Source organism: Neomonachus schauinslandi, chromosome 2 (assembly GCF_002201575.2).
Source record: "Neomonachus schauinslandi chromosome 2, ASM220157v2, whole genome shotgun sequence".
Lineage (NCBI taxonomy): Eukaryota > Metazoa > Chordata > Mammalia > Carnivora > Phocidae > Neomonachus > Neomonachus schauinslandi.
In genome coordinates, this window is record NC_058404.1 from 132,800,989 (window position 1) to 132,861,936 (window position 60,948).

Below are 60,948 nucleotides of genomic sequence, written 5' to 3' on the forward strand. Positions count from 1 at the left end.
AGATGGAATATGTTCCTGGTGAAGATACTGTGAAGATTATCGAAATGACAACAAAGGATTTAGATTATTACATAAACCTAGTTGATAAATCAGTGTTGGGGTTTAGAGGATTGATTCCAATTTTGAAAGAAGCTCTACTGTGGGTAAAATGTTATCGAACAGCATCACATGCTACAGAGAAATCATTCATCAAAGGAGGAGTTAATCACAGCAAACTTTACTGTCACCTTATTTTAAGAAATTGCCACAGCCATCCCAACTCTCGGCAACCACCACCCTAATCAGTCAGCAGCCATCAAGAGGGAGGCAGACCCTCCACCAGCAAAAAGATTACAACCCACCGAAAGCTCAGACGGTGGTTAACATTTTTTAGCCACAAAGTATTTGTTAATTAAGGTTTATACATTGTTTTTAAAGACATATGCTATTGCACACTTAATATAACTTTTATATGCACTGGGAAACCAAAAAAATTGACTTGCTTTAGTGTGCAATATTTGCTTTATTACAGTGGTCTGGAACCAAACCCCCAATATCTCCACCCCCAATGTCTGTGTCCCACTGCTCCACTGGCTACATAATTGAGCTAATCATGTCTGCCTAGCTTCCTGTTCCCTTGGAATGAGTCCTTCCCAAAAGTCCTTGGCTCCTCCTAAAGGGCCCACCCCTCTCATCCCTCAGTGCATGTCCAGATTTTTTCAGTGGTGCAAGAAACTAAGTTTAAACCGAACCCACAGAACGGAGATTAGAATTTAATCACAAATAGCAGTTACATTTGTTTCTGTAGGTTTGTTAATGTCAGCATTGAAGAATAAAAACCAAACTATCACAGATCATTTGTTACTGCCTCATAGAATTTATTTTACTTTTTTTTTTTAAGATTTTATTTTTTTATCTGACAGAGAGACACAGAGAGAGAGGGAACGCAAGCAGGGGGAGTGGGAGAGGGAGAAGCAGGCTTCCCGCCGAGCAGGGAGCCCGATGCGGGGCTCGATCCCAGGACCCCGGGATCATGACCTGAGCTGAAGGTAGACGCTTAACGACTGAGCCACCCAGGTGCCCCGAATTTATTTTACTTCATTGGACTTTAGCCTTTTCCCATTACCTATCCAACCAGAGGTATTGTAGGAACCAGCAAAAAGAAATGTGATATTGCAAGGATGCTATAAGGGTTCCATTTGCTGCTTCACATAGTGTCTCCTATGTTTTTTCTGAAATTATTTTACATTATGAATTTTACCACTAATCAAATTTCCCTCCTGCCTTTGGTTGCCCAGTTTAGAGTCAAATCTGCAACCTACCTGGTAGTGGCTTGAATTGTGTCCCTCAAAAAAATTGGTTCCGGTCTCAACATCTGGTGCCTGTGAGCAGGGCCTTATTTGGAAATAGGGTCTTTGCAGATGTAATTAAGTTAAGATTAATTAAGTCATACTGGATTTGGGTGAGCCTTAGAGCCAATGACTGCTATCCTTATAAGAAAATGGGACACACAGAGATTCAGAGGAGACACACAGGGAAGAAGGTCATGTGAAGATGGATACACGGATTGATACAATGGCGCTCCAAGCCAAGGAATGCCGAGGATTTCTGAGAGCCATTAGAAGCTAGGAAGAGGCAAGGCAGGATTCTTCCCTGAAGGCTTCTTAAGGAGTATGTGCCTGCTGACTCCTTGATTTCAGACTTTAGCCTCCAGAACTTTGAGAAAAGAAAATTCTGTTGTTCAAAGCCACCCAGTTTGTGGTAATTTGTTATGACAGTCCTAGGAAACTACTACATAACTCTTACGACTGCATAGAACCATCTGGTCGGTATTGCTCTAACCTAATCTAGCCCCTTATATTTCTGTTGTCCCAGTTTTCTCAACTATTTATTTGTATCTTCTATAGAGCTGCCTCTTGTTTTTCCATCTCTCTTCTACCCCCTCCCCCTTTTTATCCTACCCCTTTTTCTCTAACTTTGCTTCTGCCCTTCTTATTTTCTTCTCTTCCTTTTTCCTAATACTTTTTTCAATGGTCTGTCCTATTTTTCCATTCTGATTAAAATCGATTTTCTGGTTTTCTTGCCTATGGTTCCTCTTCTCTGGAGAAGGAATATACCTGCCCGCACTATTGAAGTTAGGTGTGGCCACATGACCTGCTTTGGTCAATGAAATGTGGTCAGAAGTGATGTGTATCACACTCAGGCAAAAGTTTTAAAACCAAGCATATTTCTTTTCCTTCAGCCAAGGGTACTGGTTGGCCAGCCTGGATCCCAGAGTGAAGACAATGTATAGCACAATTACAGTAGACCTACAGTAAACATGTAGCATGAATGAAAAATAAACCTTTGTTGTAAGTCCCTAATGTTTGGGGGATATTTTTTATTACAGCTTTACCTGTCCTGATAATACAGTTTTTCTTAAAGATTTTATTTTTAAGTAATCTCTCCATGCTACATAGAGCTCGAACTCACAGCCCAAAAGGCAAGAGTCGCTTGCTCCACCAATTGAGCCAGCCAGGCACCCCCTAGATACAGTATTTTATGTTCATTTCTTCCGCTTCTTCCTAATCTTCAATGGGAAGACCTTCCAGAGCTCCCTTTTACCTAACGAATAAAAGCCAAACTACTTAGACTGACATGTAAAATTCACCTCACCCTAACTGGTTTTTCTCCTTTTATTTATTTATTTTTTTTTGCTTTAAAGTTATTACTAGAAAAATAGCAGTTAATCACATTAGCCACATTATATTTAACAAAATATTATGCATATTTTGCTACTCTCTTACTTACTGTTTCTGTAAGTCAAGCCTCTGCTTAAGACCAACTAGAGAGTATGACTAAGCCACAGAAGAGCCAGGCTAGGAGAGGATGGGTAGAGTAAAGTTCTGCAAGAACCCATGATCAGAAATTGACCCAGTGGGTTGGTGACCAAAACAGAGCTGAGAGATCTGAAATGGCTCAGGGCCAGAATATGATGGTGGTGCTGGCACGTGAGAGAGATTGCACAAGTAGAAGTCAGTAGCTAAGCCAGAACTGATAAATGAGTGTGGGTCCCAGGAGTAAGACCCACAGGGAATTAAATATCAAGGTATGAAAGATAATGGGGTGTTATAGACTGAATGGTGTCCTCACCAAAAATTCACATGTTGAGCCCTAACACCTAATGTGACTGAATTTGGAGATAGAGCCTTTAAAGAGGTAATTTGAGGGTGCCTGGGTGGCTCAGTTGGTTAAGCAACTGCCTTCGGCTCAGGTCATGATCCTGGAGTCCCAGGATCAAGTCCCACATCAGGCTCCCTGCTCAGCGGGGAGTCTGCTTCTCCCTCTGACCCTCCCCCACCTCATGCTCTCTCTCTCTCTCTTGCATTCTCTCTCTCTCTCAAATAAATAAATAAAATCTTTAAAAAAAAAAAAGAGGTAATTTGAGTTAAATGAGGTCATACGTTTGGGGCTCTCATCTAATATGACTAGTGTTCTTTTAAGAAAAGAGACACCAGGAATGTGTGAGCATAGAGAAAATCCATGTGAGGACACAGCAAGAAGATAGCCATCTACAAGCCAAAGAGAGAAGCCTCAGAAGAAACCAACCCAGCCAGCACCTTGATCTTGGACTTTCAGCCTCCACAACTGTGAGAAAATAAATTTCTATTAGGTAAGTAAGCCACCCATTCCGTGGCAGTTTGTTATGATAGCCCTAGCAAACTAATACATGGCATAGCAAGGAGGAAGGTCCTACAGGCCAAGTCCTGGACAAGATAATTATTGGAACTCTGCTTTCACTGCAACTTCCCTTCATCCACACCCACTTCCTACCTGGAGCTCTCCACTACTCCAAGGGAATCATGCCCCTCCTGAAAACGAGTGTATGTCTTATGTCTTAGACTCCTACCAGGCAGGAACTATGATATTTCTCTCGTATCACCCAGAGATCTGTGCTGTATATAACAAAAAGGTGTATTCAATGCCTGAGGATTGATTACTGTGTTCTCTGTGTTTACCTAAATCAGAGGTTCTTAACTTCATGGAACCCCTGAGTGAGGGGGTAATTCATAGGTGGACTTTAGGAGCTTGCCTACCTCTTTTTGTCAGATTCTTAAAAGGAATCCTAGCCCTCATGGGTTAAAAAAAATACTTCAACTTTGATACTGGCTTTTGTTAGACCCTTTTGACCAATGCTGATGTTATGTGGGTCAGGTCATATGCAGTAATGTAATAAGCACTTCATTTGTCAGAGTTCTCCAATCACATTTAAACACTGGGTAAATTTCTAAATCTGATCTCCAGCTCCATCTGTTAGGTGGGTATTACAGGTTTATTGTTCTCAGCTTCATAAGCTGTAAACTATTTTAGAAATGACAGCCTTAGAAACAATAAGAGTTTGGATAGCTGCCCATGAACATTCCCAAAATAAAGCCATACTTAAAAGACATTGTAGATTCAGGGGTTTTTTATTTTAAAAAAGTAATAATCAGTTATCTAGTTATAAGAAATACAGTGGATCTTTTGAATCATGTTATAGATTAATAAGATCTAGAGAAAACACCTAATGTAACAGAGTCAAAATTCTCAAGCTTTGCCACCTATAAATGAACTCTGTAGCTACATAATTACATTTAAGAGATAAATCACGTATCTTCACTTAAGATATAAATCCAGGGGCACCTGGGTGGCTCAGTCATTGAGCGTCTGCCTTTGGCTCAGGTCATGATCCCGGGGTTCTGGGATCGAGCCCCGCGTCGGGCTCCCTGTTCCGCGGGAGGCCTGCTTCTCCCTCTCCCACTCCCCCTGCTTGTGTTCCCTCTCTCACTGTGTCTCTCTCTTTCAAATAAATAAAATCTTTAAAAAAAAAAAAAAGATATAAATCCAGTTTGCTTTAACCAAATTATTTCTATGTTAATGTAGATTTCTCTAAGAAATTTCACTTTGATCATTTCATAGAAACATAAAATATCAATTTTAGTATTAGAAAGAATATTTTTGTTGGTCGAGCCTTTTTTCCATAGTCCTCCAGCTACAACTTTCTCTACATTCTCATTGGGTTAATATAATACCTGAAATCAATCTCATCAAGCTATCTCAAATAAATGGGGAATGTGGTTAGAATATGAAGTCAATATTTCGGGTCCCAGAGAAAATTTCCGTAGCCAAATCAGGCAAAATCTTCAGAAATGCTTGTCCTACGTACCCCTCAATAGTACCACCATAGCCGTGGCCCTCAGGAGCTGTCAGAAAAATGGTGACTGTGTCTCCTATACTTCTCAGACTGGATGTGCACAGAGGCAGAGGAGAAGCAAAGTCAAACACAGCCCACTCCTTTGATCCTGCCTCTGAGGAGACGGCTCACACCCTAGACCTTGGCTAAGGAAAAACATCCTATTGTCTGAGGCAAAAGGACATCACGTCATTTCATCCTGTGCCTGGAAAGGCCGTTCAGAACAAGTAATCCTGATTGTAGAGACATGAGACAGTTCCCAGCTGCACCGTGACTTGTTTCGGTTCCTAGGCAAATTGCCCAGTTTCCTCTGCTCCCAAATTTCCCCAACTGCAAAACAGAGATAATTATTGTTACCTTTCCCTTGCGGTGTTCTGACAAATAAATAGGGCAAGTGTTTCTAAAGTGGTTGGACACAATTGTCTAAGGACATACTTGCCTAGAACTATAGGTGGGGTTTTTGTTTATTTTTGGCGTTGTTATTTTGCTTTTGGCCTGACTTTGGCGTAAGTGTAGAAAATCTGAATTAGGGGCGCCTGGGTGGCTCAGTCGTTAAGCATCTGCCTTCGGCTCAGGTCATGATCCCAGGGTCCTGGGATCGAGCCCCACATCGGGCTCCCTGCTCGGCGGGAAGCCTGCTTCTCCCTCTCCCACTCTCCCTGCTTGTGTTCCCTCTCGCTGTGTCTCTCTCTGTCAAATAAATAAAATCTTTAAAAAAAAGAAAATCTGAATTAAATTATAACCATTCGTCTGCTGTTAGTGGAGCATTTATAGTGAACAAAGCGCTGTGCCAGGCAGAAGGAGCATATCCCTACCCTCAGCTCACTCAGAAGGAGGTATTTCATATAGCCTAGAGGTTGAGTGACACAGCATAGCAGCTGGCCAAGGGAGCTGGGTTGGAATCCTCCTCTCTAGCTCACGAGCTGGAGACCCTGGAAAAATCACCCAGCTTTATTGAATCTTGGTTTCCTCATGCAAACCACAGTGGCTACTGGGTGGCGGGAGGTCTTCTATGCACTTGCATTTACCCGAAACTCAGAACAACTGCCTGAGATAGAGATGATTATCATCCCCAGATTTGTATCCCCATCTTATAGATAAGGATACTGAAGCTTAGAGAGGTTACATAATTTGTGCCAGGTCATACAGTTAGGAAATGAAGCCAGGACACAAACCCAAGCTGTGTGGCCTCAGAGCATGCAGATCTTACTGTTTATACGGCACTACCCCCAAATGGGAGCACAGTTTTGACTCGCCTCATATAGACTTGTGAGGATCAACTGAAAGCATGCATAAAAAACTGTTAACACAGTGTCTGACACATAATAAATGTACAATAAAGGTAGAAGTAGCAGTAGAACAGATTCAACACATGTATAAATAACCCGAATGCCAAGTCAAAAACAAATGCATAGCACCAGGGCGCCTGGGTGGCTCAGTCGTTAGGCGTCTGCCTTCCGCTCGGGTCCTGATCCCAGGGTCCTGGGATCGAGCCCCGCATTGGGTTCTCTGCTCGGCGGGAAGCCTGCTTCTCCCTCTCCCACTCCCCCTGCTTGTGTTTCCCTCTCTCGCTGTCTCTCTCTCTCTGTCAAAAAAATAAATAAAATCTTAAAAAAAAAAATGCGTAGCACCAGTCTATTTCATGAGAAAACTTCTTCTCATAGACCAGTCATTATACAGGGGGTTTTAGTAAGGAGTGGTGATGGAGAAATAATAGTCCATGAACTGCAACATCTCTTTTTTTTTTTTTTAGGATTTTATTTATTATTTATTTAACAGAGAGAGACACAGCGAGAGAGGGAACACAAGCCGGGGGAGTGGGAGAGGGAGAAACAGGCTTCCCGCCCAGCAGGGAGCCCGACGCAGGGAGCCCCACGCAGGGCTCGATCCCAGGACCCTGGATCATGACCTGAGCCGGAGGTAGACGCTTAATGACAGCCACCCAGGCGCCCCAACTGCAACATTTCTGAATCGGCATCCAAATGATCTATAATATGAATGAGTGATGCTTCATAGATACAGACGTTTCTGAAGGTCATTTAAAGAAAGTTGAAAGTATCTGAGTTACCCCGCTTCTATTAAAATTGAGACTGTATTCGTGAAAACGATTTCCAATTAAGCAATGTAAAAATGCGTCTGCTGCAATTATTCTCCCCTTCCTTTAACCCCCACCCCCCAATTTCCTTTAAGAAGAAACAACAGCGGAGTTTCTTTTCAAAGTCTTAAAATAAAAATCCCCAAAAAAGGGATCCTGCCTGCTTTTAGAGTTGTTTGAAAAAGGAAAAAAAAATGCCTAAAGAGCCACGTGCTTCTGTTCTGGCCAAGTTATTAGCCTCTGAGAACAAGAGCTAGAGGAGAGGACTGTTAACCCCCTCATCTCGGGCAGAATGAGCTCGTTCCCTGTTGGCTTGCACTGCCTGGAAAGCTTGCACCCTCAGAGAGGCCAGCCTGCCAGAGAACTGCAGGAATCTGCAACAAAAACGATGACAGCCTGAAATACACCCCGGTGCCAACCTCCACATTTGTCTGTCACCTCAGACCCTGACTAGTTGACAGAGCAGCAGAATTTCAACTCCAACAGACTCGAATGTGTTTCTGGGCAGAGAAGCAGAGCTAACGGGGGAAGAGATTTTTTAAAGAGTATTGCATATTTATCAAACTTTTATTTCCTGGCTGTGTGCAAAGAGGGGATTCAACTCCAATTTTGTATCAAGGCTCTGGGTCCAGTCACATCCCTGAAGGTAAATTTTAATAAGTTTACTGTATCATCAAATTGCATTTGTTATACTAATTTGCATGATCTGATGAAGATGTCTAATATTTTTTTCCTAGTACAAAGCCATTTATTTACCAAAAAAAAACAAAAACCCACAAACCTTTTGTGTGACTTAGAGAAAAGCTACTTAATAGGAAAGTTTAACTCTCATATTCATGTTTCCTTTTCTTCTCCAAGATTAAACAGTAAGTAGTAATAAATGATGGTTTTTAATGTAGACCAAGAACATAAATGTAGAACTGTTGTTGGCCAGATTAACATTCAGATCTTGGTGAAGTCTGAATCCGGAAATGGGTTTTTTAGAAATATTTTATTAAATATATTAAAGAAATCATAAGGGATGTAATTTTTCTTTTAACTTTCAAATCAAAGCATTTTCCATGTTTAAATTACCTGAAATTATTTCATCACCACCATTGTCCCAGTCTGTACTACCTAACATCAATGTAGAAATGGAACATTTTGCTTTTCCAAAAGGTAGGAAAATGCCTATACTACTATTATCTTTGATTATTTTTTAGTCATTATGACTATTAATCCTTTCCTAACTCTGTTTTATACTTTCATGACTAATTGTCTCTTGTCTCCTTCTACCATTTTTTAAGATGCACCCACATAAAATTTCTCTAATTTCTAATGATGTCTTATTTGGGGAGGGAAAGGGGTGGGAGGGGAACCAAAGAGCTAAAGAGATTATGGTAACTCCTCTAGTGTAAGGTACCATCATTTCTGGCTCTACTAAAATAAAAAACAGTAATGCAAGTCATGCTCACTCATTCCTCCTAGGTATTAGAGGTCCCCCTGCAGGAGAATACCATGCTTTCAACTGCAGATTGATGCTGTTGATACTCTAACCAAGGGGTACTGCGGAAAGAGTATCTCTTTTGCACTGCCTTTAATCTGCAAAGAGGTTAAGTATGTCACCTTGGCATTGTATCTGAGCTTTCCTCTGGCCCACGGCCTAAGTACACTGACTAGAAATGTTCACTCAATCCTACTCAGCAGAAACCTTTTTTCTTTTTTTTTTAATTCTCCCCTTTCTGTTGGATACCAACTTTTTTTCAGTTCAGAGCTTATTCACCTAAACTTTGATGGTAATGGCTATTGCTAACTATGACTATTTTTAAAAAAAGATACCCCTCTTAGGAAAGATTAAGTTTATATTTCTGTTCATTCAACAAGATCTAGCAAAGCAAAGCAATCTATTTCATCCACTTATCGTCCAGTCAACTAATGCTACTTCCCACATTTTTGAAAACAATATGTACACGTTATTAATGACTCTTGTCCTTTTTTTCTTTTACGGGATATCTGTACAGCCATTCAGCAATTACTAAGGCTTCCTTTCCAGGTCTTTTGGGATTCAATCCCCAATCTTTCTCATGTGCAGCTCCACTTATCAACTACGTAAAAAGACAGTGATGATAGAAAGGAAATGAATGGCGATGTTTCTAGACAAGGCCCGAACATTATTCATTTCATTTCCTCTTGACAGCTTGTCATTTTTATTCCATTAATTTGTAACAGTATACAAGCATTGCTATTTAAGTTTAGCACAATGTCCAGAACATGTTAGGGATCTTTTTCCACGAAGAAGAACAAAAACAACTGCTGTTGAAAGACTTCAGGTGCCCTTTTCCTTCACATATCCTTCTGGAACAACCTTCAGTGAAGGAGAAAGGAGCCCCATAAATCCAGAAGAACTTTCCCAATAGGACTGGCAGTCCAAGAAATGCCCAGCTAAGCTGGGGTCTGGTTCATACAGGCCCGCAGGGCATCTTCCACCAAAGGCTCAGCTTGCAATAGTAGTACCAGCTGGGGCTAGCCTGGCTTTTGTCTTGGGCATCAAAAGATGGACAGAACTCTGGGGAACAGAATGTGTGGTCTTGACTGATTGTAGGGAGATGGTGGAATAAAGTGGGTAAGATCAGGGGCTCTGGAAACATACAGACCTGGTTTATATCTGGGCTTTACTAGGCTCTGTGACTTGGGGCAAATGACTCTTTGAACCTCAGTCCCCTCATTTGTGGAAGTGAGGATCATAAAATTAGTTGCCACCGCAGAGATCTGTGGTGATATTAAGTCAAGAAAACAGCTAGGCCTGGTGCATATGAAGTAATCAATCAATCATAGTTAATATGAAAACACTACCCTACCTATAAGTCCCAACTAGAACTCTGTAAGAAGGGAATTTCCTATAGGTTTTCCCTCAAGGTCTCTTAGTTTACCCATCTATTAAGCAAGTAGTGGTAATAATACCCACAAATGCAGTTGTTGTAGGAATTAAATGAGATTTTTTAAAATACCAAGTATAACACCTGGCAGAGGGGCATGCCATGAGAAAGTATTCGGTTATGCACTTGAAATTATTTTTCTGCTAACAAAATTGGGGATCAAGAAGGAAATATTCTTTGAATTGTCTTCTTTTACCCAAAGAAATGGAAAAATAAATCTGATTTTACTGTATTCCCCGGGGCGGGGAGGGGGGGGAGAGGGCGGGGGCTCAACATGACGTATTTATTACCGTGAGTCTTTTACTCCTTTATCAATTAGTTGCTTCTTAATGGCCAAGTCAAGTGAAACCAAAGGAAGTTTTCTGTTTCAGATTGCCATTAAGAGAGAGAGACGAAATGCTGCTTTGCAGCCAGTTCTGTTTTATTGGCCTAGTTGGACAGGGGAGAAGGCCCCCAACATTTCTCCTTTCTTATCTTTTCTAAAGGAAAGAATAGGGGTTTTGACTTGCTCTGGGGGTATTTTTTTTCCTTTCTAACTGAAATTCAAATGAAAGGGTTTGGGTTTTGTTTCTTGTTTTTGTAAACCTCTCCCCTACGCTCCTCGCATTGAAATGTCAGCTGCTTTTTCTGGCTACATGTAGCAGGAGCAGCCTGTCGTCATAGCAATGAAAGGGTATAGAGAGACTGGAGTTTCATGACCCACTCTGTGAAATCACTCTTAGTCGGCTCTAGAATCCTTCTTTAGAAATGAAGTCTCCAGCCCTGGCTTGTTTCCTTCCTATTATGCAACCAACTTGTGTACACCAATTGCAGTAGCAAAATGTTTCCTTTAGAGATTCAATGAATAGGTGCTAAGAAAATGAACAAGAAAGCTACTAAAACAGTGACCAGTTTCCTCTGGAGTGCAGGGGAAAAACAACTGGGAAGGCAAAAGAAGAAAGATAGAAATAACCTCCCTTCATAGCACATACTGCACAGCCTGGAATAAATCCATTTTCCAAGTTCCCACTGGCTGCTCCCATCTTCCCGATGCACCACAGTAGAGTGGTTATCCAGGGGGATCCTGGGGCAGGCTGCCTGGGCTCACATCTTGGCACTCTCTAGTCTTACCTTATCCCACTTCTTGCCTCTGTCTTCTCATCTGTAAAACAGAGATGATAATAGTCATAAAACTGTTGTGGGAATTTAATGAGATAGTGTCTGTAAGGCTCTTATTCCAATGTCTGACCAGTGGTCAAGGTTGACTATTAGGCTTGCAAGGCCTCAGTTTCCCCTACTTGTTAAATGAGGATAACAGCTAATTCATAAGATTGTTGTAGGGTTAACTGAAATAATGGGTGTACGTGCTCAGTAAGTAGTAGTTCTTTTAATACTTTTCATCGTTTATGTCTAACTCTGATGGGAATAGCTTTTTTTAAACTTGGAATTTCCCAATGAGTAAACTGTAATGAATACAGCCCTCAGAATTATCATCGTATAAATGTGAACCATTGAATTGCTGAAGAGGAAAAAAAAAAGAAAGAAGGGTTTTTTTACATTTATAAAGAATAAAGAAAATTCTCATCTTGATTAACAATAGAGTAAAAGGTTATTAAAACATCTTATCTTTCATTAAGATGCTTTATATTAAATTTTCTGTTTTAGTTTCTCCAGTGTTGTTCATGTCATGCAATTATGAAAATAAGTAATCTTATGTCTCAGACAACTCAAGTATTCAATGTTCTGTACCATGAGAAATGCCAGAGGTGCTGCAGGACTGAGGATGGAGAGGGGCTGTGCTCTGGTGGCTCTTACTGTGTAGTTAGGGAGACTGTCCTTCAACAAATCATCACATTAATAAAAAGTGCTTATGCCCAAACACAAGGTGACCTCAAATACAAAGCCATCTTTATTTTTCTAATGAAAAGATCCTCAGCCAAAGTCTTTGGCCAACCTAAATGCACAAATGGATAGTATATTGTAATGTATACTTAGGATGCCTAAGATCTACTCACTGAATCCACTCTAATTTTCTAATACAGACTAGTGCATCATCAGTCCTCTGCAGGTTGTTTATAACACACTTCTGAAAAATCTGTCAATGCTGCAAATTGGATCCCCAAGCATAAATTCTCTTTCTATGGTAATGATCTCTATGTATTAATTACTTTATTGCTTTTCCCAGCCCTCTTTCAAGTGATGTAGGAAAGATGTTAGGGTTCGAAGCCGACGGCCAAGAAAGAATTCTTGAGACGTCTTTGGTACAAAGAGGCGATTTTATGAAAGCACGGGGACAGGACCTTTGGCAGAAAGAGCTGCAGTGGGCTCATGAGGAGTGACTGATTATGTGCTTTCAGGTTGGGAGGGGGTTAGGGATAGCACAAGCCTCCAAGGTATTTTGAAAACAAGGTTTCCAGGACCTTGAGGGGGCCAGCTATTGTTAGGAAGAGGTCATTTATTACTGTTTAGTAAAAACAAAATCTCAGTCATGAGTCCCTTCAGATGTGTATCGGTGGGTCATATATGCTTGGGGGATGATTGCCAACAGATATCTTGGGGGGTAGAGATAAAGGAAGTTTACAAAGGAATTTTTTTAAGTTAAAGTAGACTTATAGGATCCTGGGGGGTCGGACTAAGATTGCCTTTTGCTCTTAGCAAAGTATTAACCTCAAGGCAGCTGAGTCCCTAGAGGAATGTCACTCTGCCTGTTTCAAGGACTTGTCAATGGGCTGTAGGTAGTAAGGAAATTTAATTTCTCTTTTGCCTTTGTTTCCCACATCAGAAGGACTTATTTGAAACCACTTGAGTCTATAAAGTGTGGTTCTCTAAAACTGCAGTTCCAACACTTGCAATAATGAAATCATACCTCAAGAATAATTACCACATCTGCTTGAAATATCTTTATCTCCTTTTTTATTGTCAAGATGACCGCCTTAAGCATGACAAAAATAAGCATTGCTTGAGATCCTTTCAGGCTGTTTTCCTGAAATGGTACTTTGTTGTTCAAAATGAAAGTCATTGAGACAGTGGTCTTTAATGTGAGAGATCTCGGAAGCGCTAAAATATAAGGCAAGTCTCTCCTTTTCATAGCATAATTCTGGGGGTGAAAAATTCACGGTGTATTTGAATATGTAGTATGTATAATTATATGCTGAAATAAGCATTAAGAGGGCGCCTGGGTGGCTCAGTTGGTTAAGCGACTGCCTTCGGCTCAGGTCATGATCCTGGAGTCCCAGGATCGAGTCCCGCATCGGGCTCCCTGCTCGGCGGGGAGTCTGCTTCTCCCTCTGACCCTCCTCCCTCTCATGCTCTCTGTCTCTCATTCTCTCTCTCTCAAATAAATAAAAAAAATAATAAAATCTTTAAAAAAAAATTCTGAAATAAGCATTAAGAGGACAAAATACCTTTGTTCTAAGAAAGTATGTAAGGAGCCTGACCCCTGCCGAATGTCAGTGACCACTTTCCCTGATCTGAAGCTAAATCGATATTACTCTCTGGTGTCTCTGTGTGTGCTTATGTGCATGTGTGTGTGTGTGTTGGGTGGTGGTGGTTGGGGTGAATGGGAGCTGGCGAGAGAATTCTGAATGTGACACCTTGTGCAAAGACCCTGTAGCAAGTGGGATCATGGGCTATTTGAGGAACAGAGAGAAGGCCAGCTCCTGGGAGAGCAAAGAGCAGGGCAACAGGAGATGGAAATCCTAAGCAACTCTCCCCATGATGCCCTTTTGCCTGAGCACTAAGTGTTTTTATCCTCTGCTTGATTCATATTTAATGTGTATCTTTACCGTCTCTGTCAAATTCTGGTTAGACTCAATGCCCCAACTGGCATTAACCATGTTTATCCGTCACTCGGCCCCACGTGGTAGTAGGTTGGATTGGGAAGAATGACAGCCAGTTGAAGGTCAGAGTCCAGAAAATCTGTATCATTCACAGGGCTAGGACACCTTGATGTAGATGGTGACTCAGCAGAGAACTCAAAATAGAAGGGCATCTTTTTTGTAATCCTTCAGATAACTGTAATGTCAAGCTACAGAGCTCTCCCAAGAGACTCATTAATACCTTAAAAGCCCTGAAGCATCAGTGTTAACTCTGGATCAGGTGACCATATGCGTATGTCAGCTGAAATGACTGAAGGGTGACTGAAGGTTTCCTCTCTAATAACAAAGCCTTTGGCTATCTTGTAAAGACAGGGTGAAGGAAAATGGTCTGTTTGAGTTTGATTATGAAAATCCTAGGATAATCATTTTGTTTACTACATTTCCCTGAAAGGAAAATTTTCCATAGTTATAATAATTACTAAAAATAGCAGCCTACAGGGCGCCTGGGTGGCTCAGTTGGCTAAGCGACTGCCTTCGGCTCAGGTCATGATCCTGGAGTCCCTGGATCGAGTCCCGCATCGGGCTCCCTGCTCGGCAGGGAGTCTGCTTCTCCCTCTGACCCTCCCCGCTCTCATGTGCTTGCTCTCTCTCTCAAATAAATAAATAAAATCTTTAAAAAAAAAAAATAGCCTACAGTCTTCCTCTGACATAAATGAGTTTAGAAGCATGGATGTACATGGTCTAAGAAACAATATGCCAATAGTAAGAAGAAAAGTGAAATAAGGAAAGGTCAAAGCAAACCTCTCTTTTTTCTAGGATATATGGGGTGTCTTTCTCAGTTTGTTGGACTTTAGACGAGGTAAGATGAACAGATCAATAGTCATAATCTGCCCTGAAAACCAAAAATGTTAAAGGAAGGTTTGTTTCGTTTCCTTGGCCTAGAAGGGAGGGGGAAGGACTTGTAAGTTTGGCTGAAGCTGCCTGCGAAGGAAGGAGCCTCTAGGGGGAGGCTCCAGGCAACATGAGGGAAATTCACTTCAAATGATAACTGCCAGCACGAAAGTTTCCAAGGAGTTATTTACGTGGCCAACAGAAGAGACAGAAAAGAATGGACTCCAAGCCTGTTCCTTCCTTTGAGGAATGGATAGCTATGTTTACGCTAGTTCAGTGGTCAGCCCGCTTGTTAATGCTTAAGAGAAAAGAAAAGGGAGATAAAAAGAGAGAAGAGGTGTATGGTGACACCAGGAGTGCCCAGTGGGGAGAGATGGTTAGAACAGCTCGATTTAAGCCGCAAGAGAACATGCAGAACTTCAAGAATACAATTTAGCTTTTTAAGTTTAAATTTAAATTAGTGTTTCAAATGAAACAATTGAACGAATGTCCTACGAAACTGAAAAGAAATCAAGTACAAAAGTCTACTGTGACCCCATCTTACTCTAATTTGAACTTCCTAGAAAATATCCTAGAAACTGAAATGCAACCAATCACAAATAAACTCAAAATGAATCAAGAGTACCCAAAATATATTCTGGTAGTTTGTGGAAGCTCACTCCTAAATCTAGATGGAGAATGACATTCTAGGGATTGCCAAACTTTAGGCTCCCTTCCCTTCTCTAAGAGATAGAAATTTCTGGACATCAGGGGATAGACCAAGAGTCAGAGGGTTCCATTCAGAAATATTGCCTACCAAAGCAGCATCCAAGCCATATTTAGGTATCACACGCACTGCTTTTCCACCCTCCATCTAAAGGACAAGACACTGGTCGTAGAGGCCAGAGCTCACATAGCTCCATCAATCAGGGGCGGCTGACACACGCATCGCCTATTTTTCCTGTGCCTTTGGTCCAATCCCTTTGGGCTCAGCTGGGCTACTTTCCCAGCTAGAGGAAAGGATATCCAGGTCCTTTTCCTTGTTTTTCCAGAGACAGAGCTTGTAGACCTGCTGAGAAATCTAATTACAACCTCCTTTCATGCTAAAATCCAATTACAACCTCTCCTAGGGTGAAAGCCAATCTTTTTGATACAAAAGGAAGCCAAACAAAGAGGCTTCAAGCAGGGGGTGTGCCTGTGTTCTGCCTTCTCTTAGGCAACTATTCAGAAAGGTTGCAGTGACCTTCTCTTGCCTTGAGTAGGAATGGCGGTCATAATCTGTTATGACTCCCGTCCTCATAAGAAGGAAAAAAAAATTTTTTTTTTAAAGATTTTATTTATTTATTTGACAGAGAGAGACATAGTGAGAGAGGGAACACAAGCAGGGGGAGTGGGAGAGGGAGAAGCAGGCCTCCCGCGGGGCAGGGAGCCTGATGTGGGGCTCGATCCCAGCACCCTGGGATCATGACCTGAGCCGAAGGCAGACGCTTAACAACTGAGCCACCCAGGTGCCCCCGGAAAAATATTTTTATATCGATGCCGGAGTTCCTGGGGATTTTCTCAAGCATCCATTAGTTGGGTAAAGCAAATTTTAAGGCCCTCTCCACACACACATTTTTGATTCAGCAAGATGACTTTTTTTTATTGAATTTGGAATATTTTAAACAAGAAAAAAGTGAGTTATTAAATCCAGTATCCTCCTATAATCTGTTCCTGCCATCTTCAGTGTCCTATCCCACCCTTTCAGCTACCTGTTCACTTGAGGATAATGAGAAGAAACTGCAGTGCTGCTGGAAGAAGGGTCACCCCAAATTCCTGAAACCTAAATAAGATTAACAGAGACAGTTCTCAAAATAGTCATTTATGGAAATACATATTTTCCAAGTACCTGGCATAAGTCTGTAATTGCTGAAACAATAAAATCCTAACCACGTTCTAATCAAATATCTATCACTACTACATAATTACTAGTCACAGACTATGTATAAAATCCAGATTTGCAGCTTCTCCCCCCCCAAAAATGGGCAAAATGTTTAGAAGGAGAATCCCGTTATCTATCAGGTTTTTAATTAGATATGAGTGGAGCAATGGTTTTTTTATAGGATAAAAATTACCCTAGGCTCAAATCAAAGTGCTACAGCCATAAAGTTAATATAAATATATGAACAAGGATAAGATCCACCATTTAATGACTCTCAAATACCTCCAAAAGCAAAACATTTTTACTACGCTTGACTCAACTTCAGAACCTAATCATCTATATAATATGATAGGGAGCCAGTAGCAAGGATGACTGAGATTTACACAAGTCAGAAGAATTGACCTTGACTGTAAGTCAATGAAAACCTGTAACTAGTTTTAAGACACCGTGTTTGCTCAGATCTTCATGTTCTCTTAGCCCTCTGGAATCATTTTTTAGCTCTCAAGCCATTAGTTCAGAGGGTTCCCTCAACCTTTTATTGGGAACCAAAAAACTTTGAGCTAACTCTAAATCCATGTAGCATTCTGTTGGAATTCAGGAGAATTAAAACACAAATGCTGAACCCCAAATGTCCTCTTTCCCTCTCTTTTTCTTCCCAGATCCCAATGTCAGTACATAACAGTAGCCTTTGAGGACCTCATAGTAGAGTGCAGGTTAAGCTCTTTCCGGGAAACTTTTCAGTAATTTCCTAAAATACAGGTAGAGGAAGATACTAGAAGTTTTTGTTTTAAACTGGGAAAACTTTTGGTTTCAACCTTGGTACTCCCAATGATCTTGCATTTAAGAGCTTCTTAGATAGGTATGGGGGCTTTAGCCACTAATAAAAACAGCTGATTGATGTCTCCTTGTAATCTGAAAACAATTGAAAGTGATTGATTTCAAAAGCAAATATTTTCTTATAATTTGAAAAATACTCTGGGTAGGAAAGTAGAAGGTTACTATAGTCTGAGCTCTGGATATGATTAACTTCTTTTCTTTTCCCAAAAGGTGACAGACAAAAATTAGCCCATGCTTATTCTATGTTTGGTTTTTTTGTTGTTTTATTTTTCCCAAATCCTCTGTATTTGGATGGTGGCCATAATAAGGTCTGAGGTTGTAATCATGGCTGGAAGTAGCTGACTCACCTCACATTCCCAGCACCTTGATAACAGGGCTAATATCTCTAGAGATCCATAGCATAGTTATTGAGTGTAGTATGTACATTTTAGTGCCATGAAACTATCAAAAATAGTCATTGTCCAAAAAGAATTAACAGCAGATTCCCTTATACACCATTATTCATCCAAAAGACAATTTTGTTTCAATGTGGCTAATTAGACTACTCTTTTTTAAATCTTTTTTTTTTTTAAAGATTTTATTTATTTGAGAGAGAGAATGAGATAGAGAGAGAGCATGAGAGGGGGAGGGTCAGAGGGAGAAGCAGACTCCCTGCTGAGCAGGGAGCCCGATGCGGGACTCGATCCCGGGACTCCAGGATCATGACCCGAGCTGAAGGCAGTCGCTTAACCAACTGAGCCACCCAGGCGCCCTAGACTACTCTTTTTTTTAAAAAAAAGATTTTATTTATTTATTTGGCAGAGAGAGAGCAGGAGAGCACAAGCAGTGGGAGGGGCAGAGGGAGAGGGAGAAGCAGGCCCCCTGTTGAGCAGGGAGCCCAATGCCGGGCTCAATCCCAGGACCCTGGGATCATGACCCGAGCAGAAGGCAGTCGCCCAACCAACTGAGCCACCCAGGCGCCCCTAGACTACTCTTGATGAGGCAAATTTCTGCATGTTTTGGGACTAACTACCCAAAAACAGTGATTTTAGAACAGAGGTTTACAGTCTGTAGTCAGACTGAGCTAATGAGTTGGATTTCCTCTGGCATAGAAAAAGACTGCAAAATGGAGGAAAAAAGAACAGAGAGACTAATTTACTTCCTAAGGTTCCAGATTAATCCTGGTGTCATAACATTCTAGAGATTGTATGAAAAGCAAAATGGGAGAGTACTTTAAAGTGAAAAAAAAGCCGGTTCTAACACAAAATACTCCCAGAGCTACTTGCCCATATTTCTTTCTAAAACTCTTCAGTTCACTCTTCAAATCTTATGATTATAGCAGCAAAATCATCTTTATTGAGTGCTAATCACATTTGAATACCTTGTAGCTTTGGATTCTCTCCAAAGATGAGGACTGCTATGTTCCATTTAAAAAGAAAAATGTGCCTCAGCTAAGGCACTGCAGAGGAGGAAAAACTTTTTCCTCTACCCACTCATGTTCAGTGTTTGGGGCCTGCAAATTAAACTCACAAAAGACAGGTTAACAGGAGAAAAAGGTTTATCTGTATGCACCCAGGAGCTGGCTCCTTAAAGAGTTAAAGTTTAAGGCTTATACACCTAACTTAGTAAGGAAAAGGAATGAGTGGGGGAAGAAACAGCTTCTATGAAAGGACAAAAGTTTTCTTTAGGAAAGACAAATGGGTTTTTAGAACAAACTGGAGATAAGAGAGTTTGTGAAAATGTGTGATTATACAAGTATAAGTGGTCTTTCTTCTTTGGAGCCATAAAACTCTCCTGGAGAGGAATTTATGGTAGGTTTACTGTTGGCTCTCTCCCGGGAGTAGAAGCCACCCTGAGGAGGGAATTTATGGCATTTTTCATTTCTCAAAAGGTCCTGCTTTTAGTCAGATAAGGGAAGCTCCAAGAAGGCTTCTTTCTGCATCTGTTGAATCTCAGATGCCCTCAGCTTTCAATAATCTTCATACCAACTGAAGGGTTCCAAGTGGGTCCCCACAGCAACTATTAGACAGACTTGAAACAGGCAGCACCGGGGAGCAGGAGACAGCTTCATTGGCAGAGGATCTGAAAATATTCAAACCCATGAATCCTAACTTTTGAATCAAGTGGTTTTTGGTCAAGGTTCCAGACATGATAGATCCCAGGCGGAAAAATTGAATTTGGGGATTTGAGAGAATGTCTTAAGGGATTCTTTGTCAAGGTGTGGGCAGGGTATAGAGAAGCACAAGGGGTTCTGAGAACAGGCTGGTAAGAACTAAGTTTGTACATGCCAGGGAAGGGAGCATTTTCTAAACTCAGCCAGAAAATGCTGCATAGAGAGGGTCACTGAAGGGAGCTATGACCTTCACGAGAGGGGCATAGTCACAGAGAGGGAGCTGAGAAAATGTATTCCCTGATTTTGCACTCCTCCTTCCCTCACATTTCTCCTGCAGTGCACCCCACCAGCTGAACCCAACAGAAAGCATCAGGCAAGAGAACTGGAAGATGTAATTCACACAGGTTCTGGGAAAGCTCAGGTTGGAGAAGGCTTGGAGAGTGGATATGGTGTGGATCTGGAAGAGCAGATGGAAGGTTTCTAGATATTTAGTTGGAGGGGAATCTTTTCCCAGTGTGGGAGAGATAGAATTAACAGCTGTAGACCAGCTGTGTCCTCTTCTTGCTTGAATGAATCTTCTGGAGCTTCCCCTTGGAAGGCATAAATATGCCCAGGTTTTTCACCCTATTTTCAAAGAACTTCTCAAACCTCAGCCATAAAATTCATTAGGGTTATTGTATCTGCTGCTTTCAGAGAAGGCAGGTAATGTGTAACATTGCACCATTGGGAAAAGCCATTGTTCTCCCTGCTTAATGTGTTGGCTCTCACCAAGGCATATGAGAGGCTTCAACCATGTGCTGAATCCTGGAGGGACTTATGCCTGGAGTGAGTCCTTTCATTAGTGGTTCTCACAAGAACTACTCATCAAAGCCCACCATTGTTCCTCAGCAGATCCCAACACCATGAGAATGAGGCTACTTGGAACTGTTCTTAGGTATGATTTGCTGTTTTCTTAATCCTGGAAGAGAACTACCCCCAATGAATAGTTCTTGGTACATTCACAGAGCTGAAAGCACTTGAAATTCCTCTCCCAACTAGCAGCGCTTAACAACCGACTTTGTTAACAAAAGAGAGACAATTTCCATTGAATCCAAAGAGGCTTTCTATTGTGCTGGTTGAGTTTAACTAATAAGGGAAATTCAAATAAGAATAGTCAGAGCAGAAAGCCAAGAATCTGACATTCAGGGGAAAGAAATTTCAGGGAAGTAGGGAATGAAATAAATTGGGGGAGTGGGGCGTAGAGAAAAGAGCTAAAGGCAGAGAGAGAATAGGAGTAATAGATCTGATCTTATCGTGGGCTAGGCTACAAAAGGTGAATTGTCATGCCATTAACAACATGAAGCAAATCAGTCAGGTTGTTTGTTTTTTTAAAAATTTATTTGACAGAGAGAGACACAGCGAGAGAGGGAACACAAGCAGGGGGAGTGGGAGAGGGAGAAGCAGTCTTCCCGCCGAGCAGGGAGCTCGACTCGGGGCTCGATCCCAGGACCCTGGGACCATGACCTGAGCCGAAGGCAGACGCTTAACGACTGAGCCACCCAGGCGCCCCTCATTCAGGTATTATTAAGTCCTGCAACATGACAAATGCCACAGGCCTTCAAGGGAGCCGTACTCAGGAGTAGATTCAGAATTTGTGAACCAAAAGTTTACTGTATGTATGGGGCCTTCTTTTTTTATATAAAAAATAAAAATTAGGTACAGGGCTTTGTAAGGATCCCGTTCAAGTGAAGAGCTCTAAAGCTTAAGCTTCTTAGCTTTGTAGTACATCCACCTCTGGCTATATTCACGTGTCTGTTACCCCAAAGAATATGCAAAAAGAATCAATGTAAATACAAGAAAACTCTGCATGCACAGAGAAAGAGGAAATAAAAGGACAGATATCATAATGATGGGGTTTTGGAATATAGGTGAGGTTCAGTAGGGTGAGGTCCGGAGCCAACAAACAAGAAGGAATTCTTGGGTGCAAAATGGTGGTTTATTAAAGCACTGGGACAGGACCTGTGGGCAGAAAGAGCTGCTGTACCACGGTTGTGAAGGGTGGCTAATTATATACTATGGGGTTGGGGGAGGTAAGGCAAAGGGAGGTTTTCAAAAGAACTTTGATATGCTAAAGAGGACCTACAAGATACTAGAGGCCTTGCCATTGTCAAATTAAGGTTTTTTTCCTTCTAGCAAGGCATTAACATGAATATAGTTAGGAGCTTCCTGGAGGAACTTTACACTCTGCCCGCTTCAAATATCTGTTAATGAGCTGCAAGTTATAAGGACATTTAATTGTATCTACGTTTCCTTCTGGAAGCTAGGCCTTTGATAGAAATGCTTTGTTCTTGGAGATTGCTAAAACATTTGTAAACTGAGGGAGACTTTAGTCTTGCAGGATTGTAATCTCTATAAGTTAACTATTTGTTTTTTCTTTCCTTAGCTTTAGGGCCGCCAGGAGTGCATGAGGAATGTCACAGATATGGGGCAGGGGTTGGGGGGTGTCAGCTTCTGCTTTGTCCTCACCTTGCCTTCTGTTCCCTCATCAATAATATGATTGAGCAAAGAAAAATAAATATAGCCAAAATAATTTTTCACACTGCACCACTCTCCAATAGCTCCAAAAGCAAAGCGTTTTTCCTATGCTTGATTCAATATGATAGGAACCGGTGGGATCATAGTCAGAGATTTACAAGTCAGAAGAATTGACCTTGTCTATAGGTCAGTGAAAACCTGTAACTGGTTTTAAAACACTATGTTTGCAGGGTGCCTGGTTGGCTCACTCGGTGGAGCATATGACTCTTGATCTCGGTGTTGTGAGTTAGAGCCCCATGTTGGGTGTAGAGATTACCTAAAAATGAAATCTTAAAAAAACAAAAAAGACACCATGTTTGCTCAGGTATTCATGCTCCCTTAGCCTGTTAGAGCCATTTTTAACACAGGCAGTGTGGAAACTTTCAGAAGGGCTGGCAAACGCCTGAGGGAAAGAACAGAGCACTGCCTTCATGGGTCCCTCTTGTATAGAGTTGTGAAATGAGACCCAATGAGATTAGTGAGTGGTGAGTGGTACAATCAGATGAGGAGCTCCAGGAGGAATGATGAAGAGGTGTGGAAACATGGCTATCGTACAGTCTTGCCTAAGATAAGCCTGTGGGATCCTCTAAATATAAAGTAATCCTTCAATTACACGTTATAGAAGAGGGAGAATGTACTAATTTCTCCCAAGCTGGAGAGAGAGAGAAATCTATGAGAATGTCCCTGAAAAACAATTCCTTTTGAAATCGTGCATGTTCCTCATTCATGACGGGGCACAGTGGCACAGAACTCTGGAGGCTCACTGGATGGATACTCTATGAAGTGGAGGTGAGGCGACAGGTAGGAATACACGGATGGTTCATAGGTGAAGTGCTTAGCATAGGACTTGGCATATAGTAAAATCTCAAAAAATATAAGCCATTATATTACCTATTATATATAACAGTTAATGATAAAAACCTACTTTTTCAATAAAACTATAATTGGGTGAACATAAGTCAAAATTCCAAAGCTTCTTATGAGCTAAACTCTAGAGTCCTAGAATATCACTTCTACCTCAATCATTTGGTCAAGTAACTAAAGCCAGTCCAGATTTGAGTGGCAGAGAATTAGACCTCTCAATAGGAGGAGCAACAAAGAATTTACAGTTATCTTTACTGTCCTGTAATGTTTATGTGTGTTAAATAAGAAATGTTAGAAATTGTCTCAAGACAGCTACTCGTGCAAGTTAGAATAGAGTTGACATTCGTAGATGTTTGTTTCTTAAAGGGGAGACCTATTTCTGTCATGCCAAATGTTTCATCTGGATGTTTGTTTTGATGCAACATGGGCTGGCCAGTAGAAGAACTTCAGGCATTTAAAATTTCAAATCTTAGGTTTCCCCCAAAAGGCCATTCCTATAAAATGCAGTCTAGTTGTCATCTTTTAACATTCCAGATGAGGTTCTCCTGAAAGTTTGGTAACGAGACACTCTGTTTCTAACAGAAGGAAAAGGCTCTCCTCAAAGTTCCTTGCCATCTCTCACCTCTAACCTCTCTAGACCCATGAAAAGAAAGAGTGGTACAAAGGAAAGAAAGAACTTAAGAACGCAAAAGGGATGAATTAAAGTCTCTGTGAGGTATTAATTATTGGACTTATTAAGCCATTTTTGCTTTATGAATGTTTCAAGGAAATGATATCTTTCATTTCATTTTTACAGGTGCAATCACCAAATGACTATATGATCACATTTGAGTCTCAGAACAACCCTAGAAGATAAATAGGAGAGGTACTATAGTTTTTTCTGTTTTGTAGATGAAGAAACCAGTGACTTGACAAAAAGTCTCTTGGCTGGCAAAGGCAGCTCAGTTCTGGAACTCAGATCTTTCAACTCGGTACCAAGTGTTCTTTCAGCCATGCCAATGCCTCTGAATAGATTCATACATTTGGGCGAAAAAACATGATCTAATTTCACATCAACTCTCCATATTTAAGTCCTCAAGACTAATAACTTTGTATTCAAAAATTTGTCTCATTTCTGGATTTTTCACAAGAGTTTTATTTGTTCTTTTTACAAAAAGAACAATCTGCATTTTGTAGAAGACACACACCAAATTTAAATGTCTCAAAATATATGACTTTTTACTTATCCAAGATTAAATGGTATTCATCATGCTAATAAGGACATCATGGGTTTCATTTTCAAAGTACTTTGCAAGCATCAGCTAATTAAGCCTCCCTGTCATCTTCAGTATGACAGTTGTTTTCAAAATATCTCTCATTTCCCAGGAAAGTTCTCCACTCTGTCTTATTTATACAAATCAGCACATTTGTTCAGTTCTTAAAATAAGCTAAAGGCTGTGAAATTATTTTGATCAGTGTATGGCAAATACGATTAGCTCAGTGAGGCAAAAATGCCCAGTGACTGGTCTAAAGGACAAAGTGGAACACAGCACGAGAACTCAAGGCCTTCTACATTCTGAATACTAGATTGTTCCACAAGGTCTAGTCTTTAAAAGTATAATACAGTCATCTGCTTTATAAGTGAAAATTCAAGGTGTTTTCCCACTTGGGTGATTCTAAATGACACAGTCATATTCTGTCTTTAAATTTTGTCTTTTATTTCAGGATGAAAATAAACATGAGACCCATAAAAAATAGTTCCATTCTGGACACAGTAAATAATCAGGGACCATACAGGAAATATTGGGTTGACTCTCAAAAAGCCTGCACGACAGGTCACCAGAGGTCATGTGACAAACCCTATACTTATTTCATGTCTTAGTATGTCTTCCCACGGGGCTATGCCAAGATTCTCAGCATTGTATTAGTTCCTTTGGGCTAAGGCCAATGTGAAAATACATCTTACCTGAGACTAGAAAGACAGTTATTCAGGAATATCCTTATCTCCTAAGTATGGATTAGATGCATGTAGAAAACTAGAATTTAAATGTGGGGAATAGAGGACAAGTCTGTTTGAGTTTGTTTGTTTGTTTGTTTTTTCAAAGATTTTATTTATTTATTCATGAGAGACAGAGAGAAAGAGAGAGGCAGAGGGAGAAGCAGGCTCCCAAGGAGCAGGGAGCCTGATATGGGACTCGATCCCAGGACCCTGGGATCATGACCTGAGCCGAAGGCAGACGCTGAACCATCTGAGCCACCCAGGCGCCCTGTTTGAGTTTGTTTTTAATGAGTGAACTAAATGTAAAAATGTTCCAGAACTAGGACTCCTGGGCAGCTTAAGATCATCAAGGAGAGGAAGACATGGAAGGATGGAGGGAAAAAAGTAAAGGAACACTAAAGATTCATTTTCTTTCTTTCTTTTTTTTTTAAGATTTTATTTTATTTATTTGAGAGAGAGAGAGAGCACAAGAGGGGGTAGGGTCAGAGGGAAAAGCACACTCCCCACTGAGCAGGGAGCGCGATGCGGGACTCGATCCCGGGACTCCAGGATCACGACCCGAGCCCAAGGCAGTCGCCCAACCAACTGAGCCACCCAGGTGCCCAAGATTTGTTTTCTTTATAACACACCTAATACAAGACATAAGACCGCAGTGATAATGTTGATGGGATGCACCAGGCCGAGTGATGGAAACAATAATCAATTACATGTGTGTGTTATTTCAGAGTTTGCAAAGAGCTTCTCCACCTCACTGGCTCCCTTTGACATTGCAAGGAATTGTTATTTGCATTCTATACATGAAGTTTGGAGAGATAAAGTAATTTGCTCAAAGTAATATTTAGTACTTGGCAGAGCCAGGGCCCGAAGCCAGAATCTCTCATTTTTAGTCTGTAGCCTGTTCTGAAGCCATGAGAGAATTTTGGATTCTGAGTCCAAAGCACTGCATTCTAATCCTTGCTCACCTCTTAAGCCTGCACATTTAGCCAAGTAATTTAGATTCTTCAGGCTTCCATTTCTTTACAGTCAAATGTTGTCTACCTGTTTTCCTTATTGGATCAAATGAGACCGTATACAAGAGAGTATTTTATAACTGTGAAATGTTATATAAATGTAAAAAGGGGAATAGCTAAGTGCAACTTAATGAATTCCTGGGGTCTTGCCTCAACATATCCTTATTATTAAGCTTTCCTCCCTTCTGTCTAAAAGAACAAAGAATTCTCTTCTCTTCAAAGTTAAACCTTCCACCTGTGCTTTAATATTAGACCAGCAAATGTTTATCAAGATTCTATCACCTTACTTCAATTTCATCATCATTGTACAGATAAACAACTGAGAGTCAAAAAAGCTAAATAATTTATCCAATATTATGCAAATTAAGTAGTAGAGCCCAGAAGTCCTGAATCAGAGCTTTTGCAATATTGCCTTCACAGTGACTCAGGCAACTTCTCTGTTTTACTATTTCACTTATCTATTAAATGCATAACAGTCTACCCCAAAATTAAATTGCTTAAAACCAATCCCCTTATTTGCACATGATTCTGCAATCGGAACGGGACTCACGTGGGTGGTTCTTCTGGTGATTTTTGTCTGGAGTCACTCATGTGGCTCCAGCAAGCTGAGAGCTCAGCTGGGGCTGAACCATCCCAGATAGTCTTTCATCTTCCAGAGTTCTATGTGGCCACTTATCATTTAGCGGTCCAAACTAGTCTCTAGTCCAGATTTTCTTACAATACGGTGAATGGCTTTCATAGGAAGACAAATCCCAATATGCAAGTGCTTACTGAGCTTCTGCTGGCATCATGCTTGATAATGTCCCATTAGCCAAAACAAGTCGTAAGACCGAGGCCAAAGTCACAAAGCATAAAGCCCAAAAGTTGTAGTTCACTATCATTGTTTACTGCATCTCCTCTCTCTCTCCCTTAATCTTCTCACTCATTATTTATGCTTTCCCTTCAGCATAGAAAATACTTTAATGACCACATTTAAATACAAATAAAAATTTCCTGTGATCACACATTCCCCTTTAACTACCATCTTACCTTTTGTTCGTAGTCAGCCATCTTGAGTGGTCTACATTCGTTGTCTTCATTCCTTCTTCTACTCCCCAGTCACTGCAGACTGGCCTACACCAACAGTATTGCACCAAACCTAGTCTCCCTCAACTCCAATAACCTCTGTATTTCCAAAGGCAATGGATAATTCACTGACCTTGTTTACTTTGACCTCTCTGTGACATTTAACACTTTTTTTTTCTTATGTGACTCCTTTCTCTCATCCTTTGTATCTTTAGCTTTTCTCATCCTCTAATGGCACCAAATGGTCTTCACTCACCAGGGTTGTGGCTCCTGCTCTCTGCCCTACTCACTGTATGGCTTCTCATGCTAATAGCATCCAAATCTAAATCTTTAGCCCCAAACTCTACACTTACCCCCAGACCTATTTATCCAAGTATGTCTCTACTCAAATGCAATGAATTTAAAACTGATTCACCATCTTTCTTCTAAAACCATATCTTCCTGTTATAATCCCTTATCTTGGTGATGAATGCCTCCATTTACCCAGCTGCCCAAATTAGAAATGAGATAACCCAAGACTCTTCCTTTTCTTCTTCCCACAGTATCCAATTGGTCTTATCTGTTCTAACTTTAAATAGTTCTCAGAACATTTATCCAGTGGTAAATGTTTAACAACCAGCTTTAGGCAGGATGGGGTGGGGCTAGTGGGGTTGTTGGGTAGCATTATCTAATTTCAAATGCCTTTTATCCCTATTTCTGTTGCATAATGTACACATCACATTATATTAAATCATTGATGTACTTGACTTCCTCCTTTTTAACTCTTCAGACAGGAGCTATGTAGCCCTGTGCTTAGGTAGTATCTAGTAAGCACTTAATAAATGCATAAAAGAGTGAAGGAGTGACGCACACCCTGGCCAACTTGACACATGTTTCTTCTTGATCCATTCAGCTGCATTCGATTTACGAAAACAAAGGGAATTATGTGAGATCCTATGATCCAGTTAAAGGGAAATTTCTTTTCTCAAATTTAATTAGCTATGCATATTGCTATAAAAACTAAAATCAAAGGAAATTAGTCTTGAAACCCATAATTCTTTGATGATTCTTGCTTCCTCTTTATGTTGCTACCATTTATAAGAAAATGTGTTAACAGTCTCTTAGCCTAATTTCATTGTTATTTGTGATGAATGTAGGAAAGACTCCTGAAGTTAAAGAGAACTTTGGTAAATGGGTAGGCAAAGAGACTGTAAATGTTCCACTGGAAAATTATTTTGATCTCACAGCAAAACTTATATTATTTTCTGAGGCTTTGAGTTGTTTATTCAAGAATTACCATTTGACTTTTATGGAAGAAGAAATTAAAAAAGGATAAAAATGTATTGAGTACCTCCTAAATATCAGGCATTTTTACAACTATTATTTCTTCTAATCTCCACAAAACTGATTTAGATATTGTATTAGTCAAGGTTTTCCAGACAAAGATAGATGGAGGGTTGGGGGGGAAGAGATGGAAAGAGAGATTGATTTATTATAAGGAATTGGCTTATGAAGTTATGCATGCTGATAACTTCCATGATCTGCCTTCGGCAAGCTAGAGACCCAGGAAATATGTTGGTCTTACATAACTCTCCAGCCCCTAGTCCAAAGGTCTGAGCACCACAAAGACTGATGGAATATGTCCCAGTCTGAGGGCAGGAGAAGACTAATGTCCCAGCTCAAACAGTGAGACTGAGAGAACAAATTCTCCCTTACTCCACCTTCTTGTTCTAGTCACACCCTCAACAGATTAGATGAAGCCCACCCACACTGGGAAGACCAATCTGCTTTACACCACAGTCTACCAATTCAGATTCTAATCTCTCCTGGAAACATCCTCACGGGCGTACCCAGTAATAATGTTTAACCAGATATCTGGGCATCCTGCAGCCCAGTCAAGTTGTCACATAAAATTAACCATCACAGATGTTATCCTCATTCTAGATGGGGTATCTGAGGCTCACAGGGTTAGATAATTTGCCAAAGATTACATAGACGGCAACTGCTGGACCAAATTCAAATACATGTCTTTCTAACCCCAAAGCACCAATCTCCTCCTAAACTAGTAGTTCTCAGTCAGGGCAATGTTCTCCTGCAGGGGATACTTGGCAATATCTGGAAACATTTTTGGTTGTCATAACTGGTTGGGGATGAGGGGCTTGCTATAAAATCCAATGGGTAGAAGTCAGGGATGCTGCTAAACATCCTACATGCATAAGAATGCTAAACATCCTACATACTACAAAGAATTACCCACCCCAGAATGTTCATAATACCAAGATAAAGAAACCCTGCACTAAATTATACTATTTTGTATTTTTACAGTTTCCTACTGCTGGTAGAATAGTAATAATATGCTGATCTAAAATATAAATGACTATAGTTCCTAACTCTAATAAATACTGGTTAAATGAGTGAATGCATGTTAAATTCTGAGTATAGAGGAAGGAAACTGCATTTTTCAATGACTTTTTACATTAGTATTCACTAAGAGAATAAAATATTTTAAATTATCATCAATAATAGAGATAGGAAATAGGTACCACTTATGTGCTTAAAGCATTAAATACCATAATATAAAATGTTTCATTTTGATACAATAAAATCATACAATATATTTAGTTTAAGGAAAAAAGATAGCAGCAGTTTGTGGTTCATGAGATTTATAGAATTATCTCCAGTTTTACAACTATAACATATTAGAGCTAAAGGATCATCAAGGTCATCTGCTTCATTGTTCATCACTTGAAAAAACTGTATCTAGGAAAGGGTAAGTGACATACCCAAGGTGAAGAAGGACAGTATTGGAGCCAGAATTCAGCTCTCCTGAGAGTTATATGTTTTTTTTTTTTCATTCCAAGGTATTTTTCAATATCCCTGAAGTGTTAGAACTTGGGGTGTGGGGTGTTGGTACTATTTTTATTTAAACATGTACTTCATTCAAAGGAAATTGAATTTCTCTGTTCTGGCCTTGTTTAGACTATAAAAAGCATCATTGAAAGGGATTTTTTTTTTAAAGATTTTATTTATTTATTTGAGAGAGAGAGAATGAGAGACAGAGAGCACGAGAGGGAAGAGGGTCAGAGGGAGAAGCAGACCCCTTGCTGAGCAGAGAGCCCGATGCGGGACTCGATCCCAGGACTCCAGGATCATGACCTGAGCCGAAGGCAGTCGTTTAACCAACTGAGCCACCCAGGCACCCTGAAAGGGATTTTTTATATCAAATAACCCAACGAACATTCTATGATAAGATTTCTTTTCCTCAACATAGAAAAATGTATTTGTGGGGCGCCTGGGTGGCTCAGTCGTTAAGCGTCTGCCTTTGGCCCAGGTCATGGTCCCAGGGTCCTGGATTCGAGCCCCGCATCGGCTCCCTGCTACACAGGAAACCTGCTTCTCCCTGTCCCACTGCCCCTGCTTGTGTTCCTTCTCTCACTGTGTGTCTCTCTCTCAAATAAATAAAAAAATCTAAAAAAAGAAAAGAAAAGAAAAGAAAAATGTAATTGCCATGTATGCAAAATCTTAAACCTTAACATATTGGGAACTCTTTATTTAAAAGTTCAAAGCAAATTCTGAGTTTTCCCAATACTGGCTTAGAGTTTTTTCCTCCTTCCCTACATCTTTGTGTAAAGAGATAAATGGAGATCTTTATTTGCAAAGGAGCTGGGAGAGCACCAGCGCAGGGGCCAGGAAAGCTGGGTTCAAGGCCAATTCCCTTTCTTAACAGCTCTCCGACCTCCAGCATGTCCTGTCATAGCCTTTCTAGCCCCTTTCTTCATCTGCCACATCATGGGGTTGTTGCAAAGGTCAAATAAGATACTATCCCATTTGTAAATCTGTTTGGTAAACTCAAGGCACTTTGATAATATAAACTGCCAGTATTTGTTATACACCATTATTAGTTCTAAATAATGTTTATTTAAAGATATAAATGGAACACACATTCCACTGTTAGTTCTTTGAATTTCTGAAGTTATGGATAGTCATTTTCAGAGGGATCCCTTAGAGGAATTAAAGTCTCCAAGCTAAGTACATGTTATTTTCATTAAAAATGGAATAGATTTGTTTATTTAAGGTGATATAAGCTTACAAGTGATTTCAGTTTTCCCTCACACTCGTCTTTATTCTTTTTCTTTTATTATGTTATGTTAATCACCATACATTACATCATTAGTTTTTGATGTAGTGTTCCATGATTCATTGTTTGCCTATAACACCCAGTGCTCCATTCAGTACATGCCCTCTTTAATACCCATCACCAGGCTAACCCATCCCCCCACCCCCCTCCCCTCTAGACCCCTCAGTTTGTTTCTCAGAGTCCATAATCTCTCATGGTTCGTCTCCCCCTCCGATTTCCCCCCCTTCATTTTTCCCTTCCTACTATCTTCTTCTTTTTTGTTTTAACATCTAATGTATTATTTGTTTCAGAGCTACAGGTCTATGATTCAACAGTCTTATGCAATTCACAGCACTCACCATAGCACATACCCTCCCCACTGTCTATCACCCAGCCACCCCATCCCTCCCACCCCCACCACTCCAGTGACCCTCAGCTTGTTTCCTGAGATTAAGAATTCCTCATATCAGTGAGATCATATGATACATGTCTTTCTCTGATTGACTTATTTCGCTCAGCATAATACCCTCCAGTTCCATCCATGTCGTTGCAAATGGCAAGATTTCATTCCTTTTGATGGCTGCATAATATTCCATTGTATATATATACCACATCTTCTTTTTTTTTTTTTTAAAGATTTTATTTACTTATTTGACAAAGAGAGACACAGCAAGAGAGGGAACACAAGCAGGGGGAGTGGGAGAGGGAGAAGCAGGCTTCCCCGGGGAGTGGGGAGCCCAATGCGGGGCTCGATCCCAGGACCCTATGATCATGACCTGAGCCGAAGGCAGATGCTTAACGACTGAGCCACCCAGGCGCCCCTATATACCACATCTTCTTTATCCATTCATCTGTCGATGGACATCTTGGCTCATTCCATAATTTGGCTATTGTGGACTTTGCTGCTATAAACATCGGGGTGCACATACCCCTTCAGATCACTACATTTGTATCTTTGAGGTAAATATCAGGTAATGCAATTGCTGGGTCGTAGGGTAGCTCTATTTTCAACTTTTTGAGGAACCTCCATACTGTTTTCCAGAGTGGCTGCACCAGCTTGCATTCCCACCAACAGTGTAGCAGAGTTCCCCTTTCTCCACATCCCCGCCAACATCTGTCATTTCCTGACTTGTTAATTTTAGCCATTCTGAACGGTGTGAGGTGGTATCTCATTGAGGTTTTGATTTGGATTTCCCTGATGCCGAGCGATGTTGAGCACTTTTTCATGTGTCTGTTGGCCATTTGGATGTCCTCTGGAAAAATCTCTGTTCATGTCTTCTGCCCATTTCTTGATTGGATCATTTGTTCTTTGGTTATTGAGTTTGATAAGTTCTTTATAGATTTTGGATACTAGCCCTTTATCTGATATGTCATTTGCAAATATCTTCTCCAATTCTGTCGGTTGTCTTTTGGTTTGGTTGACTGTTTCTTTTGCTGTGCAAAAGCTTTTTATCTTGATGAAATCCCAATAGTTCATTTTTGCCCTTGTTTCCCTTGCCTTTGGTGATGTTTCTAGGAAGAAGTTGCTGCGGCTAAGGTCAAAGAGGTTGCTGCCTGTGTTCTTTAGGATTTTGATGGACTCCTGTCTCACATTGAGGTCTTTCAACCATTTGGAGTCTATTTTTGTGTGTGGTGTAAGGAAATGGTCCAGTTTCATTCTTCTGCCTGTGGCTGTCCAATTTTCCCAACACCATTTGTTGAAGAGACTGTCTTTTTTCCATGGGACATTCTTTCCTGCTTTGTCGAAGATTAGTTGACCATAGAGTTGAGGGTCCATTTCTGAGCTCTCTATTCTGTTACATCGATCTATGTGTCTGTTTTTGTGCCAGTACCATACTGTCTTGATGATGACAGCTTTGTAATAGAGCTTGAGGTCCGGAATTGTGATGCCACCAGCTTTGGTTTTCTTTTTCAACAGTCCTCTGGCTATTCAGGGTCTTTTCTGGTTCCATACAAATTTTAGGATTATTTGTTCCATTTCTTTGAAAAGAGTTCATGGTATTTTGATAGGGATTGCATTAAATATGTAGATTGCTCTAGGTAGCATTGACATCTTCACAATATTTTTTCTTCCAATCCATGAGCAGGGAACATTTTTCCATTTCTTTGTATCTTGTCGATTTCTTTCATGAGTATTTTACAGTTTTCTGAGTACAGATTCTTTGCCTCTTTGGTTAGATTTATTCCTAGGTATCTTATGGTTTTGGGTGCAATTGTAAATGGGATCAACTCCTTAATTTCTCTTTCTTCTGTCTTTTTGTTCGTGTATAGGAATGCCACTGATTTCTGTGCATTGATTTTATATCCTGCCACTTTACTGAATTCCTGTATGAGTTCTAGCAGTTTTGGGGTGGAGTCTTTGGGGTTTTCCACATAAAGTATCATATCATCTGCAAACAGTGAGAGTTTGACTTCTTCTTTGCCGATTCGGATGCCTTTTATTTCTTTTTGTTGTCTGATTGCTGTGGCTAGGACTTCTAATACTGTGTTGAATAGCAGTGGTGATAGTGGACATCCCTGCCATGTTCCTGACCTTAGGGGGAAAGCTCTCAGTTTTTCCCCATTGAGAATGATACTCGCTGTGGGGTTTTCATAGATGGCTTTTATGATATTGAGGTATGTACCCTCTATCCCTATACTCTGAAGAGTTTTGATCAAGAAAGGATGCTGTACTTTGTCAAATGCTTTTTCTGCATCTATTGAGAGGATCATATGGTTCTTGTTCTTTCTTTTATTAATGTATTGTATCACACTGATTGATTTGCAGATGTTGAACCAACCTTGCAGCCCAGGGTAAATCCCACCTGGTCGTGGTGAATAATCCTTTTAATGTACTGTTGGATCCTATTGACTAGTATTTTGGTGAGAATTTTTGCATCCATGTTCATCAAGGATTTTGGTCTGTAATTCTCCTTTTTGATGGGGCTTTGTCTGATTTTGGGATCAAGGTAATGGTGGCCTCATAAAACGAGTTTGGAAGTTTTCCTTCCATTTCCGTTTTTTGGAACAGTTTCAGAAGAATAGGTATTAATTCTTCTTGAAATGTTTGGTAGAATTCCCCTGGGAAGCCACCTGGCCCTGCGCTTTTGTTTTTGGGAGATTTTTGATTACTGCTTCAATTTCCTTAGTGGTTATAGGTCTGTTCAGGTTTTCTATTTCTTCCTGGTTCAGTTTTGGTAGTTGATACATCTCTAGGAATGCATCCATTTCTTCCAGATTATCTAATTTGCTGGCATAGAGTTGCTCATAATATGTTCTTATAATTGTTTGTATTTCTTTGGTGTTAGTTGTGATCTCTCCTCTTTCACTCATGATTTTATTTATTTGGGTCATTTCTCTTTTCTTTTTGATAAGTCTGGCCAGGGTTTATCAATCTTATTAATTCTTTCAAAGAACCAGCTCCTAGTTTCATTGATCTGTTCTATTGTTCTTTTGGATTCTATTTCATTGATTTCTGCTCTGATCTTTATTATTTCTCTTCTCCTGCTGGGTTTAGGCTTTATTTGCTCTTCTTTCTCCAGCTCCTCTAGGTGTGGGGTTAGGTTGTGTATTTGAGACCTTTCTTGTTTCTTGAGAAAGGCTTGTATTGCTATACACTTTCCTCTTAGGACTGCCTTTGCTGCATCCCAAAGATTTTGAACAGTTGTGTTTCCATTTTCATTGGTTTCCATGAATTTTTTAAATTCTTCTTTAATTTCCTGGTTGACCCATTCATTCTTTAGTAGGATGCTCTTTAGCCTCCATGTATTTGAGTTCTTTCTGACTTTCCTCTTGTGATTGAGTTCTAGTTTCAAAGCATTGTGGTCTGAAAATATGCAGGGAATGATCCCAATCTTTTGGTACCGATGAGACCTGATTTGTGACCTAGGATGTGATCAATTCTGGAGAATGTTCCATGGGCACTAGAGGAGAATGTGTATTCTGTTACTTTGAGATGGAATGTTCCGAATATATCTGTGAAGTCCATTTGGTCCAGTGTGTCATTTAAAGTCTTTATTTCCTTGTTGATCTTTTGCTTAGATGATCTGTCCATTTCAGTGAGGGGGGTGTTAAAGTCCCCCACTATTGTTGTATTGTTGTCGATGTGTTTCTTTGCTTTTGTTATTAATTGGCTTATATAATTGGCTGCTCCCATGTTAGAGGCATAGATATTTACAGTTGTTAAATCTTCTTGTTGGTTAGACCATTTAAGTATGATATAATGTTCTTCCTCATCTCTTGTTATAGTCTTTGGTTTAAAATCTAATTTGTCTGATATAAGGATTGCCACCCCAGCTTTCTTTTGGTGTCCATTAGCATGGTAAATAGTTTCCACCCCCTCACTTTCAATCTGGAGGTGTCATTGCATCAAAAATGAGTCTCTTGCAGACAGCATATCAATGGGTCTTGTTTTTTTATCCAATGTGATACCCTGTGTCTTTTGGTTGGGGCATTTAGCCCATTTACATTCAGGGCAACTATTGAAAGATATGAATTTAGTGCTATTGTATTACCTGTAAGGTGACTGTTAACTGTATATTGTCTGTGTTCCTTTCTGGTCTAAGTTGCTTTTAGGCTCTCTCTTTGCTTAGAGGACCCCTTTCAATATTTCTTGTAGGGCTGGTTTCGTGTTTGCAAATTCCTTTAGTTTTTGTTTGTCCTGGGAGCTTTTTATCTCTCCTTCTATTTTCAACGACAGCCTAGCTGGATATAGTATTCTTGGCTGCATATTTTTCTCATTTAGTGCTCTGAATATATCATGCCAGTCCTTTCTGGCCTGCCAGGTCTCTGTGGATAGGGCTGTTGCCAATCTAATGTTTCTACCATTGTAGGTTACAGATCTCTTGTCCCAAGCTGCTTTCAGGATTTTCTCTTTGTCTCGGAGACTCGTAAGTTTTACTATAAGATGTTGGGGTGTTGACCTATTTTTATGGATTTTGAGGTGGGTTCTCTGTGCCTCCTGGATTTTGATGCCTGTTTCCTTCCCCAAGTTCTCTGCTAATTTGCTCCAATATGCCTTCTGCCCCTCTCTCTCTTTCTTCTTCTTCCACACTCAGTCTTTAATACCCATTCTTCCAACACACTGTTCCCTAGTCTAGGTGGCCCACCTTGTGGAGTTTGAATAAAGGGATAGGCAAAGTGTGTTCTTATTTTTTCTAACACGATAAGGAAGTCTGTCCTACCACCTGCAGGCTCCTTTTCTGTAATAAAAACTTTATTTGCTAATGAAGTTAGAACCACAGACCCATAGTAATTCCTATTTTGCTAGAAGTAGCAGCCGCAGCAGCAGTAGTAATGGGGATATAAGTCAGATGAAGAGATGGAAATCGTCCGTTCATTAAATGGAGTAGATGAAACATATGCATATATTGCCACTCCCTGCTAAAATTCCAGTATAATGCTAGGAAAGGAAAAATAATAATATAAACTCACAGTGACAAAGGAAAAAGAGAAGGTGACAAGATAAAAGGTATTGGCAAATTTTTAGAATGTAGCAAGCAATTGGAAGAACAGGGAAAGCTTAAATCTACGGATTTTCAGAGAAGGGTGCCATAAACAAAGAAGCCAGTTCCCATTGCAGAACTCAGAAAAGTTTCAGAATTGGAGGTACCAGGTCATTTGGAAGTTGAGGCAAGGGTAGAGTGAAATCAGGAAGGATTGGTTGAAAGCCACTCAGATAAACGGAGATGCCAGATTCTTCCTAATGACGGCGTTGCCAGAGGACTCCCCATTTCACCCTAAACAGGAAAGGGGAGGTTATTCTCTGGTCCTGCGCTTTAGCTAGGAGAGTGGGGTGTGATGCCATACAGAAATCTGGGGACTAAGTGAGAGTCAGTATATGCACTGAGAGATTTCCAGTCCCTTCACTTTCATCTCACAGAATGTAGCGACCAGGCTTTTATCCCACCCAATGGGGTAGGAAGTATGAAGATCTTCCCTAGAAAAAAAATCTCCCCAAGAATAAAAATCTGACAGTGACATTTAGGGCACTGCATCAAAAGTGTTAGGGGATTGTCTCAGCCCCTCCATAGTAGCTCTCCAGGGTGACCAGCCCTGCCCATGAAATGTCTAACTGGCTTTTTAGTGACTTGTTACTAAATATTACTGTACAACCAAAGACACTGCACATTCGAGAAAAGCTTTCAACATAAAAATCAAATTGAGGGCGCCTAGGTGGCTCAGTCGTTAAGCGTCTGCCTTCAGCTCAGGTCATGATCCCAGGGTCCTGGGATCAAGCCCGACATTGGGCTCCCTGCTCCACGGGAAGCCTGCTTCTCCCTCTCCCACTCCCCCTGCTTGTGTTCCCTCTCTTGCTGTGTCTCTCTCTGTCAAATAAATAAATAAAATCTTTAAAAAAAAAATCGAGACCAAAGTAAACAAACCAGAAAAACAGGGTTAATATGGAAACAGAAAATACAAGGTTCAGAGGAAATTTTTTAAATATTTAATTAATATCCTCAAAAACATAAGAGTATATATCACACTAAAGAAAAAAGAAGAGGATAAAATTTAAAAGGGGAACATCAAGAAATAAGAAATTAAAAGTGTGTGAGCAAAATGTTTAAAAAATCAATAGAGAAAAAAGTAGTAGAGAAAAAAGATAAAATTGAGGAAGTTTCCCAGAATAATATAAACAAGATGGAAAAAAAGGAGCAAAAACTATAAGTAAATTAGAGAACCAACCCCAAAATTCTGACATGTAACTATTATGAATTCCAGAAAGAAAATACAAAAAAATAGAGGGACAAAAACTGTCAAAGAATAAACATGTAAAAATTTCTCAGAACTGAAATATATGAATTTTCAAATTCAACGGGCCTAATGAGGACCTAAAGTAAATTAAGAAGGATCCAAACTGGGATGTCTAGCTAACTTAGAAGAGTATGTAACTTTTCGGGGCACCTGGGTGGCTCAGTTGTTAAGCATCTGCCTTCGGCTCAGGTCATGATCCCGGGGTCCTGGGATCGAGCCCCACATCGGGCTCCCTGCTCAGCAGGAAGCCTGCTTCTCCCTCTCCCACTCCCCCTGCTTGTGTTCCTTCTCTCACTTTGTCTCTCTCTGTCAAATAAATAAATAAAATCTTAAACAACAAAAAAAGATTATGTAACTTTTGATCTTGGGGTTGTGAGTTCGAGCCCTGTATTGGGTGTAGAGATTACTAAAAATAAAAAATAATTTTTTTAAAAAAAAGGATCCAAACTAAGACAGAGATTGTAATATCTTAGAATGCTAAGAACAAATATTAAAGCATGGGGGGAAAAAACTTAAAAACTTACATAAAGAAAGAAAAAAAAATTCTCATTACAAAAAAATTTGGGAAAAACCAACACTGGTATTCTTACTAGCAACATAGGAAACTAAAAGAAAATGGAACATGTTTTAAAATTCTGAGAAAAAAAGTTTTGATCTAAAATTCTGTCTGTCAAGCGAAGGATAAAATACTCATGTTTTCTTGATATGCAAAGTCTCAAAACTTCTGTCCCCTATATATTGTTTCTCAGGAAACTTCTGGAGGATGTGCTCCATGAAAATGAGAGAGAACACCAAAAAAAGAAAAACATATGGGACCCAGGGAGCAAGAACTCAAACACAGAAAAAGAGCAAAGGAAAGGGAATTCCCAGGGTGGTGGAGACTAGTGATCCCAGGAGGAAAGCAGGGCAGCTGCCTGGGGTGGGTCAGTCATGTGGGGCAAGACAACCAACATCTGGGAGGGACATCTCCAAGGGGAAAATAGGACCTGGGGATTCTCTTACGGGTTTGTTGTTGTTGTTCTATTGTTGTCGTTGTTACCATATTAAGAGGAATTTTTAAATTTTGTTGGAAAATTTGCGAAGAATAAGTATACATGGAAAAGTACATTAAAAGAGGAGGGAATTTCTAGGGCCAGACAAAACAAAATATTGTTCAAGAAATAAATGCAAGTATGATTCAACACAGGAAACTACTACTTGGCTCAACTGTGAAGAATATACACATTGTTCATAAATGTTACATAGTGATTTAAATAAGAATTGTGATGTCATTATTTTAGGAAGAGAAGGGGGGAAGGAGGAGAAGAGTATGTTTGAACATGTGTGTGCATGCATGTGGTGTGTGTGTGAAGTGATAGCTGTTACAGTATTAATAGAATAATTTTTAACATTAATATATTTTTTAAAATATATATTTATTTTAAATATCCATTTAAGCATTTGTTTCAAAATATTGAGGTAACCAGCAGAAGAAACTGTTTACTTTCTTTATAAACCTCAAAATATTTAAAGCTCTGTGGATACACTTATGTATAAAAGATTGCAAAAATAATTTAAAAGAGTCATCTACTATTTATAGGAGACCCAGAGAATCTCTTTTAAAGACTAAAAACTCAGGGTGCCTGGGTGGCTCAGTCGTTAAGCGTCTGCCTTCGGCTCAGGTCATGGTCCCAGGGTCCTGGGATCGAGCCCCACATCGGGCTCCCTGCTCAGCGGGGAGCCTGCTTCTCCCTCTCCCACTCCCCCTGCCTGTGTTCCCTCTCTTGCTGTGTCTCTCTCTGTCAAATAAATAAATAAAGACTAAAAACTCTGTTCCTAATCCCAGATGGAGTTGGATTGCCAGGCTTAGAGATACTCCACAGGGAAATGTACACCTCCCACTCCTTTTAAGAGAATTCCCCAGGAGGCCAATTTACTTCACCTCTTTGAGACTCACTTGCCTCATCTCTCAACTGAAAAAGTTCATTTGGAACAAACCAAACTCAAATTCAAAGCAAATAACAGAAATGAAACAGACCAGGGGCAAATGCAGCAATTCTTACAGAACAGAGTCTCTACTCAGATCCAGCCAGCTATTGCCAGGAAGACCAGTTGTTGCTAAGAAGCCCAATGGTTCAAGAGAAACTACAAATCTGGGTTTTTACATGAAAACTTTGGACTTTAAAATGCTAGTTTAAAATACACAGTGCCCACCAAACCAAACCCATCTTCAGGCCACCACCCACCCACCCACAGATTGCCAGTGTGAGACCTCTAAATCAGATGAACGCTGATGACTGCTTTAGGCAGTACAGTGTCTCATTCCTAAAACTGCATTGAATGTATGGGTTTCTCCACCACCAAAGAGGCAGGTTGTTTTATCCCAACCTGACATACTATACTATTTCACTTTGTCACTTTTATATTCACTGTGAACACTCACAAATCTTAAGACCCAAATCTGCATAGCGCCTTTATTCAAGGAAACACAGGCATAAAGAAAGGTAGGTTCTGCCAAACACAACTGGGCCAGAAAATCAAGGATTCATTCTCAAAGAGACACATAGGGTAAAAACTGTCATTAATCCATCTTTCCAGACATGTTAGTCCACAAAGACAATAATCGCCTTTAAATACAAAGATCAATATTTGCTAAGAAGATTATCTTTTAATGTTTCACAAGGAAACTTTTACCCACCACTGCTAATTATCTTCTTGGTTCACAGGCCTAGAAAACATGAAGACTGTGCTTTTTTTCCTATACATTTTGGGAACTGCAGCTGCAATCCCGGTAAATATCCTTTTTTTAATCTGTTGTTACACCTCTCATTCCTGACATTTAATTTAGACATCCTCCATTTAAAAAGAAAATGTGTGCATATAGTGGTTTGAAATTCTCTTTTTAATTTTAATATTATTTTTTCCCAAGCAGGGAATGAATGACTAGAAAAATTGAGATAAAATACTTTCTAAAAGAATACTTCTTTTGGAACTACCAGATTCTATAAGATAGAATAAATTAAAAATTGAAAATGTTGATTATCAGTTATTAGAAAGGGGATATGCCAGGGCACAAAAGCCAAAGAGAACGGGGAGAAATAAATTTTCCTATGGAAGTTCATCACTTAGTATGAGAAACCCAAGAAATTGAGAAATATGAGAAGTTTTGGGAGTGCATATCCATACTCTTCAGCAGCATTTTCTTCCAAGTTCGAATATATACTAGCTCATCAATTCTGAGTCTAATAAAACAGGAACCGATGGGTTAGGGTCAGGAAACGGTATCATAATCAGAAATCGGCTCTTAACTCATCCTTGGGGGGGGGGGGGGGGATACTGTCCAAGCAAACATGTTGAAAATAGACGAACTAGAACTTTTTTTTTCTTCACAATCAGATATACTGGCCCCACCATTCACATGGCAATAAATCATCCACACACAAATCAGAATCATTTGAGACCATGTCAGCAGCCTTAAAATAACATGAAAGTTTTTATTGTTGTTGTTAATGGAACCAGGGCTTGGATGATCATTTCCCAAATGATCCATATCATCTACAATCAAACCAAAGGATTTGTGCCATTTTTTTCTCTTTCGCCAAATGGAGGAATCAATCTCCTTTAAATAGACAAAGTAATTTCTCTCATCCCTCTCTTCCTCATTCTCCGCTATGTCTAGGATTCTGTCCTTGCTTTTTGGATAGCTGGTGGCTAACATTTGGTTGACAGATGTGTCAGCAAAGACAAACATCATGCCACCCAGACCAAGCAGTTCTTCGAAAACAATATATGACAACACTGCTAGGGATTATGCTTAAGTAGCTGGAGCTACTCCAGCTGAAATTATACATTGTCCTCTGAAATTACGAAAGTGGGATAAATTATGTTCAGCACAGAAAGAAGCTTCCACAGACCCATTGTTCTCTCCTAAAAAATGTGTTTTGCCCTTGCAGCTGTTGCCACTATGTAAACAGACATCAAAAGTGTCTTTCAACCAAATGTTTGAATAACACATCTACATATAGACACATTTTAGATGTTTTCTCTTTAGGACAGTTTGTCATGCAGATCCAGTCAGATGCTAAAAAGCTAAGTATCTTCTCATAGGGTTTACCTATTAAAAATATTGTATCATTTTCCCCACCTGCCTGAATTCTACAGAAGTAAGTGGATTCTGTGTGGTTAGGAGATTCCACACAAATTTCCAGAGGCTATTTTGTTATAGCTGTGGGAATAATAATAAAACAATTTGTTTTCAGAAAATTTCTAAAAGAAGAAAAGCTGCCATGCTTTTTGTGCATTTCTCCCAGCTTAGGGAGGCAGAGCAGAGGAAGAAGGGTGCAGAGAGGGGGAGCAGTTCCCCACTAATAAACCTAAAATCTCCTCCTTCCATTGCCTTCCATGATGCCCCTGTGGGCAACCTGCCAGACTGGCCACCATTCTTTCTCCTTTCCCTCTTATAAATGGCTTATTTGGAAATGTTTTCAAATATCATTACTCCTTTTAGTTGAGAAGGTGATAAGAAGCAAGAAGCAGACAGCATCTAAAATGAATCCTGTACTCCCATGTCTTTCCTCATGTTACGTAATCGGTACAACAGAATGTGCTAATAAAAACAAGTCAGTGCAAATAGAATCTGAGTTTTGTACTTACACCTAGATCTGCCTGACATCTGAGCATCCACAGCATCTCTCTAATAAAGACTTGTGGTGAATACCTGCTTAGGGTATCAGACAGTTGACAATGTTACCACTGTATGATCTCACTGCTAGCAATAGTCATTTTACACCTGGGTAACTTTTTACAATTCACAAACTATTATATATGCATAAACTTACCTTGATATTTCTGCTCACTTCACCTTGATAGATGACAGGGTAGGGATTCACAATTTGTCAAATGACAGATAGTTAATAACAAAGTCAAGACTTGAAGGGAGATCTCTTATCTCTAAGTCCAGTTGTTAAACGTCTCCATCATATATCACTGCTCAACCTACTCAAGCTCTTCATCGATGCCTTCAGTCTTGCTAGAAATAGAGCCATCCCCCTAGTTGAAATAATACTCCATAGCTGTTCTTCTCTACTCAAATTAAGTGTACTGTTTCGCACAACTTTTGAATTAGTTCTACATTAAATTATTTTTATTATAAGATTTCTTGATAGATATAAGGCTGATTGTGTTAAGAAAATAAACAAATATTGAATAAAAAGTTTATATCTTTTCTGCTAATTATCAGTGAGTACTTAAAAGTTAAGAAAATGTAGTGTTATATCCTTTGGTTAATTTAATTTGACTTTAACTTTCTGCTAAACAACAGTTCTCAAAATTATGAAGTATGAATATTTTTTAAAAGTTTGAAAAGCACAGAAAATAATTCCAAAACTCAAAGATGACTATTATTGAAATAATTATTGCTCTATTTCCACCCAGTCTCTGCATATATAACTTTTTCTTTTTCTTAAATATGTTTGAGACTCTGTTTTCATTTAACATTATAATCTGGACATTTGCTTGTATTCTTAAACATTCTGAGAGTGTCTTTTTTTTTTTAAGATTTTTATTTATTTATTTATTTGACAGAGAGATAGAGATAGAGCACAGATAGGCAGAGCAGCAGGCAGAGGGAGAGCGAGAAGCAGGCTCTCCACTGAGCAGGGAGCCTGACGCCGGGCTCGTTCCCAGGACCTCGGGATCATGACCCGAGCCGAAGGCAGCTGCTTAGCCAAATGAGCCACCTAGGCGCCCCTAGAGGGTATCTTTTAAGTGATATTATGTGTGAAGCATATTGTTACTAATAATGATGACAATAAGAGAGTAACTAGAGGGGCGCCTGGGTGGCTCAGTTGGTTAAGCCACTGCCTTCGGCTCAGGTCATGATCCTGGAGTCCCGGGATCGAGTCCCGCATCAGGCTCCCTGCTCAGCGGGGGGCCTGCTTCGCCCTCTGACCCTCCCCCCTCTCATGCTCTCTCTCTCTATCTCATTCTGTCTCTCAAAATAAATAAATAAAATCTTTAAAAAAAAAAAAAAGAGTAACTAGAAATTTTAAACGTTAACATCTAGACATGAATAACATGAGCCAATTTCTAATTTTTTCAGACAAATGCAAGGTTCCTGTCTGATCATTCCAAACCAACTGCTGATCCCTTGAGTTCCATCCAACAGGCTGAAATATTGGTAACACTTAACAACACTGCAATCCCCATGTTAGGGGTTGAAGATGCAGAAAATGAAAAGGAAATTGCAGTGTCTGTAGACCATCCCAACCATAAGGTAAAAGTAACATGGTTATACTATTACAATTTTTTAATTTTCCCAAGGTCTTGATTTCAAAGCATAGTCAAGGACATTACCTCGTTCTCACTCATGTCAGCTTAATTTTTAAAAGATGATGATGATATCAACTGTCTCCAATCACCAGAACTGTGAGAATGAGTTTTACACCTTCAGCCAAGTTTCTATATTATCATATCATTTCATAAAATTTGAATTCAAGTTAAACTTGTAGCTGTAGAATGTGAAGAACATCATATATGAGTTTACCTGATATTATGTGATGAGAAAGAATAATGAATATTAAGTGTTGGCTTATGAATTATAAATATAATGTAGATATTCCATTATCATTTGTTTCAAGACTAAACTTCCTTTCTTTTAAGGCTGAAAAATCTTCAGTACTAAAGTCAAAGGAGGAAAACCATGACCAGTCAGCAGATCAGGACCAGAGTTACAGCCCAGAGCTTGGATTGCAGGATGAAGAGGAAAGTGAAAGTGACTTAAGTGAGAATTTGGAGTATATACCATCTGAAGATACACTGGACCTAAAAGAAGATATGGGTGAGCCTCAAAAGAAAAAACTCCCAGAGAACACTGATTTCCTTGCTCCTAATATTAGTTCCATCATAGATCCTAACCAACAAGAAGGCATCACAAAAACAGAAAAAGAACAGGAGCAACCAATAAATGATTTACATCCTCAGCTGAACAGGAGCAATGAACATAGCCAAGATGTAAGTGATCAAGGAAACCAAGAGCAGGATCCAAATATTCCCAATGGAGAAGAGGAAGGGGAAGAAGAGCCAGGTGAAGTTGGTACCCCCAATGATAACCAAGAAAGGGAGAGAGAATTTCCCAAGGAGCATTCTAACAGCAAGGAGGAAGAAGACAGCACCCGATCTGATGATGTTTTGGAAGAGTCCTATCAACCAACTCAAGTAAGCAAGATGCAGAAAGATGAATTTGAGCCGGGTAACCAAGAACAAGAGGATAGTTCCAATGCAGAAATGGAAGACAAAACTGCATCAAATATTAATAAGCACAATCAAGATGCTGAATGGCAGAGCAAAGAAGAAAAACCAGAAGTTATCAGCAACCATGAGGAGATAGATAAGAAGTCTGTTTCTGAGGCTCTGTTTGTGGAGCCTACTGAAGCTGGTAACATCATGCCCAGAAATCATGGAGCTAATGATGATGGCGATGATGACCCCCGACACGATGCAAGTGATGACTACGAATTCATCCCAAGTGAGGACTTCATAGAGGCTGAAAGATCTCAGTCCATTTCCTATCACCTCAGATATGAAGAGGAAAGAGAAAGAGAAAGAGCACGTGAGAATGGGAATGTAGATACCAGTGAACCTGGAGAATACAAAGGGGTGAGACTCTTTACAATAATGCTTTTCTGATAGAGCAGTTAGCTTTATCAACACATAGCCATGACCTTTCTCTGTGCTCTCAGTCTCCTATGCCTATCTCTATCAGTATATTATTAAAACATATCAAAATTATTTATTTTCCTCTGCATCTCCATCACTAGGCTGAAAGTGCCTATTTTATTTGGGTTCCCCTAGAAGTAGATCCTGGGTTTTAGTACTGTTTATCTGAGAAGTTCAGGGAACAAAGAGGTGTGGAACATGATACAGGGAAGGAAAGGAAGCTAATCAAAAGTACATCATTAAAGCCATGTAAAGCACAGTCCTCTGAATTACCCCATTTGGAGATCGAGGGAGCTGGGGCATTTATACAGACTGAGAATTGCTAGGAGAGGTGTTAATTCCCCAGCACTTTTGGTCTATCCTTTGAGCAGGCCAAATAGATTGCCATGGTTTTTCAGGCACAGAGATGCAGATACAGGCAGTTGAAAGTGGCTAGAGCTCACTAGAATGATAAAATCTGACAGATCTGAGGGATGGGAGACACTGACAGCTACCGCTGTAATGTCTTAAGAGTAGATGCCATGTAATATTCAAGTTAAATCACCAATGTCTAGCAAAATGCCTCCAACATAGTAAGAGATCCAGGAATGCTGTTGATTTAACTATAAAGATTAAGAATAAAGACTTCAGCTACAACTTTATTAAGCAAACACACACCAAAATGATCATCAGAAAACTGCAGCAGAGTAGGAGTAGGAAGAAGCATATTGCTATTGGTTGTTTAATCATTTGGAGCTCTCATGCAAAACCCCAGCAGCCAAGCTCGAAGACTTGACATAGCTTTTGGTGCCCGAAGTCAATAGTAACCTTGCTTTCTGAGAACTCTGCTGCCATTTTAAGGTAAGGGTTTTATTATACTTTAGAAACCTGTGGCATCTGGGTGACTCCATTGGCTGAGCATCCAACTCTTGGTTTCAGTTCAGGTCCTGATCTCAGGATTGTGAGATCAAGCCCTGTGTAGGGCTCCGCACTCAGCGTGGTGTAGGCTTGAGTTTCTCTATCCTTCTCCCTCAGCTCCTCCTCCCCACACTTGTTCTCTCTCTCTTTAAAATAAATAAATAAGGGCACCTGGGTGGCTCAGTCGTTAAGCGTCTGCCTTCGGCTCAGGTCATGGTCCCAGGGTCCTGGGATCGAGCCCCGCATCAGGCTCCCTGCTCCGTGGGAAGCCTGCTTCTCCCTCTCCCACTCCCCCTGCTTGTGTTCCCTCTCTCGCTGTGTCTCTCTCTGTCAAATAAATAAATAAAAAATAAATCTTTAAAAAATAAAATAAATAAATACATCTTAAAAAAAAAAACCAAAAACCTGGTAAGAAACCTTTATCAACAGCTTCATAGAGATTACTGATGTAATTGTGTCTTAACTATGGAATCACATGATAATACTACATTTCTACTGTTTTCCAAAATGCAAAGGGAAGGTTCCAACTTTACTCCTGATGTTAGTTCCAACTTTGATTGAGTAATCTCCAGAGATATAGCACTGAATCCAGTTGAAGATACAAATGGCTCCCGTTCTCAAAGGGTTACTGTCTATATCCATAATTATGGCTGGTGCCTTTTTGAGATCTGAAATGATTTGGGTATGAAAAGCCTTGTGAAGGTATGCAGTGGAAATACAAATTATGTCATGGATTTCCTCTAAATACACTTCAGCTTCTTCCCTTGTTATTATAAAGGCCAAGAAAACAGAGAGCTCACCGAAAGAAGATGAAAGTTCGTATGAAGACAACAGAATGGTGCACGGTATTGGTGAGTACAGGCTAAGCAAGTGGCTTGTGATGGTATCAAGGAAGAAATGGAATGGTTACGTGAGGCTTTCCCCATTCCATCATTTGTCACTGCTTCACAGAAATTTCTTCTCCCAAATCCTCCCCAAGGAAATGTTCTCATAAGTTGTTGACATTCTCTTGCACACATTTGATACACAACTATGGGCAAATATGTTTACAAACTGGAAGTCTTGTTGTAATACTAGTATGAAAGCTAGGTTCTTCTTTTGTCCTAAATCCTTTTGCTTCTGAGAAGAAGAATTGAATTAATTCTACCTTATTTAATCTCAAATCCATAACTTACTAGTGAATTTAGACCCCATATTTAATTCAGACCTAATTCCCAATTGCATACCCCTATCACAAACATTTTTAATTTCAACACAATAAAAATGTCATGGCTTATTTAACTTCTAACCCACTTGGACATCCTTGAATTATAGACTCCAGACTATGGCCATTGTAGGCAGGCCAAGAAGAGCTGTTTGTTCTTTTTAATTTTTGTTTTTTTTTTGTTGTTGTTTTTGTTGTTCTTTTTTAATTCCCAATTCAAGCTGCACAGAAAATCTAAACTATTGAGTAAAACAGTCTGATGCTGGAGGGTCCCATCTGAACATTAACATGTCCATTAAAATGGTTTCTAATATTTTCCCAAGTTTTCTCTCATTAATGCAAATGGAGCTAATTATCTGGATGAATTTGAGGTTGCATACTCAGTTCAGCTTTGCTTATGTTCCTGTCCAAACTTTCCTGTTAGATTCTTGCATGAACTTCCAGTGTAAAAGAGGACACATCTGTAAGGCTGACAAACAGGGAAAACCCCACTGTGTTTGCCAAGATTCAGTGACTTGTCCTCCTACGAAACTCCTTGACCAAGTAAGTGTTCTACAAAAGGGTCTCTGAGGGGCCCCAAATAGTGATTCAAATGAAAGTGGTTTGCAATTGAAATATTTGGTTAAAAAAAAAAAAAGGCAAATATCCAGGTTATCATCTAACACTTGAAATAATACTGAATAGGAAAAAATCCAGCAAAAACAAGGAATTTCCCCTGTGGCCTAAGATGGTAATAATGGCATTGATCTTCAGAACTCATTTTAAAATTCACTGTATCCTTGGAACATCTGTAGTTTGCGTTCTACTGAGCTTATCTAGAGCTAAATTGTCGTCACCACCAAATTTAATTGATTTTTCTTTTTTTTACCAAATGGGACAGTTATCACTTTAATAACTTCACTTACCTGACCACATCATTGGCACAGTTGATCAGTCTACAAACTTTAAGGAGCAGGGTCTTTCCCCAATGTACATTCAGAAACATGAGCTTTTTCTCACGCTTGTCTGTCCTAGGTTTGTGGAACTGACAATCAGACCTATGCTAGCTCCTGTCATCTGTTTGCTACGAAGTGTAAACTGGAGGGAACCAAAAAAGGGCACCAACTACAGCTGGATTATTTTGGAGCCTGCAAATGTAAGATTCCTCCACTATTCCACCGTTGCTGAGAGGATTTGGGGTGAATCTCTGCATATCTGAGTAATATATATATATACTCCTACATGCAAACGGAAAAAGGCTAATGTAGTTCTGAACCTAGGATGCTCACTAAAGGAGAGACTTTATTTTTTTATTTTTTATTTTTTTAAAGATTTTATTTATTTGACAGAGAGAGAGACAGTGAGAGACAAGCAGGGGGAGTGGGAGAGGGAGAAGCAGGCTTCCCACTGAGCAGAGAGCCAGATGGGGGGCTAGATCCCAGGACCCTGGGATCATGATCTGAGCCGAAGGCAGACGCTTAACGACTGAGCCACCCAGGCACCGCTAAAGGAGAGACTTTAAAATTTTTTTTTTTTTTTAAGATTTTATTTATTCATTTGAGACACAGAGATACAGAGAGAGAGAGAGAGCATGAGCAGTGGGAGAGGCAGAGGGAGAGGAAGAAGCAGACTCCCCGCTGAGTCAGGAGCCCGATGTGGGACTCGATCCCAGGACCCTGGGATCATGACCCGAGGCGAAGGCAGACGCTTAACCATCTGAGCCACCCAGGCGCCCCTAAAGGAGAGACTTTAAAAAGATAAAAAGAAAAATGCCCAGGCTTTAACTGTAAGAGACTGATTTAATTGGACTGGGTTGGGGCTTTGGTATTGTTTTTTCATTTGTTTTTAAAGTAACCAAGACAACTCTAATGTGCAGCCAGGTTGCAAAACCACTATAATAATGTTACCACTTAATAACTGAGACAAATCATTGGAATTTTGCTAAATTACTTGTCCTCTTTCCAAGTACGTTAAGTCTCTGCCAAGAAGTTTTATGATAATCTATCCTTCCAGAAGTTTTCTTAATTGTCTTCCTTTTACCAAGATACTCTCAGTTGTGTTTGGATCTCCTTATCACTAAGTAATTCTCCACTTTAGCCGTGCTCACTGATATTTCCAGTTCTCCTCTCCTTCCTGACACACAAGAGTATTAAACTTCTCAGCCCTCTGGATGTTAAATGTGGCCATATGAGTTGCTTTGTTCAATGGAATTTCAGCCAAAAGCATCCATGTGAGTTCTGGGCAGATGTATTTAAGAGTTAGTGTTTGGTCATCTATGCTTATGCTCCCTCCATCTTGTGTGGAGATGGTGGTGTCTTCATCATCCTGAGCCCCAGAGAGACTGCCATGAGCAGAGCCCTCTTGCCAAATTGTATTGGACTCGAATGTCCAACACAGTGACTATAGTTAACACTGCCATATCTGAAAGTTGCTCAAAGAGTAGATCCTAAAAGTTCTCATCGCAAGGAAAAATAAAAATTTTTGTGACTGGATGAGGTGATACAGTTAACTAAACTTACTGTGGTAGTCCCAGCACAAAATATGGATGTCAGTCATTATGCTGTACACCCTGACCTTACACAGTGCTATGTGTCGATTATAGCTCAATAAAACTACAAAAAACAAAACAAAACACTTTTGTTCTTTTAAGCCACTGAGATTGAACATTATTTGTTACCACAGCATAATCTAACTTCCACTTTTGTCTTTTTTCTCCTAAGAAAGAGTTCTTGCATCTTCCACCTCCACATGCCAACTTTCTGATTCTAGGAGCAGTGGTTCTCAGCCCTGCCTGTGTATCAAAATTATCTTTGGAACTTTTAAAACATCCTGATGCCCAAGATCCATTCCAAACCAATCAAATCAGAATTTCTTTGAATGGAAGCCAGTATCTGGTATGTTTTCCGAACAGCCTGGCGGGCCTGTTGTGCCACCAGGGGTTAAGGAGACTGTTGTGAGGGTAGGACGGTAAGGGAGCCGTCAGTCACCAGATGTTGTTAGGCTCCTATTACGACTACTTGCCATAGGACAGGAGTAGGACCCAAAGATTAAAATCTCTTTTCTTTCCCCTTGGAATAGCTATTCCTATTTGTACAGACTTTGAAGTGACTCAGTTTCCCCTAAGGATGAGAGACTGGCTCAAGAATATCCTCGTGCAGCTTTATGAGCCGAACGCTGAACATGCTGGATATCTAAATGAGAAGCAGAGAAATAAAGTAAGTTACCCACAGGTCAGCTACCTAAGTGTCTGTCTACAGGGCCTGAGGAAAAAGGATGTGTGTGTTGGGGGCAGGGGGGGCCTACCTCCCTCTGCATATCAGCAAGAGCCCACTTTGCCTTCCCCCACCTGGTAAGTTCATATGTACTACAGAATAGTAGTGGTCACCATTCATGCCACAAGGTTTGAGACACAGCCAAACCACCCCATTCCTACTCAAAGGGCAGCGGCCTGAGCAAGGACTCTTTAACTCATACCCTAGAGCAAGCCCTGGTTGAGCAAAGTGAACCTCAATTCAGCATTTCTATGTTCAGGCCCAGACATATTATTTAAATTTAAACATTTTTTTGCCCTCATAGGCCAGACAGATTTATTATATAAGAGAAATCCCCTACTTGCAAAGTCAGTAATATATTAAGATTTAAAAGTTTAGAATATTTATTCCAGAAGTTCTCAAGGATAATTCATTCATCAAATAGCTGTTGATTGCATCTCAGGTATCTGGAATTGATTTACATACTGGAGATACAGCAATGAACCAACAAAAATCTCTGCCTTCATGAGATTGCATTCTAGGCAAAGAGACTGTGAACAGATATGTGTGTGTGTGTGTAAATGTGTGTATGTGTGTGTGTGTGTGTTGAGTGTGTGTATAAATATTGCAAATATGGTCATACATGCAAATATGTAAACATGTAAATAAATATGCAAATATATGTATAAGATACTTCAGATGGAATGCTATAAAGAAAAAAAACTAAACAAGAAGGAGGCTATGAATTAACTGTGTCAAATGCTGTTTAAAGGTTGTAAGATGAGGACTGACTTGGCCACCGATATGGCATGTGGTGGTCACAGAGTTGATCTTGACAGAAGCTGTTTCTGCAGAATGGAGAGGAGAAAAGCCTAAGTGGACAGGGTTCAGAAGAATAGGAGGAAGGATGTGGAAGCATCAAGTATAGGCAATATTTTCACAGCATTTTGCTATAAAGATGAAAAGTGAGATGGGTGGCAACCGGAGGGGAATGTGAGTTCAAGAGTCCCATCTACCAGTGGGAGATGGTAAAGGATGTTTGTATGCCTCTGGTAGTAACCCAATAAAGAAGGAAAAACTAATGAGGGGTAGAAAAGGTGCCCAACTGCCGTAGGGTGTTCTTGAAGAGATGAAAAGGAGTAGGCTCCTGAGTACCAGTGAAGGGTTGGGCTTATATTCAGAGCATAGGAAGTTCATCCATGCTAACAAGGAGGGGGGTTGGTGAATATGGCCGTGGGAATGAGTAGAAGTTCCGTTCTAATTGCTTCCTTTTTTTTTTTTTTTTTAAGATTTTATTTATTTATTTATTTGACACAGAGAGAGAGAGAGAGAGAGCACAGCAGGGGGAGTGGCAGGCAGAGGGAGAAGCAGGCTCCCTGCAGAGCAGGGGGAGCCTGATGTGGGACTCGATCCCAGGACCCCGGGATCATGCCCTGAGCCGAAGGCAGTTGCTTAACCAACTGAGCCACCCAAGCGCCCTGTTCTAATTGCTTCCAGTTAGTTCATGAGTAACATCACAAGCTGAGAGTTTTATATAAATTGCCCAGAAATAATTTCTGTCCTCTCTCTTTAATACATCATCATGAAAACCTTGAGAGCATTACATACAAAACAGGGAAATTTTAATGGGGGTGGCCAAGTGGTGTCACACCCCGGCTAGACTGTGAGCAGACACTGGACTGAAGTACACAGAGAACTAAGAATGGAGTATGTCAGTGAGGGGAAAGCAAGACTTTTTACTAACTTACCAGTAATTTTGCTTAGGTCAATTTAGCCCCTTTCATTAAAACCTTCTTCTACTGTGATGAATAGTACCCGGTTAAAAGAAAAATCAGAAGACTTAAATCTCTTCTGAAAACCACAGGTTGTTGTTGTTGTTGTTGTTTTTTAATGTTAGTTGTTATTCTCTGTAGAAATAAGAAAGTCTATAGTGTTGATTAGAAAGTATTTCATTCGGTCTCATATGATGGTCCGGGCTTATTTTCCTCTGTCATGTCACTATCACTCTTTAAGTAGTTTAGCAAGTGATAATTCCATTTCACTTGTCTGGTTCCCCCATGATTTTCTCCCTTCCTAATCCCAGGTCAAGAAAATTTACCTGGATGAAAAGAGGCTCTTGGCTGGGGACCATTCCATTGACCTTCTCTTAAGGGACTTTAAGAAAAACTACCACATGTATGTATATCCTGTGCACTGGCAGTTTGGTGAACTTGACCAACATCCTATGGACAGGTAAAAACTCTTTATCTTCCCATTACTAGGTCATCTCCCTGATATAATATCTTACTTATCTATACAAAGATAATTCTAAACAAATTTAGGAAGTTTCCCAGCTCTGATTTAGAACATTGAGATGCCAAACAAATGTGGTTAGGTGTCTAAACACAAAACTGCTTTGAAAAGAACAGAATATGGCCACACCATGGTTCCCAAGTTTCAATGTTAGGACCCAGCCTGCAACAGAGACTCCTTCAATTCTTTCTCATTCGTGATCCTAAATTCCCAAGATAATCTGATTGGCCCAACTTGGGTAAAGTGCCTACACCTGGAACAATCAGGTATGGTCAGTGGGTAAGAGCCAGGTTGTACAAACACGATTGCTGGCGGGGGCATCCCTATAAATTTAAGATCGTGGGAGAATACATGCCTGCGAGGAAGGAAACCTTGTGACATCCCAAGCGCTGTCTATCTTACCCATAAATAGTTTATTTCATTTGCAGTTTTTCATGAGTGTACTATTTATTTGGCATAAGTAGCAACCTTGTGGAAGGAAAATGCCTTGGTTATCCTAAAAGTTAACTTTGATATACAAGCTACTCTTTAACATACTGCCATTTACTTTATTGCAGAGTCTTGACTCATTCTGAGCTTGCTCCTTTGCGAGCATCTCTGGTGCCCATGGAACACTGCATAACTCGCTTCTTTGAGGAGTGCGACCCCAACAAGGATAAGCACATCACCCTGAAGGAGTGGGGCCATTGCTTTGGGATTAAAGAAGGTAAATTCATCATCAGCCCAGGGAGAGGGGTGTCCTTTTCTCCAGCAGAGCCCTAAACCCTCCTAGAGAGGTCCTGCTGTGTTCTCAGATTGAAACCTCAAGACAGCAAGGTGGCAGCACTGCAGGTAGAAGTCCTCAGTGCACGTGCTGTCATGGCAAGGTTATTTCCTACTTCCCTTACGATACTCTTTTTTCAAAGGGTAACAGGTGGGAATATGTAGGGGATAACTACACTGAGGTCTTAGCAGTTGCCTAAGCTAAAGAAAATGATGTCAATCCACAGAGCTGTGCCAAATGTCAGAAGGCTACCCTTCTGAGGAAGAAGGGATTTTATATCCTTTCTTAACCTGGGTATTGGTTCAAACTTCGAAAAATTGTATGTAAAGAGTAAAACAGCAAGTCTGATTCCGCCAGTGAGAGATGTCAGAAAAATCTTAGGATTCATTACGGATGCACTGGAGATTGGGCCTCATATCACAAGTTGTGTCCAGATATTATGCCTTTAATCCATGACTTCATCTTCAATGACAAAAATAATAATAGTAATAATAATAATAGTAATAATAATCGAGGGTTCTTTCTTTACTCCTGTGATGGAGGAATTTAGACATTTGTTTTGCTAGGTTATGTCTTAATGTACTTCCTTTTATTTTCCTAAGTTAAAGCTGATTTTTATGAGCAAGCATGTTTTTAAAAATCAAGATTGGAAAGATGTTCAAAAAATGAAGAATCAGAGCTGCTTGCACAATGTAAATCAACAGTAAAAATCAAATCTCTAAAGCAGAGGTTTTATATGTATGTTCACAACATACAAGTAGGATGAATGTACACCCAATCAGTAAAGAAAAGTGAGTTCATCAGAGGTCAGAATTTCCCAAAAAGAGGTAACTTGTGTGACCTTCATTTTAAAAATATTCTTCATGGTATGGACAATGCCTTGAAATTAAAGAGAAAGAGTGGAGAGTCAGAAGATTTACTTACTTATTGATAAATAGGTAAGCAGAAAAGATTAGCTCTTTTCCTCTGCAATATTATTCTGTGAAATAAGCACAACTGTAATGAGCAAAGAATGTGTATTTCTGTAAGCACCGAGTGCTGTGTATTGGTTGCCTAATGCTGTGTGACCAATAACTCTAAAGCTTAGAAACTTAAAATCTCACAGTTTCCAAGATCAGGAGTCTAAGAGTAGTTCACCTGGATGGTTCTGGCTTGGGTTCTGCTCTAAGCTGCTCTAAGCTCACCCACATGGCTACTGTTGGGAGGCTTCATTTCCTCACCATGTGGTCCTCTCCATGGGATTGCTCACAGCACAGCATCTGGTTTCCTCCAGAGTGAGTGATCAGAGAGAAAGCAGAGTGAGGGACTCTAAGACTGAAGCTGTAATGTCTTTTATAACCTAATCGCAGAAGTGACATTAACTTCTGCCATGTTCTGTTGGTCAGGCAGACAGCCCTACTGCAATGTGGGAGGAGCTCTGGGAGGCTGGCTGTAACATACTGTTTACACCCTGTTAGCATGGATAGGAAATTAACAAGCTATTAGGACAGAGACCTGCATAAAGAATACCAATTTCCTTTCTAACATCTATTCTATAAGCACATTACTTATAAATTCAAATATACTCCTAAAAATGGCTAAAACTGTCTTTCCTAATTCCCATGTTAAGAAGGAAGAATTTGAGATCTAGCAAATTTTGGGTGGAGTCTTTGGGTTTTCCACATAAAGTATCATGTCATCCGTGAAGAGCGAGAGTCTGACTTCTGCTTTGCCAATCTGGATGCTTTTTATTTCTTTTTGTTGTCTGATTGCTGAGGCTAGGACTTCTAGTACTATGTTGAACAACAGTAGTGAGAGTGGGCATCCCTGTCGTGTTCCTAATCCTAGGGGAAAAGCTCTCAGTTTTCCCCCATTGAGAATGGTATTGGCTGTGGGCTTTTCATACAGCCACTCTGGAAAACAGTATGGAGATTCCTCAAGAAGCTAAAAATAGAGCTACCCTATGACCCAGCATTTGCACCACTAGGTATTTACCACAAAGACACAGATGTAGTGATTTGAAGGGACACCTGCACCCCAATGTTTATAACAACTGTGGAAAGAGAGCCTGGATGTCCATCGACAGATGAATGGATAAAGAAGAATATTCCACAATGGAATATTACTCAGCCATCAGAAAGGATGAAATCTAACCATTTACATAGACGTGATGGAACTGGAGGGTATTATGCTGAGAGAAATAAGTCAATCAGAGAAAGACAATTATCATATGGTTCCACTCATATGTGGAATGTAAGAAACTGCAGAGGATCATAGGGAAAGGGAGGGAAAACTGAATGGGAAGAAATCACGGAGGGAGATGAACCATGAGAGACTCTAAACTGTAAGAAACAAACTGAGGGTTGCTGGAGGGGAGATGGGTGGGGAGATAGGGTAACTGGGTGATGGGCATTAAGGAGGGCACGTGATGTGGTGAACACTGGGTGTTATATGCAACTGATGAATTACTGAACTCTACATCTGAAACTAATGAGGTACTATATGTTGGCTAATTGAGTTTAAATTTTTTAAAAAGGACAAAATATCCCCAAGTACAGCCACCCCACTCTCCCCACCCCACCATTATCAAGAGGGGGGAAACTTAGCTGGGATAGGACATATTTATGTATGCCCTTTTACATGGCATTTAATTTTAATGGAGTGATCAAATTGGAACAGAGTCCATTTATTTAAGGAAACCAGTTGTGCTTCACTGTTCTAAAACTTCTGGCAACTCTTCAGCATGTAGTCTCACTCAGGCTCTGTGCTGGGCGGTTGTCTGGGAGGAGCAGGAAGGGCTTAGAGTTCGGTGACTCGAAAAGCTCCTAATGATCTTGTTTGTTCACTGTGGTTTGGCCATGATCACGTTATTTTGAAGAAGGGAAAGAATTATCACATAGTAAACCAATAAAGCAAATATTTAATATTCAGTCAGAATAAGTAAACAAGTTACTGCTTTGGGATGTAGCTAGGGAAAACAAAACAAAACAAAATATTTTTAAGTATGCTCTTCTTCCCTCATGGCTGAGAAATCCACAGAAGGACAAGATAAATCTTAGCCAGTGTTTTCCTGAATTTTAACTGACTTTTATCTGAGCTAGATGTGCTCAAATATTCCAGCTCTGTCAGTAACTAGCTACGTGAGTTAGGGCATACCGCTTAACCTCAGCAAGTCTCATTTTCCTTATGTGTTTTCCTTATGTGTAAAAATGAGGTTTAATTAAAAGGTGGAGGAGTCTTATTTATTTAGTGCCCATGACATACCATGTATCCACGTTAATCTTCAGAAGAACCTTCTAAGTGAGACCAACAGAGCAAACGAGTCAGATCATGCAGGTCCTACTAAACCAATTAAAGACATTATCCTAAGAGTACTGGAGGATCATGAAAGTGTTTTAAACAAGGGAGTGATTTCACTAGATTTGTATTTAAGAAAGATTCTTTTGGTTACATTGTGGAGAAGCCCGAGAAGAGTTGAGAGGATGTGTGGTAAGTTCAGGCATAGTTGATGAGAATTTGAACTAGGGCAGTTACAGTAGGGAAAAAGAAAAGGAAAACTGTTCAAGATATATTTAAAAATATAAACATATTCAAGACATATTCAAGAATATAGACATATTCAAGATGTATAGAAATAACAAGACAATGTTTGCTAGGAAGTATGTGGGGGCAGGGAGCAGACAGAGAGATTGAGAGAAAGAGAAGTATGAAACCCAGGTTCCCTGCTCAGGCCAGGCAGGTAAACAGAGGCACGGAGATAGAAAACACAAGAACAGAAGCAGATTTGGGGAAGATTTTAACTTCCATTTATGACATGTTGAACTTTTAGGTACATGGGAGACAATGTACAGTTGATAGATGAATACATGGGTCAGCTTTTCAAGAAGGCATTTTGGAATTCAAGTACATGAGGATTATGAGCATACAAAAAGTACTTAGCACCATAAAAGGGAATTACTTAGAAAAATGTGTTCAGTTACATGGAAAAGGCTCGAGGGTTGAACACCAAGGAACAACAATATCTGGATGATAGAGGAGGAAGAAGGAGTTCACGAAGAAGAATGAAAAGTCTCTTGAAAGGAAGGAAGAAAACAGGATAGTGCCTTGTCAAAGGAGTTGTTCAAAGAGGAGGAAGAGATCACAGTGCCAAATGCTGCTGAGATGTCAAGATAAAAGACTAAGAATATTCCTTTTACATAGAACTAAGGATACCCTGAGTGGCCTTAGTAAGAGCAATTTTGGTGGAATGGTAGAGATGGAAGCCAGATTGTATAGCCTGAGAGAGAATAGATGAGATATGGTAAAGAGTGGCTGTTTCAAGGCAGGACAGAGCTAAAGAGGGCTATAAAGTTGAGGGAAGGATTTCTGGGAATAAAATAAGCTTGAGCACTGACTCATTCATTCATTCAACAGATGTTTACTGATGGTCCACATAGTGCCAAGCACTGTTCTCAAGGCTGGATATGCAATCTATTTAAATGCTAATAGGAAGGGCCCAGTGAGGAAAGAAAGTGGAGGATATAAGAAAGAAAAGCAAAAGGGGAAAATTAGGGGAGAATTTCTGAGGTCAGGAGAGATCCTGGGCACAGGCAAAGGATTAGCCTAAAGTCAACAGGAAGGACATCTCTCATCTAAACAACAGAAAGAAGACAAAAAGTATGAACACAACGATAAGTAAATTTACAAGTCATGAGACTAAATTGTCCGTTTTACAAATGAAGCCATTATTCAAAAGAAATATGCCAAAGTTCATAATCTTTCCTACTCTTGGGCAGAGACTTACATTGGGCAGGAAAATTACCTGGTGTCCCAGACGGGGTAGTAGTTTAGTATGCTTCAAGTTTATCTGCTTAAGTATTTGTTCAACAATTAGTGAGTGAGGGTGAGCCATACTGGTAGGCGGGGTCTTATATCCCCTAAAGGATGCTGTCTTCTTTCATAGGTGTGGCAGCAAGTTCTTTTATAATTACTTGTTTGGAGGGGCACCTATAATTACTTGGTTGGAGGGGCACCTGGGTGGCTCAGCCTGTTAAGCATCTGACTCTCAATTTCAGCTCAGTTCATGACCTTGGGATTGTGAAATAGAGCCCTACATTGGGCTCTGCACTGGCCATGGAGGCTGCTTAAGATTCTCTCTGCCTTTCCCTCTGCCCCCTGACTCTGGTGTGTGCATTCTCTCTCTAACTCTCTTAACTTTTTGCATACACAAAAAATAATAATTACTTGGTTGGAAATTTGATTTAATTGGCACTATACTTCTTATTTCTGTTATATTTTAACAATCCTTAGAGGTTAGTATACTTGACACTTCCTTGGCTGGGCCTCTACTAGTCCTTCTCAACCCTACATTAGAACTACAATGGAGCTTTTTAAATGTATACATGCCATTGTCCCATCCCTGGAAGTTTTGATTCAGGAGGCCAGGGGTATGGCCTGAGGGTGTATCTTTTTTTTTTTTTTTAATTGAGATACAGTTGACACATAGTTACATTAGTTTCAGGTGTGCAATAGAGGGATTCAACAAGTCTATATGTTACCATTATGCTCACCACAAGTGTAGCTACCATCTGTCACCATACAGCGCTATTACAATACCATTGACTATATTCCTTACACTGTACCTTTGATCCCTGTGACTTACTCGTTCCATAACTGGAGGCCTGTATCTCCCACCCTCCTTCACCCATTTTGCCCATCTCCCCACCCCCTCCACTCTGGCAACCATCAGTTTGTTCTCTATCCTGCTTTTTGTTTGTTCATTTGTTTTGTTTTTTAGATTCCGCATATAAGTGAAACCATATGGTATCTTTTTAAAGCTTCACAGGTGATGCTGATGCCTTACCAGGGTTGAGAACCATCCTACAGTCTTATTAGATGGTTTCTCTAATCCCCCAGCTCTGACATTATTTGTTTATATTACTACTCTGGCTATTTTCTAAAAGTGTGTTTTGCTTTGTTTTTTACAGAAGACATAGATGAAAATCTCCTGTTTTGAATTATGATTTGAAAGAACTCATACATTCCAGCATCCTCCTGTGTTTCTGACCACTCCTGAAATTATATGCAGCCACAATACTTGTAGATTTATATTTAGTAAAATGTTTGCATGTCTGAGAAGACAATGAGAGTAATTGCTTGCTAACAGTATATGCACCAAGCATTTAACATTAACTTCGGTAATAAAACTTTAAATAAAGTCAACATATGCAAAATACTGTGTACTATTTGTGAACAGGAGTTTAACTCATCACTCTCTGCATCCATTTATGAGATACTTACTAATTATAAAACTTGAAGAAAATACTACATTTTGTTCATATTATCATGTACACTTCAAGAAGATGGAATAATGCTCTTTTGTTGTTAATGTGTATTATTTTCAGTATCTTAACGTCCTAATAAAAATCTAAATACTTACTCAAGCTTATTTCCAGTCATTTATTTAAACAACTGTATGTGAAAGACCAACTCAGGACTCACGCTTCAAATCAAATTATAATTGTGCTTCCTAGATCCTACTACTTTTAAAAAGAAAAAAAAAAGTGTGAGTGTGGTTGGGGGAGATGTTTCCTATGGGAAACAAATATTCAGTTGCTAAATAGTAGATGCTTATTAATGTCCTTTGTCATAATGTAAATTTAAACAGAAAAAATAAATAAATTCAAGTGCTTTCTACTAAATTCAATTTAATATATGGATGACTATGCACTCCTCAATACAACTAATTCTAATTGTTGTGCAGCTGTCCATGTGTGTTGGGAGAAGGTGGGCCTTGCAAAATTTCTACACATTTCACGTCCTCAAAATAAAAGTAATGTAAAGATAACATAGACAGTAGAAAGCTCTGAAGTGCCTTAATGTCCAAGGTGGTC

At 40.0% G+C, this 60,948-nt stretch overlaps 1 protein-coding gene across 2 annotated transcripts; it reads left to right on the forward strand.

Annotated features, from left to right (window-relative positions):
• Positions 1-7,552: 7,552 nt before the first annotated feature.
• Positions 7,553-60,498, forward strand: SPARCL1 (SPARC like 1). Of its 2 annotated transcripts, none has more exons than XM_021702446.1 (11): positions 7,553-7,932; positions 40,722-40,786; positions 44,096-44,269; positions 44,656-45,651; positions 47,387-47,459; positions 48,237-48,355; positions 48,827-48,947; positions 50,870-51,006; positions 53,126-53,274; positions 53,892-54,040; positions 60,043-60,498. In XM_021702446.1, the coding sequence occupies exons 2-11, from the start codon at positions 40,733-40,735 to the stop codon at positions 60,069-60,071; spliced, it is 2,001 nt and encodes a 666-aa protein (XP_021558121.1). In that variant the 5' UTR covers positions 7,553-7,932; positions 40,722-40,732; the 3' UTR covers positions 60,072-60,498. The 2 variants fall into 2 exon arrangements, with proteins under 2 accessions (XP_021558121.1, XP_021558122.1); XM_021702447.1 differs by lacking the exon at positions 7,553-7,932 and adding an exon at positions 23,939-24,000.
• Positions 60,499-60,948: the final 450 nt, after the last annotated feature.

Bases quoted from the DNA above. Each gene is read 5' to 3' on its own strand.
- SPARCL1 (XM_021702446.1), top strand. From the start codon at position 40,733: ATGAAGACTGTGCTTTTTTTCCTATACATTTTGGGAACTGCAGCTGCA. The intron at 44,270-44,655 runs GTAAAAGTAACA...CTTTCTTTTAAG, and splicing joins TAGACCATCCCAACCATAAG to GCTGAAAAATCTTCAGTACT. The intron at 45,652-47,386 runs GTGAGACTCTTT...GTTATTATAAAG, and splicing joins AACCTGGAGAATACAAAGGG to GCCAAGAAAACAGAGAGCTC.